This window comes from Trichoplusia ni, chromosome 17, assembly GCF_003590095.1.
Source record: "Trichoplusia ni isolate ovarian cell line Hi5 chromosome 17, tn1, whole genome shotgun sequence".
Taxonomy (NCBI): domain Eukaryota; kingdom Metazoa; phylum Arthropoda; class Insecta; order Lepidoptera; family Noctuidae; genus Trichoplusia; species Trichoplusia ni.
In genome coordinates, this window is record NC_039494.1 from 47,498 (window position 1) to 119,586 (window position 72,089).

Below are 72,089 nucleotides of genomic sequence, written 5' to 3' on the forward strand. Positions count from 1 at the left end.
GTTGGACAGACAGACAAACAGCATAGTCTTAGAAATAAGGTTCCGTTTTTACCCTTTCCGTACCTAACCCTAAAAATCAGTACACCTGGCGTGGGATTATGTCTTGTTTCGTAATGAAATATTTACTAGGAATGACTGATTTATATCGGTCAAGATGTAGAACAACTATTGGCGGGAATTCTGCAATTGCCTTTGATATGTTGAAATCGCTTTGTGATACATTTTTCTATTGTTAAGAAACGTTAAGTGGTGATGGATATGTTCCTGTTATGTTTAGATCATAGAGGTGGTAATTTACATAGAGCACGTTTTTGTTTTTCAAGCAATTTGGGTTTGAGTGTAAATCTACATTTTTCGTTCATTATAAAGTGCATGTGAATGAAGTTCTTAATAAGTCTTTTTATTGTTTGTCTTACGCTGGCTAATTGAGTGTAACTCTAACGTTTGTAGTTCGGTTTGTTGTATTATGTAAATTACATTTTTAACAACTCTACATTGAGATTTAATCTCAGTTTCGCGGTGGGTTTCAAAATCATTTAAGTAATATTAACAAAGACTAGAGCTATCCAATAACACAGAACCACAACATGCTTTTTTTATCGTGAGTCTTTCGATTGGCTGGAAAATCTGGATACAACGCCAAAACATTTGAACATCAACATTCCATTTTCAACATTATTAGGTATTGTTAGCTGCAGGAATCTCAAGTGATATACGTCTGCATCATTTAGATTGGTAACAGCACTAAAATCAGTAACAGCTCGTGATTTATCCCGTAAGTGATATCACGTCAAATAAATCAACATCGTTATACAATTGTTGTAGAGTCGTAAACATTCCTTGTGAATGCAGTAACATCGCATTGTATCTGGTACGTAAACGTGGCAATTTTCTTAATACATGTACTTTAAATAACAAGAAGGTTTGTTGTGAAATTACAGTATGTTACAGTACCTATAGATGATATGTCTTTATATTCCTTTATATCCAATGTAAGCTTGCCACTAAAGTTTAATTTGGTCGCTTTCCGCAATCTGCTTTTTACGATCTCTACCAAACCTGAGCGCGAGTGAAAAGCCAAAAAGAGGAGATCAAAGGAAATTGTATATCCTCAAAGGTTTGGTACTCATATTTTATCGAAGTTTCAAATGAAAAGTAAAGTAGTTGTAAGGTACAAGTCTAAGATTTAAAAGTGTAGAGTTTAGACTTCTAAAAAGTTGGTCCAAACACCTTTTGATTTACTTGTCACCTTAAATTGTGTTAGCATCGAAAGTATTGAACGATTAACATTTCGATATTAAGTAGTAACAATTAATTTAAAACTCCATGTTATATAGTGGTTTCTTAGGTTTACGCGAATGTTAGACATTGAAATGAAACGACTTTTTACGGATTTTATCGCGGTTTAATTTTTGGTTTTAGTTCCCGACGTTTCGACACCTTTGCAGGTATCATGGTCACGGGCAGACTGAGATGGTGTTCGTCTTGACAGAAGATGTTGCTCGTTCTACCTTCATATTTTTAATTAATTATTTATGGTCCGACCTACGCAGTATGAGCTCACTGTGTCGTGGTGTCTTGCAGCGCTGCTCTTGGGTTTAGCCTTGAGTTTTTGTATTATTGGGTCCCAAGTAGGTGATATCTTCCAGCCATCTTCTCTATTGAAATTAGGGTGTTTTTTAATCTCAATAGCCTCGCGAAACATCCTTGGTAGGAATTTGGATTCTTTAGCGAGGATCTGTGGTTGATCAAATCTAATATAATGGCTGGAGCCTTCAGCATGTTCGGCGACTGCAGACTTCGTTGAGTTGTCGAAACGTCGGGAACTAAAACCAAAAATTAAACCGCGATAAAATCCGTAAAAAGTCGTTTCATTTCAACTCCATGTTATCATTGACGAATTTATAAGAGTTCTCACAACGTGCGATTATATAGTTTTTAATAATGGGTACTAAAAAATCTAGCAGTTACGAGCGGAAAAAAATACATTCTTTCATCATATAATTGCATTACAATGCCGTCTAGTTAAGCTTTCATCGATCATTACTAATCATAGGCCTACTGATTGACGGACACGGTCGAGTGATTATTGCAATAATTACTAGGTTGACAAGTAGTGAGGTTGCGTCTTATACCCAAATTGGCTACAATTTGCCAATTTGGATAAGTGGCGACAATGTTATGATTTGTTAAAAACGGCGATATTATTCTATTTTTGTAGAGTTCTGGCCCAAAGGGAACTTAATTACTGAGGCTCTGCTGTCTGTGTATTTGTCACTAGGCTGTATATGGTGTATGTGTGATGGTTGAAATTTTATTCAGATGTTGTATTTCTGTTGCCCCTAAAACAGACACTAGTTCTTCAAAACAGTCCTTCCATCAATTAATTCAGCCTATCGAGTTCCACTGCTGGACATATTCCTCTCCCAAGTTGCACTACATCACCTGGTCCTCCGCCTTCATTCCGAGCCAAGAATACATGCCTAATTCCTTTCATATAGAATAATCCAAATGGGACAACGCCAATAATGTAACTAACAAATTCAATGCAATTTTAATTAGATTCAGTAGAAGGGGTCATCAGAGAAAATTCTATAACATGCATATGCAAATACATTTATGTATCGGAGCACCAATTATTCTAATTGTAATTACAAATAACCTAAAACATAGAGTTACCTATCAACTCGTTAAATAAGTTAAACATTAATTCATTAATGAACCGAAAAGCCCTTTAAACAATTGAATGGTATCGTGTATACGAATATGTCGCGTGTAAGTGCATCTAAGTCAGGTGCACAGAGTGGGGTCCTTCGTTTATAAGGCGACAGCGCTAGTGCACGTTGCCGGGAGTGTGTTGTGTAGTGCACCTCAGATACAAACATGCGGGTGAGTAGAATTTACGACACATTTTGAGATTATTTCGACTATTTTTAGGACTTTTGTGGGAGCTTTTCGAGGATTTTTTTGTTAGGTAAAATTATTTTTGGTTAATTTGGCAAAAATACTGTAATGCGAAAAATAAGTACCTATTTAAAATAAGGAAAATAGTTATTTTTCGAATGGAAATCAATTGGGAAACTGGAACTTAAACCGAAATAAAATAAAAGCTTTTTCGTCTTTCTATTTGGCAAAAGAATTGGGAATCAATTTAATTCACTTTTACTATGACAAAATAAGGACATTATTGAGCAATCCACAAAACTTTGTTAAATTTTCTAAGACTATTTCGCAAATATTGGCAAATACGTGTAGTATTAACGACCGACAAATAAACAACCTTACCGTGGTTTAATGTTCAGTTTTACATAACTGTCCTTTTGCCTACACCGAGCAAACTAAAGTCAAAAGGCCTACAACTACCTATGCAGCTTTTGCGAAAGTGAGACAGCACAATTTGCGGTGTATAGCGGTGTCCCGCTTATACAAGTAACAGCCTCAGTGTAAGAGGTAGTAGGCTCCCAGATCCTAAACACGGAAACAGTCTAACGATATAAATCACGTCCACAACCAAACAGGTTGGTCTCGACATTAAAACCTCTTTTGAGGCGATATATCAAATTGAATCCTAGATAGTTTTTACTACATCCGACGTCCGCGGACATGTACGGCGGTTTTAATAAGGACTTTTAAACATCTACATTGCATGTTAGTACTTAACTACATTTACTTAATCAGAAAAATCTTTAACTAGGATTTTAGTAGAAATAGACAAAGTGGTTTCTTAGGTTTACGCGAATGTTAGTCATTGAAATGAAACTTCTTTTACGGATTTTATCGCGGTTTCATTTTAGATAGTTAGTCGGCAACTAAAATCTAAAATTAAACTGCGATAAAATCCGTAAAAGTAGTTTCACAGCAAGAAATAAACAAGATACGAATTTTGATGTAACCTTAAAATTATACCGGACTTTTTGGCTAAGTCATTTTAAGTTTACTATGTATACACTATTTGTTAAATTAAATTCGAAATCGCAAAACATGATTTTATTTCGGACATGTAAATCGCTTCATACATTTTTAAATAGAGATAGAATCTTAAATGGACTCGTGATTTTCAAGAACCTGAATAGGAACAGCATTTTTTTTCTTTTATGCTATCCGTCGTACTATCCACCCAGAGAAAAATCATTCAATAAAAAAATATAATTGTTAATGTTCTGTGTTTTTTTAGACATTTTTGGTGCTAGCATGCGTGAGCGCCGCTGTGGCGGTGGCAGTACCTGTTGAATATGGCGGCTACAGTTTTGCGCACGCGCCGATCGCCGTCCATGCCCCTGTAGTGCACGCCGCGCCCGTCGTACACGCTGCGCCGGTAGTCCACGCTGTACATGCTGAGCCTATTGTGAGTACTTGGGTATTGTTATCAGTGATTACTTCTTTAGATTTGGTAATTATTAGACCTCTTTAAGTTACACATATCGATTAAACTCCAGTTGCTAATAAGGTAGGTCTCAATCAAACGCTGCTGCTATGCGCAGGCCACAAAGGGCCATTGCACAGCGGGTCGCAAGGGCCTATCGCACAGTGGGTTTCGCGGCGGCGTGCGCTCTGGCGGGAACCCCTCCTTGGGAGCTCGAGGCTTGGGTGCTCGCTAGGGTGTACGACTGGACGGCGGGGCAGAGGGCGCTCAACCAGCGCCCTGATCCGATAGAACGCGAGGAAGTGCGTGAGGAGGCGAGGGAGGCAATAACTCAGCACTGGGCCGATGATCTCGCCTCTGCAACGTTCGGCCGCCGGACGCTAGACGCCATCGGGCCCGTCCTCAAGGATTGGCTCGATCGGCGACATGGTTGCCTCTCCCTGCATCTGGTGCAGGTGCTGTCCGGGCATGGTTGTTTCGGATCTTACCTGCACCGGATTGGGAGGGAGGAGACTCCGCAGTGCCACCACTGCGAAGCCGCGGTGGACACGGCCGAGCACACCTTGGAGGAGTGTCCATCGTGGGACGCACCCCGCCGCACCCTGATGGCAGCGGTCGGAGACGACCTCTCACTCCCCAGCGTGATTGCTGCCATGCTGGGGAGTGCGGAGGCATGGGAAGCGGTAGCCTCCTTCTGTGAGGTCGTCATGTCACAAAAGGAGGCAGCGGAGCGCATGCGGGAGGACGACCCTCTCGCGGCGCCGTTCCGCAGACGAAGAAGGGGCGGAAGACGGCGAGCACAGCGCCCGTCCTCATCTGCCCCAGGGGGTGATCAGCGGGCGACAGGCGCGGGGGCGCCACCGCCTGCATCACAACTATCACCCCCCATGCTCCGGCCATTATAAAGCACCCTCCCCTCTGGGGGGGAGCTTGAGGGGCTTGCCGCAAGGCAGGCAGTCGCCGGTGGGGGACTGGACGACATGGACTCCCAGGCCCCCTCCACTCAGGCGAGGTCGGAGTGCCGCTGGGTCTTTTTAGTGGGTATACCGGGAACGTCGTTTACCGGGGAGTCCCACATACCCCTCTCTCGCCCCCCGGCGGGAAGGGGATGCGTAATAGCATTTTTTCCCAGCGAAAAAAAAAAAAAAAAGAAGGTCTCAATCCTTATAATATTAAGTGCGAGTATCCTAACATAGTATGATTTTTTAATAATGATAATTATAATAATTCGCTAATACTGACACTATAGATTTCGAAATTGGTCCATTTATATCATACCTAATTTGATATTTGGGCCACTTTCGAACCGTCAGACTAAAATTATATTGAAGTAGTGTGAGAATGTGAGAATTAACGTTCTGATTAAGAAGTTAACAATTTCTTGACCTTACGATATTGTTGTATTTTGGAGGATAGAACACCTTTTATTTTACTTTTAATGACAATGGTTGTGTAGAGCAGGCAAACGTTGAACTTGTTTTAGAGTTACTCATACGTGTTACTATGGAGTGTAGTACGAGTATTACGTCTGACACTTGCTAACCGGGTAAAGTTGGTAAATGTACCAGTTGACCATTTATACAGAGATAGCAATATTTGATGACAGCACTAGCTGTTGCTCGCGGGCCCGCCCGCTGCAATTTGAAAATTATTTTACGGGAACGTAAAATTGGGACAAAAACTATCCTATTTGTTAATCCTGGTTATAAACTATTTGTGTAACAAGTTTCATCTAAATTGGTCCTGCGGTATTTGCGTGAAAGATCAACAAACATTCTTCAACAAACTTTCACGATTGTAATATGAACATGATTCACAATTAAAAATACATGGTAGAGAAATTTGATTATGAAAAAAACTCACAAAGCAGATTGCCGTTTAACATTTGTTTATGGCTTACTGACACTTCTGATTACATAATAGTCAATGCGCGCTCTTGAGTTTGTAGATATCGTAAGAGATTACGGAGATTAACCATACAACTAGTTATGGCAGTGTACAGATTAGCTGGGCTTTGGCGCCAGGCTTACGTGACAGCTTTTAATAGCTATCTCTTTGTTAACCTGTTTGCTTACCGTACAAAATACAAGTATTCACAGAGGTTCGTAAACGACTGAAGTTGCTAGAATCGTCGTCGTCGATGACTTGACATGCTCTCGCCATTAAAATTCCAGGACTTAAAGTATTAATTCTTGGAATCTATAATATTTTCCCAGGCCTATCCAAAGTACGCGTTCAACTACGGCGTGAAGGACCCTCACACGGGCGACATTAAATCACAACAAGAAGAGCGTGATGGTGATGTCGTTAAAGGTAATTTGTTGAATGTCATAAACACTTCTAGCTTAGCATAGCTTTACTATACATTTTAGATTTAAAATTACCCGTCCAATATAGTAAATGCGCCGAGCGCAAGCACGTTTGCATATTTGGCCTAGTGGTTCCTTAGCCATCAACCAGATTAGAAGGTTTTTTCGGCTACTTGTTTTGTATACGCCAGTAACGGGCTATGAATCAGGATTACAGATATAAAGAATAAAAGGAAATAAGTACTTTTTCGGTGTAATCTTGTTAACTATACTAAAATATGTCTTTATAATTTCAGGAAGCTATTCTCTAGTGGAACCGGACGGCTCAACCCGGACCGTTGCGTACTCCGCAGACGATCACACCGGCTTCAACGCGGTCGTGCACAAAACCGGACACGCCGTCCATCCGGTATGATTCAATACAAGTTACTACGTAAAGCTAAATCGGACCTTTAAATGCGGTAAAGGTATTGAGTACGTCCCAAATGTAGACATATTATGACTACTAGCTGTTGCCCGCGACTTCGTCCGCGTAGTTAGAAGATATAAGTTATAATTTATACCTGCCTTCTATCTTTCTATCTATCTGCCTTCTATCTATCTTGTAGGATTCAGTCAGCGTTTGCAATGTAAGCGCAAAAAATGTGTTTTTTTACGACCTCACATTAGAAACCTCCAAAATTGTAGATTATGTGTTATTCTGATATATAAGCTATATTGTGTGAAGTTTCAATCAAATCCATTCAGTAGCTTTTACGTGAAAGAGTAATAAACATCCATACATCCATACTTGCAAACATTCGCCTTTATAATAGTAGTAGGATTTTTTGTAGACTCTTTTTGCAAGGTCATTCGAGAATTTTGGATAGAGTTCGAGAAGCGATAGAGAATTGTATCTAATAGGCAAAATCCTAAATAATTTATTTAAAAATATCAAGCAGAAATCGGAAAATAAGTTCTTGTGGAATGAATTTAAAAATTAAATCCTGATTTGGCTTAATACATCATGTTAGCTTAAATATACATGATGCCTTATTGCCAAATAAGGGTATAGTAGCGGTTTCTCATATGTAACCAAAAGAGTTGTTTGGCGGACCACACTTCTCGAGCTACAGTGATTAGCAAAAAAGAACCTTATGTGGATAACATAGGTGCCATGTTAACGTGAATCCACGTGAGGATGAGTTTGTATGAGTCAGTTCATCCGCATGCCGCATCCTTTGATGTAACTGAACATGTTTATAGAAGTATGATTTTTCTCCGATAACTTGTCATGGGCATTACTAAACGCGATTTCTCTGCGATTGCGAGCCGACTGCGAATCTTGCGCAAACACTAATGGCGTGTACTTATAAGGTATCGATACTTATAGATCTTGGTCAAACTGCTACAAATAACTCAGATAACAACCTTTGGCAGTTCCGAGAAAAATGCCCGAGAAATATTTGAATGGTTTGCTCATTCATGAGACAACATGACTAGGGCGAAAATTTTCGAAGATTCTTTTTTGGACATAGAAAGTACCTTGATATAATATTTTGAAGGCCTATGACGAAAAGTATCAAGAAGAAAATATTCGGAACTCATAAACCTAAGAAATACCACGGTTGAGTGATCATGGCATTGAACTGACTATTGACTCAACACTTAGAAATTCTTTGCTTCAGTACAGTTTGGGAATTCACTGTTCTTTTTCCCAAGGTTAAAAATAGTTCTGATTTTTACTTTTATTTTGTTTTCATCGTTCATGTTATTGTGTTTCCCATTGTCTCAGGGTTACGTTCCTGCCTATACTACGATATCTACAGGCTAACTGGAGTAACTATATGATGAATATTGATGGTCCTTTTAACAATAAAGTATTTTATTGTTCCATTTTCACTTTTTCAAACGATTAAATAGTAATCAGTGCCGTTGCAGTCTATAACCCTTTTACCTCAACAAAAACTATATTCCGCAGTTAGAATTCGAACAAGCCACAATTTTTCCCTATGCAGTACTTTGATTTGCGGGCCCATCAGCGCTTTTCTTACTATGGCTGTGACTTGAAAGTAAAACTGACAAACTTCAAAACTTCGCACATACTAAATCCATAAAATGTTTTTTTTTTTTACAGCAACAAGTAGCGGTCGCGCACGCAGCACCAGTAGCCCACTACGCTCCAGCCCCCATCGCTGTGGCATCCTACGGCGGCTACTTACACTAAACCACCACGGACTTATAGCCCTTTGCAAGAGCGACACTTAGCTCCGTATGGTTCTATTTGAATCTACATTTCATTAAAAAATGACACAGAAAATCCTAAAGACGTCATTTAGCTGATCGTCGTCCTTGCGTCGGACTATTAATCTTTTAATCATAACGAAACAAATACTCTATAGATTACGGTCTTAATATACTTTATTTTTAAGTTGGTTTTAAATGTGAAGGGATAGACTTGAGCGTTGATATAATTCCACGATAGAGTGGTGCCACTTGATTAACGACTTCCCTGAATGACTTTATAACTGAGACTGGACACCAAATCTGGAATCATTCAACGCTAAGAATGTTAATGGATTACGTATAAATACTGTGTGGAATGATTTGAATATAAGAGTTTGTGGATATTTGTTCACATTAGTGAATAACTTGCCATTGTTTAAAGCATCTGAAGTACAATTATTATTTATCTATTTGTATATTTTTTTATATTTTCATTATGATTACGTTTTAAGAGATCACTAATAGTTCATTAATGAATAAAAGGGTTTTTTGTACCGATCATTATAATGTGTTTAAGTTACAATAGAATGATATCACGAATCGAAAACTTATTCACTTACATTTGCCATGATCTCAATATTCTGACAATGTTTGTTTTTGTATTACTAAAATTCTGTCGATAATGTTTTGCAACTTAATAAAATGTAATTTTGTAACTATTACTTAAATAGATCGCTGTATAAATATAATTATTTTTATCAATGTGCTGTTTTATACATTTGCCCTATCATTCATTTATCAGTAAGGCATGTCTTCTATGGATAATGAATAAATTAAAACAAATTAGAAGTCAGCTATCAAAAAAAGTTATGATTGTTAGGAATCGATCCCTTTCAATTGACACTTAATTATGTAAAGGCCTAAATTAAGCATAGACTGCCCACAGAGCTACCAAAACTTTTGCGTCAATACAAAATCCAAGTACCCAAAACCTTAGACCAGATGAATCACATATTTTTTCAAACTACCTTAATACCTGAAGTGACAAATAGCCCATTAACTTTCATATGACGCACAACACCACCGTAGGCCTATTAAATGATGGTGTAATTAATATGGTTTCTTACAAGTACAATATAATCCCCTTATTCAATTTAGAGGAGAAAAATGTCGAAACGATCAGCGTATTGATCTTTAAAAGATGATGAGGTGATGAAACGATGATTAGGATCAGGATTGATTAGGATCAGGATGTTCTTAAAGAAAAACGAATGGCGATGCAACACTTGGGTCCGTTTCGAACATCAAAAGCCAAAATTTTAGTTCAATACACAATTAGGAAACGCTGCACGAAGGTTTTGTTAAAAGGTTGTTTTCACCCTGAAAGGCAGCTTGAGTAGGCTTCCGAGGTGGATCCCGGGACTCTGAGATTGTTATCTTGAATGCAACATTTCTACAAAGAGGTAAATGGTGGTGGAGATAGCGCAAACAGATCGACGTGAAAATCTTTAAGAGAGTTCTTGGTCCAGATTAGTAGGTACATCTTCTTCATGCTAAAATTATAATGAGAATATGAAAGTCTTAGAATTTTTGTTACATTTGTGAAGGATGTTGTTCCTTTATTTATAAAGAATTATTATTTTTGATAACTTTTTTAATCAACAAACCCAAAATGTATGGCGATAATTACTGTTTATCCGCCTAAAACTTCTCATCATTATAAAATATTATCGTAAATCTCCAAGTTAGGTAATGATATAATTTAAAAGATCAATCAGGATGAACGCAGTTCGATAACCTATGTTGACTTTATTTAGTTGTAAGTTAATTTATGAAGCAATAATATAATTTATTTGGTCGTTTACTACAAAACAAGTTTTTTTAACCATATCTATTAGTTTGAATTTATAATTATTCTTGTTGGTTTTATGTTTCCTTTTTTGGAAAGATCAGTTAATCACTTCATTAGCAAAGATGTCGCCGGCTCTATCTAACCTGACTGAGACATTTGATGATTTGAATTAATGTAAAATAATTCGCGAAGTATGAACTTTAATACATGAGTTTAAATGCCCCAAAATAATAGCTTAGTGGGTATCCTATATGATAAGAAATAAGTTAAACTACAACTAATTAAGGTTGGTTAGTTTAGATTTGAAATATTTTTCAACAAATAATTATTATGAGTATGAAATAAATTATGAGTATTTAAAATAATATAAATATTCTTATTTAGGAAACGACAGTTCTGAACCGATCTAAAATATGTATCTGATATACATTTCTCTCAGCGATGACAAAGACTGCATGATAGTTTAGGAAGAATTGTTATCTGTAAGGCTGTTAAGCCAAATAATGAAAAACAAAAAGCCAGAGTTAATTGAAGCGAAGAAATAACAAAAACAATTCTTTTAACAGTTTTACAATCTCATGATTTGAGTCATAAAAGCAATCAAATAAAATTTTGAATTGCTGTCGATAATGTTATTCTCATAAATAAATATATTGTTTTCAAAGCATTTTTGTGTAGGCGATTCCATAGAAGGAATATACCAAAACAGTCATTTTACGGTATCTTGATTATAAGACAGAATTGTCATTTTATTGTCATATCAAAAATGTTCAAGGTGGTCATTCTAACTGCAGAACAATGAAAGAACCTTTAAATAAAATTATGTTCTTGTGAACAATTTTACTAAGGCATAAATTGATATTGAAATTTTAAGGTTGTAAAAGTGTTGGATTTGTCGATGTACAAATGTAAATTTGGTTCTCAAAGTAATGCTTGAAACCTAAAATCAGTGTTTATTATCAAGGCTGTCTTGTTTATACAGGTTAATAAACTTTAATCTATATGTATATACTAATATATAATGCTGAAGAGTTTGTTTGTTTGAAAGCGCTAATCTCTCTTTTTGTGTTGTATAGAACATTTACCGAGGAAGGTTTTAGGCTATATACCATCACGCTGCGACTAATAGGAGCGAAGATACAATGGAAAATGTGGAAAAAACAGGGAAAATTCATGTTCGAGGGCTTCCGTTGAAAAAATCCTAACTTATATCTTCTAACCACGCGGACGAAGTCGCGGGCAGCAGCTAGTAATAAAATAAAATCATAAATATAAACGAATAATAGAATCATTTAAATGTCATACGCATACATTAATACAATTTACGACTACATAAATTTAAACCTGCGCTTTTAATTTACAAAACATAAATAAACTTAAAGATTCGTAATGAATCAATTTAGCCAGTATAATCGACGTTGACTATCTGTCTATCCTTGTTTGCACATATCTAATAAACATCAAATTGACTTTACAATAGCTATCATCCTATATAGAGCTTCTGTATAATTGATTAACACGACTTTTCCCATTCGATTCTCATTTACGTGACTTTTATCGGCTATAAGATAGTATACCATATAGGCTCCTATCCTGTTTCAGGGTGATTCTGAACGAAAAAAGTTTATTGACTTAATTTTTATAAAATGTTATGTTAATTTAATCATTCATTATCTGCAAGCTTTTTTACTGAACTGTAAATGAATATAGCCAAAGTAAATGAGCAATAATTATAATAAATAGAAAGTAATTTAATCATTTAACCACTACAGTTAGTATAAATAATTTGGTAAGGGTATGATTTTATTAGCTCGAGTTATTGTAAGTGACGTATTTCCGTTGACGCTTTTTCAAAATGAACTCTTGGTACGAACATAAATTTGATGGGTGACCAATTTATGTTACTAATGTTCTTTTTCCGCCTATTTATCCAGAATCCTCAGTATCGCGAGTCCAACCAGCACTTGACCGGTTCTGTTTTCCGGAGAATCACCCATCACCTAATATGACATCACTCGAAGAATACGGGCGAAATTGCCTTCACCCACATATTTTACGAACAAGTGCGTGGCCGGTGTTTTTTTAAAGACACTAAAAGGAGAGGTGGATAAATATGTTCATTCATGTGGACGAAGCTCACAACACTGTGCACACTTCCGAAGTTTGTGTTAATTTGTAGATTTATTTTTTAAAGGAATTTAATCGCTATGGACTGTGTTTTAAAGGTGAGAATTGTTTGATAATATTTAATCTTAGTCAAATAAAGTGAAATAATAATCATGTTATACTTTTTATGTATGTAATAACAATGACGTTAATTTGTTTCGTATGCTTTAAAAATAATATCAGAAAGTAGTTTTTCTATGAGTACAGGATAATATATTATTATATTGCAAGGATTGCTGACTATGAACTAATAGGTGAAAATCTTAAATAACTCTTCCTAGTTTATTCTTGAGATATTCTTAATAGGAATGCCAAAGTATTTAGCTAGGGAATAATTGTTAATATTCTAATGCAAAAACGCTAGCCTGTGTTAAAAGTTCCAAAAATTTGCGTTAAAACTTAGCTTTAAGTTTTGCATGATTGTTTAAATAATTGTTTTAAGTATTCATTTTTAAACATGTCTGCATTCTCTTAACGTAATCCATGATGATGGAGCAGTTTTGTCCAAAACATTTTAAAAGAGTTTAATGTAATCACTTTTTTGAGCTTTACATAATCGATATTTACGACTACTTTTTATATTGTTTTACTATACTTTGGGAATACCTAAAACATACCCAATAAATTAAGGCAACTGAACAAAAAACTGCAATTAAAACATTAGTTTTTTTGCGAGCATGCGTATAATACGGACGTTTAACTAATGGCGGGTATTACTCAAACTGACATAAATGTACACTAATGTGCGCGTGAGTCGTGAAATAAATGCTTATTATTTTGCCGGCATACTGTCTGTAGGTATTATGAGCTTTAACAGTTGCCGGCGTGGAAGTGAGAGGTCGTAATAAACAGTGTATCGCTCTCTCGCTTATATAATTAATGCTGGTTATAATTTTCATGGCATAGCATAACACAATTTAAATAGTTTTCATGGATCTATCGTGGATTAAAGTTGAAATATGGGGTAAGGCCGATGATAAGTGGTAATATCATAGCGGGTGAGGAAGGAAGATGCAAGACCAGTCGACGGCATGTATTGCGCCATCAAGCTTCCACAACCAAGTGAGGGTATTCCAAAAATAATTAGCACATTGTAATAAAAGGCTATTTTGTTTTTCAGATTTTCTTAGTGGTCTCTTGCTTGGCCGCAGTACAGTCGGCGCCCAAACAGAAGAGGCTCACAGTCGCTGAGAATGAACCGAATCATTATTACAATAACAACGATGGTAAGAAATGAATAAACGTGTGTCTCAAAACATCCGTGTTGATTCGCAAATGGTCTTAAAGTCCGTTGCTGATGTCTTTCGTCTGATTTATTATACTTTTCCTAATTCAATTTCCCACTTGTAGTGGAGAAATATAATTTCTACTCCTCTTTATTGCCGATTAGTTGTTTCGGTTTCCAAAATTGACAATCGATTTCCTCGGAAGCATCCAACTTAAGTGATAGTTGTTTACATTGGTTAGATCCAGCTCGTCCTTTTACTATCCCAAAACTGCCTGACTGCATTGTAGACTAATTAAAAAAGTCCAAATCGGCCGAAAGGTAAAATAAAGATCGCTTTGCCAAGAAAAGACAAAAACAGCTTTTGGTCTTAGACGAAAACCAATACTATCACATTTCTATATATTCCAGGTCATGGAATATATTCCTTTGGTTACGACGTATCAGATGTCGCAACTGGGAACACTCAGTACCGCTCAGAGCAGCGTTACTCCAATGGCACGGTTACTGGCGGCTATGGTTACGTAGACCCGAATGGTGTACCACGGAGGTTTCGGTATATTGCCGATAAACTTGGTTATAGGTGAGAATATATTGTTTTGTTTTATCTTCATCATCAGCCCGTTACAACTGGCATTCAGACATGCCTACTTTGGTCATTGGAAAATTTAATAGAATTCTGCCGTGGGGAGGAATGGTTTAATACACCGTAGTTTTCTACGTTCCTTTTTGCTGGTTACCAGTCATTGGCTGGCTTTCATTGTTTGCAAACTGCAGCACAGAAAAACATTTACCCGTTGAAAAATAATAATAGATTTCCTCCGCTGACATGGCGAAATGGCGGGAAGGCAAAAGCAGTAAAGCAATTGCAGATTTACGCTAAAAATATTGAACATAACACAAATTAACAACTTATTACACATACCTTATAATATTTACAATTCTTTATTTTGAAAGATATTAATACGGCATATACCGCCTTTAAACCAAATATACATTCGCGATCAGTACTTATTGCTATTGGGGTTTTCAAGGCGCTGCCGTACTAACCCGCAAAGAAGTATCTTTACTTTAAATGAACTTCCTTATTTAAAATACATTATGTCATTTCTTGCAGGGTATTCCCAGACTTACAAAGGAATCAACCCTACGTCTTACCTCATTCTGGGACCGAAGCTACTGAGTCATCCATCACTTGGACAAGACCTCCAAAACCTTACAAGAACAAAGTTATCAACAACTTTGTTGCACAACTTGGCACAATATTTGCTAAAAATAGTCTCATTTGAAAACAATTTGTTGACCCACCTTTGAGTCGTAAAGCATTTAATTTTGTTCATCATTTTCACTTTAGTTTTTAATTATTTATTTAATATTTAATTTAAAGCCGGCAACTATTCATTTCATTTTTCGATTCTTATTCTTCATTTATATCTTCTTCATCATCATTATTATCATTTGCTTCAACTAGTTTTCCATTATCCTTTAGAATTAATTATATTTTTCATGACCCTTCAATATTCTCGTTACTAAAAGCGCATCGCATTACTTCATATTGAAAATAAAGTTTGCTATATTGTGCAAAAAAATGTTTCTATTAACTATTCAAACTAAAAAGGTTGTAACAGATAAAATGCTAAAAGAAATTAGAAGAATAAAACTAAGTGGCACTGTCAAGGAATTGTGAGACAGAATGAAACATTTCTAAGTGTGAATTGTTTTTGATATTTTACTGCAATGAAGTGCATCAAGTCGAATAAAAAGCATTTGTTCAATTTATGTGTGTTTCCTTTGGTCTTGTTTACAACTGTAAAATGTAAGTTTTAAAATAAATGGAGTATAGAAAATCATCATATAAGGACCAAGTCGTCAGATACTGTCGACAAAGAATATAGTATTGTACTCATGTACAGAATTGTATTTGGTCCAAACTAAAATAAGCAAGTGGTCATAGACATTTACTTTGCTTTCTAGGTTATCCTACAGGAAAATCAGATTTAGACACTCAACCAGAATTAAGGGATGAGAAACACTTTCCCAATGGAACTGTGGTTGGGAAATACACATACATGGATAATGAAGGGAATCCCATACAAGTCAAGTATTACGCGGATGACTCGAGTTACGGGTAAAACATAGTTTTGTTAATTTTAGTATTTGTAAATTCGAATAGAAAACCAGGTGATCAGTATGATATAATATAAATTGCAAGTAGCTTAGTTATATAGGTAACCCAATTACAGTTTTAGATACTATTGACAATGTATCAACAGAAATTAGAAAGTTAATCGTAATGAACGTAATAATGTAGTGATATTTTAACCTAACCTAACTGTATTCTTTGGGTATATTACAGGGTTGAATTAAAAAGTGTCAAAGTAGTGGACTCTACCGGTGAGCCTTTGGCAGCCCCTGTCCAAGCTAATCAAAACATTGCAAATACCATTCAGAATATGCAGAACAAATATGACTTTAAAAGCGCAGAGCCTGAAGCTAAGGGTGCTACTGAGCTCCTAAATAACAATGCTCCTACCACAGTGTTCAAATACAATAATAAAAACAGCGACCCATTCGATTTCTTGAACAAGGAGATGGGTAAAATAAATCGATATAAAATCGAGAAACCCAACCCTGATTATGAGATTTATTATCAAAATGAACTTAAGGGAGCGAAAAAATGCGGCAAAGACAAGGTCCGAGTGTACATCGATAAAGAAAAAAGGAAAATTCGCAATGTAGTCAACAATTATGAAACTGATAAGTTTTGTGAGCAATTTTAACAAAATAATGTACTTATTGTTACAAATAAAACGTGTTTATGGTTTACATGTATTTTATTTATCAATTTACGATTCTTACAATAACTGGAATCTGGTTACTGACTTTACAAAGACTACTAATAGCTGATCTCTTCACTATGAGACACTCAGATTTCTCATGAAGAGATGATGGGTCTTGCTTTTCTCTAATGTGAGTCGCGTTACCTATGTAACTGTAGCCTCGTTTTGGGTTTTGTCCCATCACAGTTATCTGGAGATTCAAATGATATAATTATTTTCTATGCTAAAAATAGTATGATTACTTAGGATGTAATGAAAGCTAATTTTTGTCTAGGTATTCGAATGAAAGTTTCTTCTTGCGAAGAATCTATGGGGCTATACCTATTTCTGGTAGTATAATACTTACACTGTACACATTTTCTTCATCGTCTAACTTGCATAACCATAGCAATAAAATGTCCTCATCATCATCACATATCGCCTTACTTTTACAAGATTTCTGACTGTTAGCTTTACTCAAACATTCAGCATTCACCTGAAAGTAGGTAAAATCATCTTTAAAGATGTAGTAATAAGTTTTAATTGTATCGTAGTAATATTTACCACTTTGTCCACGTTATTATTCTTTTGCTGCTTTTCAGTTTGTGTGTGAATGCTTCTTGTGAATATTCGTGAAGAGACATATTTTATGCTTGGTAATTTAGAGGGCGTCGTCTGCAATTTTACTGCCATAAGAAGTAATAACTTATCTTCTTTAGATGCACTGAAAATATCCGCTCCTATTAGTTTCATCACTTAAAATAACACTTTTAAATTGTTTTAGAAGTCTCAGTTTACCTGTCATTTTTGATAAAATAAGTAGCTATACATTGTATTTCAGTTGTAACGCTACCGGGCTTTAATAAAACTTCTTGGGGTTCATTTTCAACCATAACTATTCTTGGCACCTTGGAGTGGTCAAAATGGAAATGTAGCGTGATCGTATTGATTGTCACCATTTTGGAACAGTTTGATACGGGACATATTACCGGTCTGCAAGAGTTAATATATTTATTAAAACATTTTTGGATTTGCATTTGGGATGATGCAATTTTTTTATATGATCATATGAGGCCCTCTTGTAGTTTAATGTGTAAATAACGAATACGTATTTTTGCTTTTGTCCTCTAAACATTAATTTGATTAAATTATCGTAATTTCTTTTTTAAATAACTTGCGCGTAGCGTCGCGTCCTGAATTTGTATTAATTTTACGAAATCGTTTGGTCATAAGCTTCTATCCTAATCTTTAAAGTAGTTTTCGGTAAATTTTTGTTTTTCAGAAAAAGTCTATAATCGCTTAAGTACAACGTACCTTAATACAACTTTGAATTTAGACAGTTCTTCTTTTGTTGCAATATTTTTGCAAGTCTCTACGGTTAACGTCTCACTGGATTTGCTCTCCAGGAAATTTTCATTTTTATATTCGATTGTTGTTTCAGGATTACTCTTTGAACCGGTAACCTGGGAAAATAATCTATTTATCAGCTGAAACTGTAGGTACTTTTGAATGATTAAAATAGTACGCAAAAAATACCTTTCCGACAATATTCCTTGCATTTTTGTTGCCCTCACTATTCGATTCTGTGGACAAATAAAAAGTTTCATCATATCACATTTTTTCAATGTTTTCAAGTCCGGATAAAAAATCCGAATAAAATAGTAGCTTACTTATAACTACTGCATCGTGATCACCGCTAGCCAAGTCCTCTGTTTTGATCGTCTCAAACGATTTCTTAGGTTCACGAATAGGATTATTAGGACCGTAGTCCCTTTCAGGTATATTATCGCCACCTTCATTCCCGTCTACTGCAACATCAAAAAAAAGAATATTTGTTATCATCGGCATCCTAATAAACACCTCCCAACCATATCTCGTCGTAGCTATTTCTTTCTTGTCCTCCCCTTGCTATGGAAGGAAATGGTACCCATTAAAACCCAATTAACTCTTAGTGTTTTCTTTAACAGGATTATAGCTCCCCTAAGTTATTTTTTGTTGATTTAAACAACTTACAGTAGAATTTTAGTTTTTATAAAGCTTTAAAAAAATAATTCAGATATGTAACTGTTACTCACTATCGTCTTGACAGGTTTTGCTTATCACATGACCTGATGCGCAAATGTAGATAACTGACTTCGCTCTGGTTCTGCATTCCGTGCATTCGATGTAATGTGTTTTCTCCGTACACGTTGCGTCATGTGGGTTTTGTATGTGAACCTAAAAAAACATAAATTGATAAATTGTTATTCTAATTTCTTGAAGCAATGATACTGTATATTTTCGGAGAGCATTAGCAAATTAACGATATAGATAGAGCTGAAGATTTGCGTATGTAAGTATCGGCCATCCTAATTTTGAATTGATTCCACGTTTTATTTTTCATTTTGCTATTAACACCAGTTTTCCATCTAACATTTAAAGGTACCGTAAGCGCTCTATTTTAAATTATATAAGCTTACTTGGTATGCTGTACTTTTGTAATTGAGGCCCACTCAGACTAGATGCGACGCGTTATAACTATAGATGAGGCTAACGGAGCAATAACTTTAAGCATTATTTCACATTCTTGCTGTTAAGACTCAGGAAGTGAGTTTGGAAACACTAAGAAATTCCAAACCATTATGTATTAAAAATGTAGTATTTTTTCTATTGCTGCTTAAGTTTTTGGAAATAAAAATCTATTAGTGCTCTATAAAGGCGATTCAAAGTTTTTATTATAGCTATAAAACAAAATCTCGATAAAACGATAAGGTAAAAGTAAACTCTCGATAAAGGTAAAAGTAGAAATCTGCGGAAGCCCTGAAAGTCGCTCCAGTTCAGTCGCTCAGTTAGTGGGTACATTTTTATTAGCTTACGCCTAAACATGATCAAGACTACAAATAACAGCGTATCTTTATTCTGTGCCAACCTATGCTAATAAAACTGCCTTAGTTCTTATGCCGTGATCATTGGAACATATTGAAACGTAGCGAAAGTGTTGCGTTCATTTCTCTTAATAGTATACCCGTGTAACACTTGCATCCGGAGTATATGACGAAATAACAAATGCAGAGCGAATACTAATAGGTGAGATATCTGATTAGTAAGGATTAGGATTACGTTACCTTTTTGAACATTGTAGCTAGGAGAATTGGTTCAATAATGCTTTATAAATTGTTCTAAAATTGTTAAATGACAATTTGTGACGGAGTGTTTGTGTCTTTAGATTGTGATTAGAATTTTATAGACGAAAGAGTATGAACGTAGCGATCTATTTGCTTTATAGAGAACAAAAAAGGTTTTACACGCTTAGGTAATAGGTTCGCGTATTTTTTATGCAAATAATTGACAACAGGTCGTAATACTCCTTTGAAAAACTTAGGCTTAACATGTTTTTTTAAATTTATGTACCCAAAAGGATAAGACAGATAAAATCGATTTAGGTTTGGACTAAGGCTAGTCTCTCTGTCGGTCTGTCATTAGGGTGTATGCAATGAACCGTGATAGTTAGTAACATTTTTGAGAGATGATGACGCTTTTACAACAAGTAATGAAAAGTAGAGTTTGAAGCGTGCGTGACCTATTTTCTTTCACAGATTATATCATCATCATCGGCCTAGCCTTTTCCTAGCCATAATAGGGTAGGCTTCCAGTCTAACCTGATTCAGCCAAGTACTAGTATTTTAAAGGAGCGACTGCCTGTCTGACTTCAACGACCCAGTTCCCGGGTAACCTGATACCCCTTACTTAGACTGGTTTTCAGACTTTCCAGTTTTGACTACCTGTAACGACCGTCAAAGATGTATGAATAACAGTCGGGACCCACAATTTAACGTGCCATTATTGAAAAATTTGCACATATAAAACATAAAACAAGTAATATGTCACTATCAGAACTTCCTTTATATAACGACATTTCGATATGTCTGCCTATGACATTTAAACAGCTGTTTACACTTAAATAGTTTAATATAATTGGCAGAAAGACAGGAAACTCGCTGAGCGGTTTGTTATTGTTTGACTTTCTAACGCCCGTCAGAATACTTTAGTAAAATAATAAATTAGAATTACATATAGTTAGAACATAACATGAGAACATTTATATATAGTTGAGTAATGAATTCTTTAAAGCAGTATTAAATAAACTTGGTTAAGGTTAAGGTCCACCTCAGATTGTTGCAGTTGTTAGAGAAAGATGCCTCTCTACTATACGAAAAGCGCTGTTTTGCTTCCACAATCGCAAGGCTTATTGTAAAGGGAGTTGGCAGATCTTTTACTTACATTGAAACAAAGCGGGAATTATATTAGAGAAACAATTACAACATACACTATGAAAAAATAAGTTTTACTTCGACAATCAATATTTTATTTATTAATACAATATTCCAATTATGCTGAAATAGTTTAGTTTTCACATTGCTAATTCCCAATTAGGGCAAATTACTGGCAAAAATCCACCTTAAAATTTCCTATACCGCTGCCCTGCTGTCTCGCGGTATGCGTACAATTCATCCCCTCACCGTTTCAGATGTTAGCCTTGGCTTTGCCGTTTGTGAAAATGATAATTATTTTCCTTGGTTCATATTAATCATCGTTCAATGAAAGATGGTCGGCATATGACCACAAGGAAATCGATGTCCAATGCGACGGACGAACCATACTGATAGAAAAGTGGCACGTTCTCGTGGGTCGTTTAAGATCTGCTTGAATAGCTCAGATAATTGAAGACCACCGCTCTGTCAGAAGTGTATAATAATGGATAAGAAAATATCACTCATTGAGGATTTTAGAATGTAATGATAAATATTAAAAAAAAGAACAGACAATAGATTTGCGTTACAAGAGCAAAACAAATCATATTTATTATCTTATACAGAGCTCTGATTCTTACACCCAATGAGGTTGTATAACTGGCCGCATAACCAATAACTTAGTTCTCGTAATGCATTGCATTTAGTCATTAAGCGGTACTTTTTCTAGTAGAATACAACAAAGAAAAGCGTAACGTTTTTGTAACCCAATTCTCTATATTTAGACGTCTAGTTTTTACGATAAACTTGATTTGTGATGAGTGACGTGTTACTCGCATGTTTAGTCACAAGCCGATATAATTAGGTGTTCATTAAAAAAAGAGGTTGTGGCGTTTAGAAAGTTTAAAAATTTGCACATAATAACGTGTATTTTATTGTGCCCTGCATGGTTAAAAAAAACATTTACTAAAAACGCCTGCGATGAAACAACAAAAGAATCAAAAATACGTGACTAATTATAACATGGAACGGCGAGAGGTTTAAATAAATTAAAAAGGGATTACGTTTCTAAGTCTGTAAATGTATTTATTTGCCTATGAAAAAAGAAAATACTAAAACATTTCAAAAAATTCCATTATATTTCCTCATCAAAACCAAAATTATGCCAAATTTTCAAAATACCACAGAACACATTTCAAAATAGGTACAAGTCTTCCTACACAGGTTCAATACGGCGTGACCAATTGATACCTACGAGATTATTTATATCACAATCTCAACATAATAGTGTTACGTCATCATAATCTTATTTTCTGGACACATAACGACCACAACGGTGCATTACCATTGTCACATAATTAGATGGAGTACGGAAAGTGGGCTAGCAATCGTGCTCTACTTGCGTAATGTGAGTTTGTGACGTTGGCATCAAAAACAGTTTTAAAAATATTTATTTTTTATAAACTGCTGCGTTGAGCTGAGAATTCTGACATATATTATATGTCAGCTTGTTTCAATGGCTGAAAAATGGTATGCATCATAATTTCAGTTTCAATTTTCTAAAGACATTTGTACAAATCACAATAAAAATGTCTTATACGAAGAACTGATTGACGTTCATAGTAAATCTTGCACTGCCGCTGGCAGTGACTTTCGTTTTAATAAGATAAATTTAACAGCAACGAGAAGATCTAAATTGAGCTTCACAAAACCTTGGTAAAGTGTTTAAGACTTGACTAAATTTAGAAATCATGTAATTTGGATTTATAAATCATGGAGGCATGGCATATTGATGTTAGAAAATTATAGTAAAATTATTAATACTACTACTAATTAAATAATTATTTTTAAACATTGATGTTAGAATTACCCGAAATCTTCATTCACATTTTTACTCACTTACCAACCCTACTTTCGATGCCATGAAGAATGGTTTTTGAAAATTTTTAAGACGATTTATCTTTTGACGACCTCCGTGGACCAGTAGTTCCTGAGATTAGCGCGTTCAAACAAACAAACAAACTCTTCTGCTTTATATATTAGTATAGAGTATAGATAATTCCAAAACACAAGTGCTTTAGTGAATTACTTTGGGTTCAGAACAACGTATGTGATTTTGTCCGCATTTATTTATTTATTTTTTATAAAAAATACGTGGACTAAGAAATGATTGGCTCCTATTTTTCTGCTCCTCCCGCCAAAAAACCTACCCAGGCATCTTTTGCTTCTAGTGTACAGAGGCCCCTTTGAGTAGCAAGTATCAAGCCCGATGATACTATGAGAATGCTCTCACTGCATATTACCATATCAGGCTAATACACTCTTTTGTTTCCCTCAGATCAGAGTTTCCACACATCAGGAAGCTTTCTTGCATACCAAGCATCTGCGGTTATATTTTCGTATGTAAACTGACGTAAGTGTAGCAAACGTCTAACGTTATTCAATACCCTATCGATATCGACATCAAAAACATATCTGTCTTCCTCTTACGTATGGTGAACAAGCGAGATGAAAGTCTAAAGTCGATTCGACGTAGATCGATTCGAATATAATTAATGTTTTTACGGCTGAGTGAGCTCATAGCGTCTGTTCACTGCAGTGTTGATAACCACTAGACGTAGTTGAATGTAATAAGAATATTAATAGTAATTGATAGTGTTACCAGTATGATATAACTCCTACTGGTTGCACTCGATAGCAAAAACGTAAAGATGACTTGTATCGATCATAATTTGCTGGAGATAACTTATGAGATTGTAAACAGGTTCGCAGAAACACTATGTAACTTCGTTTTAAATGGTTCGCGTAACTATTGGAGTTAGAAGATGATCTAAAAAGCGAGCTAGGAGAGCCCTCTCCCGAAAGGAAAAGTTTGGTCAAATCGTTTTATTTGACTGTTTTCTAGCTTTAGGCAAATTCAATAACCGACAAAAAAATGAGAATCTATACATATATTAAAATTATAGAAAATTGAAATATGTTCAAAAAAAAAATTCTGAAAATACATAGTCTACGCAACAGTCCAAGCAAAAAAAAATCTTTTTAGTTATTGACTGTCTTAACTCTTTGCTGTATTTCTGCCGGTGCGATTGTGCATACTAATCTATTGTGTGTCTTAATTACATTATATTATTTCCAAAAATTCTTTGCGGACGAAGTCGCGTCAATAATATTCTTTACTTGTACTGTACAGTAAACGTCATATCACTAATACAAATTAAACGAAAAACGAACCTTACACCAATGAACATAAATAAGGTCGTCAATACAAGATGTCATATTACTGCAGTGGTGTAGACTGTACTAAAATCATATGTTTTACATTAGTGCCCCGGCAGGCCGCCAACCACCACCCTAGGTACCCACATATAAATCCTCTGTGGAGTTTCACTCGCTACATTCGATACTCAGCCTTCGAAACGAGTGTATCATTCGATTTTTTTAAACTAAATCGATTAAGAATCGAGTGATCGTGTGCAGGTGTCTTAGTTAGAATCTGTGTTCTCATTTCAAATATTTCGAAAATGGCCTTTAAGGTAAGACGATTAATTCTTTTAATTCCTATTTTTTTCTTTTTGTTATGATAAACTATTATATTATTATTATTAATAACTGTTATACACATATTAAATCTTGACAAGAAAAAAATATACAGCTAAAAGGGAATTTCTGAAAAAAAAAACAGAACTTTAAAAACAATTTTAGAAGCACCTGTTTTCTGTAAGACATTCAAAATTTCATGTTTTTTTTCAACATTACACAACAATAATACAGTCGCTATGTAAACTAACTAACTATTTTAAGTTTTGACCTATCTTAACACTCTTAATAGAATTGAAGCACTTCAACAAAACATTTTGCAATTCAAGAATGTCAGGGATTTGAAATGACGGCTAATCAAAATTATATAAAATTTAGAACAAGTTAGGTGCAAAAAAAATATCGGTTAAAAAAAATGCGATGTGCATTGCTAAAACCGTCATACAGCCATACTCAAATCGAATCAAATGAATGAACTCAAAATTATCACGGCAACTCCTTTTTACAATTTAATAGAACAAAAACATAACATGAGGTCATTATAACTATAGCAAGTGAAAACAAACCGAGTACGGAGTAAAGGCGAGAACATACCGCAAAAACACATTCTTAGTAATTATCAATGGAATCTTGAAAGCGTATGCGAGAAAATTAAAAAAAAAACACCCATTGTTGACATGGAAACGTCATTCATCAGACAATGTCTGAGTTCAGAAAAGTTCAGTTTAAAAAAATAACTTGTACTTTTATTGTTTACGTCTTCTTATGTAATGGCTTTTGATGATGTTCCAGTAATGTGATTCAATCGGTTTTTCTTAAAACTTAGAACGAACCTTGATGTTTTTGACAATTGGCTGACAGGGTTTAACATCAGTTTTCATGAATTTTGGCATGAGTTTTTTGGAGTTGAACACTATTGAAGATAAGTGAGATAAGTTGATAGTTCCATTACTCGCAATCGGTACCTTCAGCTACTGGCGCCATCGGCAATAATATGAAAGCGAAAGTCAAAATGAAAATCCAACATCGATTACCAAACGATTGAAGAACATCCAGAGATAATTACTTGAGTTCACAGCAACTAACCAAGCCAACTAAATCCCAAAAAGAAATAAAACTGTTAATAGTTTTAATTTTCAAGTAAAGGTTATATTTTCGGACAATTATCATTACACAATTGGACATATAAAACCATGATTATAATATGTGGTTTGGTGGAAACATTAAAAAACAAAAAGTCATTAAGGTTTATAATAGCTGTGGTTTTCTTTTAATTTCGCAATTATGTTGACGCAAAAGTGCAATTAAGATAATTTAATTAGTACTTAGCAGTGATTTATATCTTTAAGGAAGGAATTTACTTGTGACTGAATGTCTACACATTATGAATATCTTTTTAAAACATCGTGTAAATATTTAAAATTACTTCTGCGATGAATAACATTTCTTCGTCGCACTATTTGAGGCAAGCGATTATTCTAATTAGTTTATTCAAAATAAGTAAAAAAATTTGGAAGTTGAGATGAAAAAAAAAGATTTCACTCCCTATTGCTTGCTTTTTTCCGCCTTCGTGAGTGCTCCAGTTAAAAAAAAGAAATCGCGCTATAAACTTCACTAAAAATAATTAAGAATTTAGCTCTATAATTTTATTATACATAGTTTAACACCATAGTTTTTTTGACTGTTCTTTTAATCCTTGATCCACATAGAGAATCGTCTTTAGGGGCCTCCCACTATCTGTTGAAGTAATATTCATAAAGTTACGGAAGAGAGAAACTGCTCTACGCTGTCAAATATTCACGCTTTTTTAACTGCCAATATTATTAAATACTTTTAAACACGCTCGTAAGATCCCATGTGTAACATGAAGTAGAAGCAAAAAAAAATATGAAAAAGGGACCCTCATTTTCCTCATTAACATGCTACAGATTTTAATTTAATAAATCAATGTAGTAGACTTTAGCCTTAACTAGCCTAGACCTGTGCTTCAAAACTTATACAGATGAATAATCTCAAAACCCCCTTAATTCCAGTTGGTGATCGTAGCTCTAGCTATAGTGGCGTGCACACATGGCCGTATGTACTACAACGTGCGTCCAGTAAGACTGGTTCACGACTTGCAGCCGGCAGCGACCATCGTACACGCCGCCGAGCCTAAACACGCTTATGAACATCATCACATATCCGAAGATGAACACGTTGATTATTACGTAAGTTTAAATTTTCCAATTTACATGATTAAATAAACTGTTTAGGCCGTTGAACTAAATGGATTATAAATCTAAACATTTACAATCACAATCAACATAATTATACTACAACATAGTTACAGTGTAATGGGTAGATATTCGGTATTTTGGATGTCTGGTTTGAAGGATCTTAATGACTCAAAATAATTAGCAAAAAAGTTACGTTGGTTAAGATGATTCTATAACCCACGGCGGGCATCTTGATATTTGACGCACAGAATAAAATAAATCATTTTTTAAATCTACAAATAATGATCCAGCCTCAGTGTTCTTCGTCTTGGATAAGACTGTACATGTGAATACAATTTTAATTAAAAGTAGCAGTATTTTGTACCTATTATTAAAAACAAATGTAGCACCAAAACAATTAAGGTTAAAGAGAACAAGTAACAATAGCACATGCAACGTATTACGTCTTAGTAACAATTTAATTGTCCAACGCAACAGCAAAACAAACAACAAAGTAAATAAATAAAAAACTCTTAAATAATGCTTGTTATGAAACTTTATTGCATGTCTAGTTATGAGTAGTAATCAATCGATGAAAACATAATCGACTTACAACTCTATTATTTAAGACTCATTAAGACGAGACGAGAAATATCGTGTGTGTTGTAAGTATTTTAGTTTGATTCTATCGTCTTTTTTATTTGTACTTTCGGATGGCCACTCTACCATAAAACTGCGACACCATAACTTTTCATTTGAATGTTTATAAGTTTGCACGAGCATCTCTGCTTCTGTCGAATGTTTTAAGAGACAATATTCAGATGTATACGTAGTATTTTTTATAAAAAGTCTAGTTCACTATTGGCTTTAATCTTTCTGTCGCGGGGGTTCACAAAAATTCAACAATCATGACAAAACGGTAGTGGGTTGACGTGGTGACCAGATAGTTCAAAGATGAAAATAGGTATATTTGCCTTCTCGTTCTTATCGAACGGGTTCAGAGTTTAAATAGCTTTGATAATTTTGTTTCACAAACCTTTAAAAAATCTTTTGTGTGCTAGTTTCCTCACGACGTTTTTCTTTCACGCGTGGAGTCGAAAAATCATTTATGTGTGTGGAGATTCGAGGCTACAACCTTTGACTTGGCAGATGCACGGTCATGCCACTAGGCTATCATTGGTTCTTAGTGCTCCTACATCACCAAGTTTGAATTTCCTGAATAAGTGTTGAACTTGTCATTAAAGTAACTGGATACTCCACACATGGGTCATGTATCGTATTGAACGCACGACAGGTTTCCAAGCTTTCCTTTCTCACTCTGGTGCCTATATAGTTATTTAGTTTAAATAGAATGCTCTTATACTAAGATTTTTTTAATTAGCAGCTACAATAAAAAAAATATAATAATTATATTTATGTGATAACCATAAAAACATTCAATAAAATGTTGTAACACGGGAAATCAAACTGTTACATAGAAAATAACGCACATTAAATGATATAGATGTGAACACACTTGACGTTATTATGCGTTAACTAATCATGTTCAACACTTCACTTACGCAAATAAAATTATTGCAAAAACAGATCGTAAACAACGCCTAATTGATTTCATACTTCCTTTTCCCTAATGATTGAATGACTGAATTTCTTTAGCAACAATGGCCGTTGCTTGATTCTAAGAACTCACATAATTATGTGACATGTATACATCTTTCAAAGAGCAGGAATTGAGAAATCATGTTTCCTATCATGTGACGTTCCGGTAGATGATGGGGTGTCCAAGTTAAAAGTTAATAATGTGTCTTGTTAACAAGAATAACGGGTTAAAAGAAATATTATAGTGTAATTTGTGTGATTGTGAAGGCACTTCTTAATTAATTGAAGTAAAAGAGTCCTTTTTGTTCACTACACTACTAGAATACCAATATTAAATTGAATAATAGACATGTGTAAAGTAGTAGTTTTATGTAAGACTCTCTATTAGTATTCAGCGTTTAAAATGTGTAAAAACTAGGAAGAAATACTTGCACGAGACATAAATTATTAAATAGTCAATACAGTATAATAATATATGCTCGAGTAATTGAAATAAATCCTTCCGTTTTGAACAAACAATGGTAATAAAATTGCAATATTTGACTTTAAATTTATTAGCACTGAATATTGAAAAGCAACAGTTTATACTCCAAGCCCAATTGAGCTATCAAAACTATTTTTAAATTATTCGTTAAAATCGTGACTCGTTTACAACTTGATCCAATGTTTTAAACCGTTGCGCAAGCGCACGTGGGTATGTTTTCTCTGCACGTTCTTCCCATGAACACTTCCGAGTTTTGTATTAGTATGTAAGTAATACTTAAGGCTTCCACAACTAGTTATGTCATATTAGACAACATACGTACTCTATATAGGGGAATTAGTGACTCGATTATTTTTATTTTTCAATTGTTTAGACATAAACGTTAGAAATGGATTGAGATTTTTATAATGGTAATATTTAGGCACATATTTGCTCACATTTAAGACGTAATTTTATTGTCCCATGAAGCAGCTACCCTGCATTTAGGATAACCAAATAAATCTCTACAAAAAACTGAATGAGACTGATTTTTCACAAACTGTTATTTTAACACACTGTCCTTTTGAATTGTTACCCATTACTTGAATTTATTTAAAAGTAAAAACAATGTCCTTTATTTTCCAGGCCTACCCGAAATACGTGTTCAAATACGGCGTGAACGACTTCCACAGCGGTGACATCAAGACTCACCATGAGAGCCGCGATGGCGATGTCGTCAAAGGCAAGTAAATTTTGGCATTATTTAATTAAATTTTGTTGAATACAATCAAATATAATATGAAGTTTCAAATCATTTTGAAAATAGTGAGAAATAAATATTAAATGTTTGAATGGTTTCCTATAACAGTTTGTAGAAATATACCCAGCGTCACATCTTAAACTAATCTTAATTAATACTTTTCTTAAACAATGTAATAATATGACTTGAACTTTTTACTACGTTTTTATTAGCTACACCTGTATGTTTCTTTGTGATCGACTCTTTTGGACTTGATTATTACCTACTTCTGTCAGATTTTTTAAATTTAGTAGAGTCATTTAGGACCAATGATTACCGGTTTTAGAGGAAATATTTTGACCAACGATAGGACAAAATCATATTACATTGTGATTCTGACTGTGATTGTTATATAGACAAATAAAAAAATCTAATTTGTTGAAATGAAACCAACCAGCAGGTTTCAAATATATTATTTTAATTACTATATGATACACATAACAAGAGTAATCTTTTGATGCAATTGGCGACCGTAATTTTATACAAATAAGGACCGTATTACTTTCGCACGATTACTAAAATAAACCGTATAACTTTATTTTCTCCAGGTCAATACACGGTGGTTGAACCCGACGGCTCTATCCGTACAGTCGACTACACCGCTGACAAGCACAACGGCTTCAACGCGGTTGTACACAAGACAGCACCCATATCGGCTCACGAAGCTGCTCATCTTCACCACTAAGTCAATACCGAATGGTAAAAGGCTGTAAGAATTTTAATCGAAAATGTGAGTTCCCACACAGACGATGGTTGATTATTTTTTGTCAATATTGTTGTGTGGAACATAAGCCAAAAACAATTGGTAGCTACTGCAACAAGCACTTGAGGTGTTTATGAACTATTGACAAAGTACGATAGTATTCAATTGGTTTTGGGCAAGAGAATTCAATACCTAAAGATTAGTTTAAAAAGTAGAGTCGTGTGTCCATGACACAAAGATATTTGTTAACTGCTATCTTTTATAATATTGGCTGCGCAAATTTTAAACATCAGAAAGTTTATAAAACATGAAACAATAAGAGTTATGATCACATATAAAACTAAATAAAATTGCTCTAAATATCTAAGATCAGTCACTTAATATCAAACTTTTCGATTAAAATTCTTTTAGTCTAATATCAATTTCGGTTAATATAAGATTAAGATCAATGAAAGCCAATTTTCGTTAGTTTACAGCATTTCCTTATAATGCTTAAATATAAGAATATATTTAGAGAGATTGTAAAAATTGTTAATATGGAAGAGTTCAATCAAATTCGATCTCCAGTTACTTTGATTGTTAACTCTTTCATTTATTTATTGTAATTGTTATTGTTTCTACAAGTACCTGACTTACAGTATAGTGTTATATTGTATACTTCTAGGTTGTTATTTGTTAGATGTATCTGTTTTCTTAGTGTTATAATTGTTTGTTATGTTGCAATTGTGTCAATTAAATGACAAAACATTTTTATATCAGCAGTTTTCTTTTCGTAGTCTTTGCCTTTTTCTGTAGAATCATGATCGGCTTGGAGCCTTTCTCTAAGAGAGGAACAACATAGGCTTGCAAAAAAGTAAAATCTCACTACAAATACAAAAAAATAATAAAAAAAAACGTCTCATGATGATTATGATGAATATAATCAATACAAGCAACTGTTCTTGCGTTCTTATTTCATTTTTAATCATTAATAGAATAACATCACATTACACGTTAATTCTTTACAAACTTACATTTTAAAAGCAAAACTCAACCGGTTAATTTTTAAAATTCTTTACAGTATTATGACCAACCTATACTAAGAACAAAGAGGTTATTTACATAAGAATTTAGTCCAAATTCTTAAAGAAAATGTTTTCAATGCACATAAGGAAGATCAGTCAAGGTCATGAATAAACCACGGAACATAAAGAAAGACATGGAAATGGCATTGCGGGTACGTGCTCACTGTTAGGAGTTGTCTCAGTTGTCAACGTGATCATAAAGAGAAATTGTAGATTAGCCGGGTGGTTAAGGTAACCATGGCGCGGAATGCTTGTTTTTTGAGACCCCCGGGACACAATTATTTACTCGCTTTTAGAGCGTGAGTGATTTAAAAAAAAAAACAAACCCCTAACTTACAACGTACACGTTTTTACTGTAATTGTTTTTTTTTCTTTAAACATAATAAGTGTTCATACTATACATATACTGATACAGATACCTAATAAAGCCTTTTCTTTATAAGTACATGAAATATTAAAACCTTGACATACCTACCTTGTTACATGATACATTGATCTACTCTGCAATTGTGAAGGGGGACTTCTAAAGACTAATAGAGATTTAAATTTCAATGAGCACTTCCATTTCCTTTCCTATATTTTAGAAAACCTTACCCAAATGTAATTACACATTATTCGCATTTTCACAACGATGTTGAAATAAGTCTTACTAATTACTTCATTAGCCCTTTGTTTTTATCTTGTTGAGAACAAAACAAATGAGAATTATGCTAATTCGCCATTTTGTTATCTTTCGGATGATCAGACGTTTATCCTTTTAATAGGCGTTTAGTAAAACAAATTGTTTTATTTATCTTTATGTTTTTTTTTCCATTTATTTTGTGGATTGTATGTTAAATCTTATAGGTTCTTTTAAAACTGTAATAGTGGCAAATATGACTTGCTCTTTCCTTCTCTTTGTGTTAAAATATTTTTCCCGGCAGTGTTAAAATTATGGGCTGAAATTATATCCGATACTTGCAACTTGCTGCCCTAAAACTGCGAATACGTTTGAAATAAAAGCATTTGCAGACAATAAAGGAACTCTTGTTAGAACTGTATAACAACAGCAGTAGAGTATATAATTAAATATAATTTGTCTTCAATAATATATTGAATTATCTCTTATAATGTATCTCAAACAATGCAATCACACAAAACATTTTTAATTAGTACCCTGAGAAGAAAGAATATAAAGAAGATAAAGTTCATTATCAAGAAAAAGCCGTGAAAGATACAATACTTATTGATGACCAAACCTCTTTATTGTTCATCGAACGGCGAAACAAATGCGAAGGTTTGATTTTATGTTAGAACTCTCCCATTGTTCCGACCAGGAAGCAAGGCGACGACGTTTTGACGACTCAACGGAATCGTTTTGTACAGTTAGCAATCAATTGTTTTTTTAAAGGATTTTGCAATAAAGTTTAGTTAGATTTAGTTCAGTCATCCTAACTCATGATTAAGGACTCCGGTTGGGACCCAAAAAAGTCGAGCAATCCCATTAAATATGAGCCATTCTTAAGGTAGTGAATCTTTGTGTTTAGGAAGTTTACACAAACACCCAAGTCGCATGCGCTAAAAAACTTTCAGACTCAGAACATTAGTACATCACGCTTCTTATCTTACGCGGGGATTAACCCCGGACGACCCCGGTAGACGACATGTACGCGTGTGTTTGAAGTGGTGGCATTAGCCAGTCGGCTATCCTTGCGATCAATAAGGAAAATATTTATTAATAATTGCCATTTCAATAAAGAAATTGGATAAGTACTAGTTATTAATTTATGAAGTAAAATTATGAAACTTACACGGTAAAAGGGCTAAAATATGTCTGATATAATTATAACCGATTATCTGATCTACTAAATAGATTGTACATTTTTAAACGTCCCTAAAGGTTCAGTCACGACAGGCACTCTATAAAATCGGAGTGTATTTACTTGTGTTGCTGGCTGTACAGACGACGACAGAATTCGTCATAGTATGACACTCTTTGTTTGGGTGTGGACAATTAGTTGCGCTGTTGTATGTACATTTAGTTGCACAAGTGTTTGCAAGTGGTTAATGATTGTTTGCTTTCTTAGAAGCTTACCAAGGACTGGGATTTGTTGTACTTGCAATTTTTTCTCTTACCTATGGCATTACGCATTTACTTTTAATGTCAACATGGGCAATCAATTCAATCAATCAAAAAACCATATGACTAAAGTATAGAACAAAATAAATGAAAGTTTAACAATATCAGTTTTTTTTTATTTATAATATTAAATTAAATAAAAAAAATCTGGTTTTGTAATTTAATGTGCTCCTTGTATTTTTGATCATAGTTTTCGCAACTATAAAATGCATTTACAAAATGCGTGAAAAACGTGAAAATGAACAGAAGTATGTGCGAACATGTGATTTAAATCTCTGAGAGTATGCAAAAAATGACCTGAATAGTGTCAGGTATACTTAGACTTATCTTAGTACACACGTAATAAGTAGTGCTAAATGTTATGACACCGCTACCGTTCCCACGCTAATTAGGATCTTACACATTTACGGATTTCAGAAGTTGTAAAGATGAATCAGTAAGGTGATAAAAAATGACTTCATTAAAAAATAACTTGTATTAAAATGCCCCAATATGTTCTGATAGACTTTATATTGCAAAAAGACTCATTGCCATCTACAGGAGAATATGTTCATCGACCAAGTTGTTTGTTGTTATTTTAGTACTTGTCTATAAAAATGCTAATCACTGCCATTTTCAAACGTTTAGAAGCCTGAATGTGTATGTGTATTGAATTTCTTTATTGCAGGATTTTAATTTATTGCTCTCGTTATTGTTTGCATTTTGTAGATGTCCTCTGATCAAAATAATATAAATAGTGTCCAATAGTAATAGTTTACGTATCGCATAAAATACTTTAAGTATTTAAAATGAATTTCAAGAAAAACATCTTCTTTTGAAAGAAGCGGACAAGTAGGTCACCGAAAACAGTACCATGTTATTTAAAAAAAATGTAGTTCAAAATATCCTCAATTTACCATAGAGCTATTCAGAATGCACACGTTCATTGAATGGTAAACCTTGGTGTTAGTTACCTCACGTATGTTTTAATTTTGCTACCAAATACAGAGTGATGGATGATGACTCTACTATTTTCGTTTACCTCCTAACTCACTCAGGGGCGTAGAGGCATAGTGTAGTTTACACACGCCATTTATAGTGTTGGCAGAAATTAGGATTGATAGATCAAAACAAGATTTGCATTATTTGAAATCGAATCCATTTTTACCAAGCAGTATGTGCTATTAATATTGTTGTCCAAACGTAGTTTTAATTTATTTGTATAAAGAGGTATGTAAATATTAGTGGTCCTTTCAAATTTTGGATAAGTTCAGTTACTGGTTTTTTATGATATATGATAGTAAGAAAATTTTTACAGGTGTTGTATATCCGTTGGTGTATAATAACAAATCGTTAAAAAGCGAACATACTTAATAAACGTTTAATTCAGCTTCCATCATACTATCTTTTAGGTTTTGTAACCGCTTGCAGCACAGGGCAGTGGAATCTTTTTACTCCCATTTTTGACGTATATGATGGATTTATCATGGATGGATAGATTTCTCAGTGTATTTGCTGGTACTTTATTGCATGCTTGACATCTGTGAAATACCTATATTATTTATCTTAGTAAAATAGTTGAAAGTCTTTATTTTGGTTGAAAAGTAATAATGTTACGTATGTGTAACACGTGCTTGTACTCATTTCGAGATTTATTGTATTGAAATATTGCTTCAATTCAATAAATCTTGGTAGTAAAATCCCAGTGATTACGCGTTTGTGAATAGGATTGAATATTACCCTTGAAAACTGCTTTTATACTAACCGAACAAAAAATAACTGATTTATATTTTTCAGAATTTATGTATGCATGTCTTGCGATAATAACGTCAGAAAATTACCGAATACGTCATCTAGATCAGTTAAGCAACACAATCTACATGGGACTTAATACCGTGCGAAACTTTTCTCAATTAGCCGAAGCGAAACGTTAAAGGAAACTCATTTTCGGAAGGCTTTCGGTGGACTGAGGAACGCCTACCAAGGCTAGCACTCAAATAAGGCCACATATAAATGCTTGGGAACCCTCTATTGTATTATTCAAGGAGTAGACGCTGATCAAGACTGTTGTTCCAAGTGTGTGCTTAGTGCTTGTCAGAATGTGTCGTTGCCTGTGCCTAATTTTGACGATATGTTTCGGAGTTGTACTCGCGGCGCCCCGACTTGATTTTATTAATTCACAAAGATTTGAACCAGGATTTGATTATTATGTAAGATGTTTATTATATTTTTAATGTGTAAATGCATTTTAATTATCAAATAGGTATCGTTCTGCCCAGAAATAAATTAGCAAGAAGGTTTTTATATCACTATTTTGTTGTATCCCTTCTACATCTCTCTAATGAAACTGTATGTAAATTAATAATTACATAATTTTACTTTTTATTTAACGCAAACGTAACCGTTAAATCAGATATGTTGCTGTATATTTTAGTTTAGCGAATTCTCATATTCAATATATGAGAATTCGCTAAACTAAAATCCATGTCCAACTATTTTTTCGAACTCTCAGTCATCTCAATTTTTTTTTTATTTATGTCCTACACATGGCAACTTAAATATTTCTAAACAGTCACATATTTGGGTAGAGGCGAACCAAACATTTATTGGAATTTTCTATTTCTCAGAATTCACCTAAATACGCATTTAACTACGGTGTAGCGGATCCTTCAACAGGAGATGTTAAATCTCAACATGAAACCAGGGATGGAGATGTGGTCAAAGGTGAGGATATCTCAATCTTTTATATATTAAAGTAAGCAAGACCAAACCGTCAAGAGAATTTTTCATAATATTATTTTTTTAACGACAAATGCATACCTACATCAGACTTTAAATAAAAAATGTACGAAGCTAAAATTGATGAAAATATAGCAGATCCAAATGACAGCTCTTTTAAGTTAAATGAATAAAAATAATCAGTTTGTCCAGTCCGAAATTCTGAGGTAATAAACAAAAATAAAATAAAACACAGATGAATTGAAAATCATTTAAAATTAAAATAAAAACACATAAAATTGTAATAACATATAAATAAAATACAAACACATATTTTAGTAAAAGCAAAAGTGACAAGAAATATTAATGTCCGCCTTAAATTATTGTATAACAAACTGAATACATTAAATTGTATAAATAGGATAACAAGGAAGACATGAAACTTGCTAATAATTTGCACCGTTATCAAACAACAGTTTAATATTCTACAGACACTATTATTATCCATTGTAGCGTCCGTTTTGGTAGCGAACGGTAAGTACCATCGATCATGACCATACAATCGACAATGCACAGATATATCTCCATGAGGCATTGTTCTCAAATCTATGCCGCCATTAACGATACCTTGGGACTTACCACCATACGTTAAGTGTGGAAGCGAGTGGTCGCTCTACACCGTATAGTCTGCCATCTTGCTTGCTCTACTACAACGGCATTACTTTGAGGTGGTACTAAGCCCGCTTAGCCCATTCAAACGTATGTGAAGTCCATAAAAACAGGAGAAAAAGTTATTTTCCCAAGAGATTTCCAAATTCGCATCTTTGTCTGAAGTCAAAGACCCCTTGATATGGTCTAATGTATTAAGTGTAATTGATATAATTGTTGTAAAGTACACTTTCAGTCAACACATAATGCTACGTACAATCAACATGGGAATATCGATATTTCTTCGAAAAAACAAATGATAGAAACAAATTTTCTCACAGAATATATTGTTTCATACAATTATCGATATTAATTACAATCAGTGATTAGGAGATTATTATGGTAATTTATGGAAATGAATGTTAAATGAAGTGACTAAAATAAACGCTTGAATACCGCCTCTAGGTCAAAACTACCAAAGGCGAATGCAGAATAATTTTCAAGACGTTAATAGTAATCGGCTCGGTCTTTACGGTAAGGTGTTAGTAATTAATATAGTTTGCAAGCCTTGTAGTCAGTGTGTCTTACATATTTGGTTTTATTTATACTTGATAATATATATAAAAAAATCGTTTCTATCTATAAACTAGTTCTCTAGGAACTTTTATATTTCTTTTCTACTGTGTTGATTTCTAAATACGATTTGACATATCCTCTTACTATGAAAGAAAATGTTCCATTTATTAATAGTTCCTTAATTATTTACTTCTAACCAGATACCATTATTTTCATATTTTTTACTAGTTTAAAAAAAAACTTTTCACCAATAATCACCACTTGCTTTTAAAGTAGTGATTATTGGTCAGTATTTTTTTTCCATTTGGAGAGCTAAACTTTGATGATACGTTTTCCGGGACAATTTTACCGTCACACTTATTTTAATAACCCCAATGTCTTTTTTTTTCAGGACAATACTCGCTAGTAGAACCTGACGGCTCGATCAGAACAGTGGACTACACAGCCGACCCGATCCACGGCTTCAACGCTGTGGTATCGAAGAGTGCTCCCAACGTGCATGTTGGTGTACCACAACAGCAGCCACTAAAACCAGTCTACGTGGCCAAGCCGGTCGAAGTACCAGTGGAGCTACCACAGTATTTCCCTCAGCAATTTTTCCAGCCAGAGGCGCCAATCAGTGAGTCCTATATTAATTTTAAAGATCTTTTTTTTTTACTGTAATTAATCTGATATCTAAGAATATTTCAAGTATGTATTTAACTCCAGATTGAACATCAATCATACGGATAGCAGAAGACTAGTACTAGACTGAACAGTACTTGCAAATGGTCTGGACACTTAAGGGCTTGCCAAACTCATTAGCACCTCTTAAATTTCTTGCCATTATGAAATCGATACTTTAGGGGTAGGTAGGGTGCGGTAGGTACCCTGATATTTTGTTAGTCTTGAATGTCAGTAAAAAAAAAACTTTATATAATTAAATTTAACGTAAAGCAGATGGTAAAATATTATCTAATGATTTTCATTGTTCGTCGTTTTAAGGAATTTCCAACATTTTTCTATTGAGAAACGAAAACTTCAAAAACTATTTTTAGAATGCGGTATTAAAATAACAGAATTTTAACACATTTTAAAATTCAAAGCTTTAATAATACAACTGCGGAAATATTAATAGGAATTTAAGATTAACATATTTTGTTAAGAAAACTCGTAGGAAATTCAAATTAGTTGCCTCTAGCGCAATTCTCGCACTGTCTACACAAACCTCTTGACGTATGTATATAAATCCAGGTACTATAAATAAACTATTAACATATAAAGTAAAAAATATCAACTGCAACAGTACCGGATACTTGCAGACGTAGACAATGCTATTATATCTAATTAGTGTCGTGTCTATCTACTGTTTGTTCCTAATCACATTGTGCAGTCTATTGTGTGATGCAGACAGACTTATTTGCATGCGTTCTTTTGTTAATTAAATTGTTAAAATGTTGACGTTTTATACTGAATGAATACAGTTTTTATTCTAATATCATGGAATATGATAAAAAGGGATATAATTTTATTTGTTATGCTGAGGAACATTTATATTTTGGAATTACTTGCATAAATATTATTTTCTCTCGAACTAAGCCTACAATACAATAACAATACAATCAAAAGAATAAACTTCAAAGATCTCAAAACGTTTGGCGAATATAAAATACTAGCTTTTCACCCGCGACGAGGTCGGTTATATCGCGTTTCCAAGAGAACTCTTCAAAAGTCCGGGATAAAAACTATCCTATGTTCTTTCTCAAGGTCAACTCTATCTCTGTACCAAATTTCATTAAAATCAGTTAAGTGGTTTAGACGTGAAAGCGTAACTGACAGACAGAGTTACTTTCGCATTTCAAATATGAGTAGGGAAGTAGGGATAAGAGATCAAAGTTACAATTAAAAAGAACCTACTCAAATAAAAAAAAATTGTCGTTGTTTTTTTTTCTAATTCATTCATTATATTTGTTTCAGTATTCTCCAAGCTCGGACACCAATACGGATCGGACTACAATGGTTTTGACCTGAACGGGCCTTATCATCCACAAATGGTATTATTTTAGAGATATTTACTTATACTGCTTATGCCAAGACTCCGCTAACTACAGTTTTTAATGGCCGATAGTTAATAAGGGTTCGAATTGAATAGCGCATATTAGTACCAAGATATTTGGCTGGTTTCGGGGCAAATCTAACATTTTCATGTGCTACAACTTACACGGCTAACCAGCTTATCAGACTACTAACAAGAGGGCAGTTCTGAAAGCGAGACGGTTGTAGTAGAGTTGTAGAGCGACATCCCTCTTTTATAACTGCTTAGTTTTATTTTGGGTTGTAAAACCTATTAAAAGCCAATTTAGTTACCTACGTAGCGGGCTTAAGACAAACCCAATCAAACTATTGCTCATAAGCATCTGTAGGATCTAGTATTTACAAATATTTAGGAATAGTTCTTAGACATAACAGGCCAGTTTTAATCGTAGGAAAATATGCTTGGAAGCTTACTAATGGTAACTGTCTATTCACATTTTTTTCATAAATAATATGTCTTAATATTTTACAGGGATATTTTAGAGAGTAAGCTGTATAAGCATCATCCAAAATCTTCTATCAGCCTTTATTTTCAGATATGACAGCCTGGTACAAATAGTTTTAAGAAAAAAAAAACTCTTAATTAGGATCTTGTAATAACACTAAGTAGTGCCTCTCACTAAATACAAATTCAACCGAATCAGTATTTAATTAAACCAAATAAAGTAACTTATTATATATTTGTTTAATCATTATTTTAATAATAATATTAAACCTACTCATGACTTCAGACATAAATTATTTTCAAACCCTTTTTGTTCTTACAAATAATTTTAAGCAGCTCTTTTTGTAAAATCAAATATTTTCTAACTGATTGTATGTAAATATTTTTAGGTTTGTGATAAGTAATGTAAATAAATAAATATATTTATAGTTATCGTCGTTTTATTTTATTTTATGGCTACATGAATAAAGTTATTTCAATGTTACAAACGCTTTGGTTAGACTTTGACGAAGAACGTTCTAAAATTATACTTAACGTGATATTGGTCCTATGTCCTTCCTCACTAAATAGACAGTTTAAAAAAAAAAACCAGTCACCGAGATTATCTAGCAAAAAAAAGAATTATTTTTGTAGATTAAAACACAAAATGCAGATAGTTGTATGAAGGATTGCAACGCATTGCCATACACCGACTCAAAAACGCGGATGACGTAGCACGGCGGTTCAGGTTTAGTCAGTAAAAGTCTGACACTGCCCATTTCCTCCCCCGAGGGAGTGGGTGTCCATGAGGATTCCCCCAAGTAACCAAAAAAAAAAGGATAGCAGATAGTAGTATGACCGTTAAACAATGGTGCAGGAATACATCGGGCGAAGGTTTTTAAGGGTATAAGTTTTTAGCTGTCATTGGCATACGAGTGTTTATACTGTCACACAGTGGTTCTGTACACAGACTGTATCTACATCAAAGATACATAAAAGAATTACATTTCATTACAGAAAAACGAAATTGAGCAATATAAATTACAAAAATATATTCTAATTCGCATTTTGTACACAGTCTTAACGCGAATCATTGCTAAGATTATTCGAAAAGGCAATGGCAAGAACTTTTAAAATGTTGTTAGCTAAACATGAACGTAAAATTTGCTATCTGAAAACAGTGAGGCGGCCCTAACCCTTAATTAAAAAATATAAGTATGATGCAGTTCAGATTTTGAATGGTCATTTACAGCAATTATTAAATAAGATTTTCTTCAGTATATTTGTGCAAAATACTTAAGTGTCACAAGTCCAACTCGTACTTGACTTGTTTTTTTAAGACACATCATAAAGCCAAAAAAATTATATCAGCTACTAGACGCGCAGCGATAGAAAGATCCAAGTCACTGTGGCTGAAATTCCCGATCATCATCATAATATTAACCCTGACAGTAGAGTTACATTGCTTTTAAACTTGGTCTACTAAATCATCGTGTACACCGGCAATGGAATAGGATGCGACAAACCCAACATAATTGAGTGCAATGCCAAGCGTTTATCGTTCAAGAGCAGATCGTGATTGTCAATAATGGATCCGGATTGCGATCATAAACTCGTCTTCATTTTTATAAGCGTACACTGCAGTGCACATTAAACGTACATCACAAGGTATATTTTATTGAGTATTGAGTATTTTATGACTTCCCCCTTTTCCGCATGTAAGCTCAAAATCGGCCCATTGAGCGTGATTTTATAAACTTGCCACCTATTTAAGTGGTCAGGTAATTATTTATGTGTTTGCTGTTACGCTTGCAAAACTGAAAATATATTATTTGATAATTAAGTATTACTTTTCGCTTAACCCAAATTGGGAGGAGTCATTTTTCCATACGAAAACAAGGCTAACAATAGCAGTTCTTGATAATTATCAAAATGATTTACTTACATCATAGTGAATAATATTAATTACCATCGGTATCGAAGATATTCAACTACTAACCCATTGAGAAATAGTTTAAAACATAGACTGAATTGAAACATTTAGTAGGTTATTTAAATAAAAATCTAATTTAGGCCTATCAGTAGCTTGCGCAACATGAAAGACTGTGTGTGATATGATCCGATTCGTCTTGATTTATTAAGCACTTAAATTAATGAATGCTTTCGTAAAATTATTAATTTACTTCATTTAGTGAAGCTAATAAAATTATATTCCGATATTCCGTAATGATTTGGAATTAATTGAGACTTCTCTATCTGAGTTGTTATGCTAGTCTTAGGGAACAAACATTTTGTTTTTTTACAGCAAAGGTTTTGCTGCCTTCTTAAAAGATCTAAAAGAAAGTTGTAATATGAACACACTGACATAGTCGATACATTAGTATTATAAACTGACTTTATTATTACAGCCGCCGCAGCCATTGTTTAACTTGATTTTTTTTCTTGTTATTGATTACAGCGAAAACAGATTAATATTATTTGTAAAAATTTGCAACTTTGTTAGTAGATACCATAATCATGAGATGTGAGCCCAGTGGCAGACGAACACATAACGGAGTCTTGATCAATACGGTTCCGTTTTTAGCCTTTGGGTAAAAAACCATTACAAATGTTACTTCATCAGATCATTTCTAAGTTTCCATTTCATTCTTAGCCTTCAGAATTCTAATGGATCAGATTAAGTTTAATGTGTCAAGTTTATATTTTTACGATTATAATTGCAATAACCACTTAAGAAAGGCAGTAATAAAATACATATTCAATAAAACATTTAATTTTACAGCTTTATTTATTTCTAATTTATTTTTATTTTTAATATCTTCTAGGACATCTTACGCCATGTTTTATGACAATATTCAGGAAATTGTCAGTCATTATACATGACTAAATTAAAAAGATAGATAGGTATGTTAAGAAACTATAGAGAATGTATCGGTAAGATACGGTTAATTGATCTTGAAACTGGTGCTATAATTATTGATTTATGCATGTTTCATCATCTAGGGCCATTCCAATCACAGACGGATAGATCAAAGAGCCAGGTAGATCAATGTATGCAATACACAAAAGGTCAGTTTTATACTAATTAAGCTATACAGTGGACTAGCAAACACACTCAGATTTTTACGGCTCTCTCAGTAAGGATTCTAAAGATTCTCATACACTGTTTCGCACTGATTCAATTTTAATGCACATAGATACCTATACTCGAAACAAACTGACAAAGAAGAGTCTTATTTGCACAGAAAGCCGTGGCTTGCTGCTTCACCCACTCGGATGTCGGTTAAAGCTGTAAAAATATCTCCCACCTTTGAAAGTCAAAAAAGCCTGTATACCAAGATTTAGACTACCTCGATACCCAATTTCATCGAAATCGGTCCAGTAGTTAGCGCGTTTAGTGGTAACAAACATACTCACAAACAAACAAACAAACACATAATCTCAAAAAAATTTAATAAGACGAATTGTAATACTTTTTTCTAATTGCCCAAAAAAATAAATCAAGAATATAGATTATTCTAAAGTGTCGGTAAATAGTGTGTCTTTTATCTGCAAGTCAGTGTATAATGTTTAATCGTTTCCATGGAATATGGTCACGACTTGTAAGCTCGATGGTGCCAGAATAAAATGCGATAAGCATCTCTTGCTTATTGAATTAGCATTATTTAATTTGAGAATTAATTGTGTTTGTAGAGTAGGTATTGTAGGTACCTCCTGCGAATTTATCTTAGTAAAGTAGAGCAGGTAATAAACATTACTTTAAGATAAACTGTATTTTATTTATAAACTAGCTGTTGCTCGCGACTTTGTCCCCATGGGTAGAAGATAAAAGTTATGATTTATTCCCGCCCCGGTTCTTTCACATTTACCATTGTATCTTCGCTCCTATTAGTTGCAGCGTGATAGTTTATAGCCTAAAGCCTTCCGCGATGAATGGTCTATTCAACACAAAAAGATTTTTTCAATTTGGACCAGTAGTTCCTTAGATTAGACCGTTCAAAACAAACAAACTCTTCAGCTTTATATATTAGTATAGATTAAGTTGAAAGATAATCATTTTGAACAGTAATTATTTTTTAGTACAAAAAGAAACTGATAAATACTTCGTCGGCGGCACTAAAAATTCGACGTGTGCCAAAATGTTGCCTTTTGGCAGGTTCAGCACGTGAGATATTAAAGTATCATCTGAAGTTTTTTTCACCCCGTCATAGAATTTATCATTGCAAAATTTAACAACTTAAGTCTTAGTTGAATGGCTTGCATTTTACACTCAATTACGTAGTAATGAACGTTATTATATAAGACGTTAAGGTTCAAAATCAAATTTACGTATAAATAATTGAGATAATACCTTATACCTTCTCCTCTCGTTGTATCGGTTAAATAACCACATGTTATTTTGATACGAGTTACGTATTGTTAAGCCGCTGGCATATTTTGTGAGTCACATTAAAAAGTATGAGAACTAAACCTTTAAAATATTGCTATGACATCAATTGGTCCGAGTGCAATATTGGTGGTAATCGATTAGTCATAACGATTTATACCGATGCAACTCGATTGCGATTCGGATTCCATTACTCGGTATTAATTTAAATTTGTTTGATTACAAAATTAAGCTTTTTTTGTTTCACAAGAATTAGGTTTTCATTCGTTAATCGTAAATGAACGTGGTCTGAATTTTTGATTAGCTTCGGTAATTATAGATTTTGAAGAAATTGCGTACTTTTTTGACTTTCATTACTAAAATTAAGAATTACCTAATATTTTGTAGAGTTTGACCTGTGTCTTATCCATAACTAAAGTACTTACTGAGAGGCCAATGGTGGGCCACTCGGGGAACTGTCCAATTTTAAGTTTGGCGATCCATTCGTCACATTTAAATTTGGTGTGTCTTACTTAATATATGTATTTTGACTCTACTGGATAAATGTATCGCAAAATCTTACTGGCCTGGTTTCTATATAAGCATGTTTAATACATGATTTGTTTGGGACTAGATGGCGTTGTGTGAAAGTTAAAATTCTAACAGTAGGTACCTTAATAATGTCAGTGACAAATGATTACCTGTTATTTGACTCCGTCATCATACTGGACTGTATATTCTTCCTCTAAAATTATAAGTCAATCAAAAATACGTAACTTGAAGATGTTTCCTTTCTCTTACTTCCTAGACGGACATTCTTTTAAGGCACTCTGTACAGTGAACGCGATGTTAGGGTGACATAATACACTCGTAAGATACCAGGGTCTATCAATAAAACTTAAAGTAGTTGCTTTTGTTTTTCTTACAAACTCCCTTCCTAAGGTACTTAGAACTTTTGTCGCCTAGGGTTTCAAAAACATTTGAGACCTAAAACAAGCTTACGTGGATCACGTCAAAGATGCTTGTCCTACACAGTTATCTAACTCGCGATATGCCGCATACAGTGGTTTTGGCGTGGTAACCTTTACCGCTATATTGGTAACTTTAACTGCACTGAAATTAAAAAAAGGCGGTCTAAACAGCAACAGCTTGTTAGCAAACATTTCTAAGAACACATGCACATTTTTAATACAAAATAAACTAAATAGAAATTGTTCAATGCGTTCGGTAGCTTTGATGCCACAGACATCCAGAAACGCCAGACTTATATCACCCCTTTTCTTGTGTCGGGGGGCTAAAAACCCCAGTATCATAGATCAAAAGGCGCTAACACGATCATAACCATAAATGGCGTAACGAAACGTTCGCACCAAATACCGCCTCAGGGAAACCTCGCTTCGACTTACCTTCAGTTATCGCACTTGGTACACAAAGTTCTTTAGATAATCCAGATAATTATTGTATAGCCGAAGTTTACCGAGCCAATTACGATGATACCGATCAATCGAACGATCAAAGCCTCCTACCAATTACTCTTTGTTGCTCTAAAGGCGGAATGTTTCCTAGTGAAGGTACAAACCCTTGTTCTAAGAGTGATTCATTGTTATAAAACGGATGTTGTTCGGTAGTTGTTCTAATTATAGTTTTGTACGTAAGTTTTTAGTTTAGGTTAAACTGTTTGGCTGGTAGAGAGTAATAATGCAATGTGTATATCCATTTATGTATGTTTTTTTATTAATTTTATATAAAAACATACAAAAGAACAGTTCAATTATTAACGCTACAATAATGTCTACATTACGGGATTGTAATAACCTCTCACCTAATAATTAATTACTAAGTTCTAGATTTAATTAAACAATATCAACACATGCTATATGCGAATCATAAAATGTTTTTTGAAACCCTATTACTGAGGCACCGGTCTGTGTTTTGAAATAATTTTAATACGTGTTACGAAGGTAGCATTTGTTGAGCATACCAACCAACTGGCCATTTTAAATGAGTATTTCAAAATTTGTTTATTTTGCTTTTAATACGGATAGTTTGATACTTTCTAGGGTTCCCTTCCCAGAGGTTGGTACAGTCCTAAATTCGACCGTGTGACCGTTTCTTTTTTTAATTCTTAAGCTGTAATATTCCTCCTTTTTTCTAAATCAACGATGCTAGATTTCTTCATTGAAATATTGCATCAAGTCTTATTCTACACGTGTATAGAATTAGACCCAGATTACTTTTATTTTTCTGAAACACTGTTGCATTAATTAGTAGTAATGGTTGTAATAAACTGCAATTTATTCAAATTAACTATGCATGTCCATAATTGTCAAACTAAACCTCTTGCAATGCGACTTAGTTGCATACGAATATTCATAATTGCATATTAAAATTTATTTATGAAATATGACTAATTGAACAAGTTGACATAAAATCGTATATATTTTGTAATTAAACTGTTTGTATTATTATACCTACATGAATAATTATATCGAGTTCATTAGGTGTGACTGCAATGGATCATTGGGCTTTGATGTAGATTCAATGATTGAATTTACAATTAATGATTTATTTGTAAAAGTTCTACAACGGCTTCTGTGTAATTGATTCATTAGTATAGTTTTATTGAGCATGGAATTAAATATACTTACCAACATTATAAATAGTTTATAGCACTCCCGACCGATTCGAATTCTGTTTCAGTCGAATACAGATCGCGCTTCTCGCGTGTCACAATTTAGAACTATGCTTGATCGACAGCTAACGACAGTCATAGCACTTGATCGCTTTTCAAACTTGGTTTGGTTCGATATTACCATTTCAAGATGAAATTAATACCTGAATCAAATAAAAAAACAGAACTCAACCAGTTTCGGAAATAAGTCTGCATGGCTATTTCCATTGTAGAAGCGAGATACTACAATTAGTATAACGGCGTCCCGCTTACACAGCAGCACATTTTCTGTCCCAAGAGTCTGTCGTACATGATAGTTTACTGAGATTGATTCATATACAAAATGAAAAAGTAGCGCGACCTGTAATATGATATGATAGACTGCCTGCTTGTGTGGTTAATAAGATTAAATTTTAATCCTTGCTCTTATAGGCAATATATAGATCTTGTCAATGTTTTTCAATCTGTTTGTTTTGTAATACTTTTGATGCTCTGATAAAAGTAGATCGATGTAAAATTTAAATTTTTGAATGTCGTTAAAACAACCCTCATTTTTTATGATTGTTGTCGTTTGAGCGACTAATAAACTTAGGGATTTATTGCCGATTGAGAATATACCTAAAGACCTTAAAATTTTACTGAATTTTTCTTCCATTACCTAAATTATTAATACAAACTAAAAAAAAAACATGATTAAAAAAGTTCATTTGACATTAACCGTACCTAATATAAGTACCCTAATAGTAAGTAGTGCCTGGATACAAAATAGGAAACAAATACATTTCTTCTAACAAATTACGAAACTTTTAACAACCACGTTTCCTAACCTTCTAGTTATTAATTCTCACCAATCCGGCCGTATGTCACGCCACACCGACTAGTATTGTCGTTCGTCGGAAGCGTTGGGAAGCAATCTTTAAAAGTCAAGGCCGACCCAGCTTATACTGGACCAATGTTAACTTGTGTTATTTAAATATCAGACTTGTGATATGTAGAAACGAATCAGGCGGGACCCCTTTCGAAACTTCACATTTTTTCCCACGAAGGACGTTCGGTGGACGTAAATAGGGAAGTTTATGTGTTTATATTAGTTTTAAATAATAATAAGGTTATACTGTTTTTATTGTGTAAAGTAATCATTAAAAAAAAATACATATATAAATATGGTTTAGATTTGAAACTTTCTAACAAAAGTTTTGCCTTTTACAGCTAAAATAGCACACAGGACTGTTCTTTCAATTTATTTGTAGTCCCAATACAGCCTTCTTATTGTCCATAAATAAAAATTAAATAATTTCTCGGGATTTTTGGATTAGATCGCATGAACGCTGGCTTTCACTGCTTTATCAGACTTGGCGTAATCTGTAAGCACTTGAGCTTAATATTCACTTGCCTTGCGAACGAGCAAGAAGTTTTCGACGTTTCTTAGAAGCCAATTTAAACCGAATTACTAGATAGGTATAAAACTATGGATTTACCCCGTGGAGTTTTAAAGCTGTGAATAGTAGTAATAATTACCAGCATTCGCAGTATATTTTATAAGATCGTGCCCATTTATTGATGACGTGTGTTCAATGGTTATTGGGCATTAAATACACTAATAGGATGTGGATAAGGATCTCCTGTATGACTAGTTGCCATTTAAAGTTTTATGAACAGTTTTCATTAGATGGGATACGGTCAGCAAAAAAGGACTCTGTCAACACAATAAAAATTTCTGCTAAACTATAGTTTACACGTTTACAGTTAAAACGTACTTAAAGCATATTTTTACAAAATAATAATAACTAAATAAAATATCATTACTGAAGGCTCTCGTTGGGCGTCTGGGTCAAGGGTTTGATTCAGAAAGCGGTACTTCTGGACACGGCGCGCATCGTGAGGAGGTTCCTCTCTCTGGAGCCCTGACCACCGGCAGCTTGGGCCATGTTCCCGTTGCCGGTTGGACACTATTTTTTATATTTTTAAATGTATGTTGTTTTTTTAATATATATTTAAAAATGTCATTTATATGTATTTAAATAAAATAAAGGACTAAATAAATATATTTTTTTATTTGATTCGACGTTTGTTAGAGATGTCTCAAAATAATTAAGGAAACATCTTTTGAAAAACCTACATTTATGCTGGACTACGCTAAGATCGAGCTTATACAATACCATCATGAAAATGCCCCTTTTATTCTTATACTGACTGTACGAATAAGCCTCTTCTGTTTGTTATCCGACTCCGGATTGTGTAAAACGGAGACGAGAGGACACTCACATTGTTTTTGCATACACACCGTATACAAAACAATACTAAGATAAGTGACTTCTTGAAATGTCTTATTGGCTCTACATTCTACTTGACAACTATTCAGAAATGCAATTTTTTTTGTAGCTTAACAGCATCTGTTTAGGCTGGAAGTCAACGCGAACATAGTTCGGAAAAGGCTAATCTGAAGATGACAATTTTACTTGACAATGGCAAAGACAGGTTGACAAAAGTGATACTTTTCGGTGCGTTTCTGTATACTGCTCGAAGTGGTAGCAGTAATATTAGTACCTGAATGATTGAATAGGAAATGTTAAATAGGTGAATCATTTGATGTGATGTATGTAAAATGTCACGTTATTGGTTATCCGGGAAGTTTTTGTTAGTTTAAGGTCAGATGTATAGATTAATAGCATTATTAGTGAATCCGAAAGATGTGATAAGTTGCCGTCTTATATGTGAATGGGAAGTTTACCAAATTTTAATAGAACATAAAGGAGATTTTGTATGTTTTGTTGTACTTCTTGAAATTTATAAGAGTCCGACTATACTTTACCAATTCTGTACAATCGAAGTTTCTCTTACTAAAACTCTATCCTCGCATACTTCTTAACACTACTTTTACGTTTGATAGCAACTTTTTTGATGTTATAGATAAAGATGCCGCTTCGCTTATTGTTATGTTGTGTCATGCTTCCACAATTGCAATTTGACACCTAATACTACCATTTAATGTTTGTACGGACGATTAATTTGGGTACTCACTTGGTTGTACATAGATCACGATTGAAAACCGCAAACCAAAACAAATAGCTTTGGTTGATTACATCAATAAAATATGATCTATTGCGGTTGCACTTTAAACAGCAATCAGACGGACAAAAATAATAAATTAACATTTGATATAAAAATAAAAGCAAGGTGGTCTGCCTTCCTCCTTTCATTAGATTAATGCATATCTTAGCAAGATTAATTATTTATTTAATTGAGTCTTAGAGTAGAATATTTTATGTTACATGAATTATCCATTAGGACTCTCCTTTTTTAATTTAATAACATGGTTGAGTGTTTCATTTTTTCAGTTCCACAGTGACCTGCAAAACATGAAAATGAGCCCGATTCCATGAAAAATAATCAATATCAACGGTTTCATAGTTTAAATACTTTCTAATCAAACACTTGCCGCCTGGATGACCTGTTAGTGGACTTTCTTCAAATTCACAAGATCGGATGCAAGATGAGTACAAGAAGAAATGCGTCACATTTTTCGACACCTCATCTACAAATAGAATCCAAAAAGCATATTTCCTAACGAAGTCAGTTTTAAAACGGCAACAACTTTTAAAAAGCTGTATTATATTCAATATAACATTTTAAAAAGATTTAAAGTTATCAGTACAACTCTAAGTGGATCTGGAACTCGTATTTGATTGCAACCTTTAAAAGCTCCGTTTACAAGCAAAATTCTATTGCGAAATCGTATAATTCAAATACAATTTAGACTGATTTTGCATGTAAGTGGTCTAAAAGGCCGATTTTGTCTAGACAAATGTGTCAAGTGTTCTTAGAAGTGTAAGCTGTCTAGGCTTGCAGGTGTTCGTACATCAATAAAAATCTTATCACGACCACTACGTACGGAATTTATTAGCGGATGGGTGCTAAAATGTTGCTTGTCAATCATGAGGTTAAGAAGCGTTTTATGATACGTATCTTGGACCTAACAATTTACAATCTAAAATTTATGATTTTTATTTGACAAATATTTGTCTTGGCGGTTTATTTACTCTACAATGTAAACAAAGTATGTTTCAATGGCTATCAATTATAAAATCTCGATTTGACGGTCATTAAACTTCAAAATATATTCCGATAAATATTCTAAGCAGCATTTTAAATACCTATAGCTGTGCTATCGTGACTCCGTCGTGCCGCAGCCGACCATGAGGCGTGTTCGCTGGCAGATGAGTCTTCAATTAGAGTGTTCAACCGCATTACAATCTACAATGTTATCGTTTTACATGATTTCATTTGAATTATCTATAACATAAAATATTACTTACTGTTAGAACAAGTGTATAATTTAATCATATTAAAACCTCTTTTTTGTATTACTTCTTTTAATAAGAACAGTTGTGGAAGCGAGACGGTGCTCTACATTAATAAAAGCAGTATCTCTTTCTCACGACTGCAGATTTAACTTATGATTGGTCGATTTTCAGATTTTTATGAATATCGAGCTGTTTTGGGTTTAAGACACCCCACTGAGTTTTTATTTATTACGTATAAATAATCATCATCTCTTAAAAAATTGTAAATTTCAGTTCAGGTAACAAAATATCAAAATTTCCTAAATTCGTTTCGAAATAAAAAAAGCAGCATTTTAGTTACCCAGAACTAGATCATCTCGGTCGTGTTTAAATCGACCGTGAGGCGTGATCGACGGCAGACGAGCTATTACAGTGTTATCCTGCCATCGGCGCATGCGCAGGGCTACCGAACATAAATCATTAGATAATTGCATCTTATGTGCTGCTCGAAGGCTGTATGCATATTAATTGTAAGTTGTTTTACAGTAAGCTTATAATAGGATTATGTAAGCAATGTTGTACGGAATATTGCCTTTAGTTTAAACTTATGTATTAGTTTAAAATGTTTATTTTTCTATGATTAGTAAAAAGGTTCTGATAATTTGTATCAGAACCTTTTTACAGCAGGCCGGTAATAAAAGAGGCAGATCGTGTTTTGCTTTTTAAGACATTTAAATAAAGAATACATTTGTGTATCTTTGGAGCTTTGCATTAATTCCTAGTAATTAGGTTAATGTCTGTCTTTGCTAATGTTTGACCACAGATAATTAAGAATACATTATTGCACAAGATCTTCCCTGCAAGCTATGATATAAAATTGAATATTTCACAAGACGCCTGAAGCGTTCTATCTAGGAGGCGCGACCCTGCGAAATTATCGAAAATGTTAATCTACTCAAAAGTTCAATAGTTGCGCATCTTTTGAACAATTCGCGTCATTATAAGTAAAGTTCATTCAACTGTAAGCCCTTTATTTAGTAAGGACCTTGATTGCATATTTACAATATTTTTACATGTTTGTGTGAGTGTGTGTTCGTGGGTGAATGAACTTTAAGATTTTTTCAAGAAAAAATGTTTTTATGAACTCAACAGGTAATGACGGAACGAATTTAGCGATATGCATTGTTTAGTTAGTTATTGATGAGGAATATGTATAATAGTGCACCATCTATCTCTGTAGGTATATACTGATAATTTTCCTGTCCATCCAAAGGTTGTCTGGAAGATGTCTCTTTTAGCGATAAGACCGCCATTGTACCCTAGCATTGTATGTATTAAGAATTACTGCTGTTATTCCATGGTGTACAATAAAGAATATTCTAATCTAATCTAATCTAATATGAACGTGTATTATCACTTCGACTAGAATTTTTTATACTGGTTTGTATCCAAAACTGCTAGATCGTTATTAAGTCTAATCAACTATCTTTTTAACAGTCCAAGAAATGGGTAATATTTGACCTTAAACCATTACCCACCTAATTTAGTTTCAGCAGAATAAATACTTCACGATAAAAATAGATTTTAACGATGTTTATTCAGAAAATCTACAGCCTTGATAAACCAGCCAGAAAAAACAACTACACACTTCTCAATTCGAATCAAAATGAATAAGATAATCCAGAATAATAAAAGCGATAAGCTCCATGACATTTAAAATAAGGCAATTGCTAAATGAACATTCGTGTAAATAGACCGGCGTGTTAAGTAAGCATCATAACTGCAATCTTAACAATTTTGTAAATAGTTTACCTGACGTTATTACGTATTGAGTTCACTAAATAATATTGGCCTCGATCAAGTAATATATTGTTATAGCATCATATTTAACTTAAATAGTAGAATTATTTTGTATCGTTATGAAAGAACTTAACTCCAAAATAAGTTGGGAATAGGCTCAAAATGAACGGGATAAAAAGATATCTTCTTGTTGCAAATGTTCTTTACTTCCGAAATTAAGGAGGTTCTCCAAAAGAAATATAGCCATTCGAGTGACTTACCTCGACTGTACCGATAGCGGAGTGATGGAGGAGTCTGCGACAAATCCACACGGGCTCGTTCTTCGCATTAAACAAGCATTATTTTGTGTGATCCATGGATACTTATTCTGATTCTGGGTGTCTTCATGCAAGTGAGTTGAATGAAAACCCAGAATTACGTTCTCTTCTGCGGAGTTTTTTTTAATCAAAAAAGTTACAAAAGGATTCTAACGATAAACATTCAATAGCTTGGATTAGGCATACAAAAGCTACGGGTGTCTAGAGTCCATAAAGACACCCAAAGACTGATGATGAAGTGGTGCAGCTTTACTCACACTTTCCTGATGTCATCGAGCTAATGAACCGAAATGACGTGTTGTAAATCACTGAATGTCTGGGTATCTAAAACGTGACCTCAGAAGGCACGGTATAAACTTATCTAGGGATCTCTACAGGCTATGAGGCTCATAAGTCAAGTGCACCGTATGATTAATTCAGCTAAGTATGTAATTAAACAATGTTCATTATTAAGTTACTAAATAATGACTAAGGATAGGCATAATCAGTATTTTTGCATCCTTACCTCATCATTACATAATGCATAGGTAGAACAAAAACTTAATTATTTCTATAAGGATAGAAACATCAAACAATGTCATGTATTAAGGGCATGGTTATTTTCTAACGATTAAACCATTTTTCAAAACTTAAACCTAATAAGGACCAGAAATGTCATCGTTTAAATAAAATATTTACATCGTTGGATTAAGTAATACAAATTTATACAACAACATTTCTTTATCTACATCAGTATTTAATGAAAATCTTTATACCTATAATATCGGGACTTAGGCGGTTTCAAAAAAAACCCTGCCTAGTAATTTTTTAGGTACTTAAAAAAGAAAAAATCTTGGTGTCTTTTTAAACACATCTTTTCAAAATAGCTTAAGTGGAGTACATATTTTTATTTCGAGCAGTACATACATAAATCCTCCAACATCCATATATCCATCGGTCCATTTTGGTTGTAGGTAAGTACTTACAAATAAATCTAAAATGATGGATAGCATCCATTGCGTAACATAGGTAGGTTTTACTCGATGTATTATACATAATTGTAGTGACGTGATATCAACTCATTACAATAGTCGATGAAGCTATAACATAACAAAGGTATAATTGTGCCCGGTGACCTTCTGAAACTGGTTCTCCGTAGCATCTGTACTTGTTGGTAAGGTGGGACCGTGTTTGTCATACTGACGTGATTTTATGTCTGCTGTTCTTCTATTATCTACATTCATTTTGACGTTAAATTACTGTAATAATTAATTAATTTTATTTTAGGGATAAAACAGCTCCCCCCCTTATTCTGCTAACAATGGCCGATGAAGCATTTTGACAACAAAATGATTTGAAATAGATTGCCTATTCCGTGCATCACTGAATTAATAAAATAATTTTCTTAATAGCGGATTTGGGGCCCTGGTCAGAGTAGGTAATATTGATGCATTCAACTTTTCTTTGCTACTTTTCTGATAGTGTACTCGTATTGATGGGATTTTAATATTTTAAGTCCTATGTTTACATTTAGTAAAAAGTATCTTGCAGTGCGGATTTAATATTAATTTGTTTGCATTTAACCAACATTTATCATTTACTCAAGACACCTAAGTTCGAACCTGAGTCACGTCGCGTGCTGTGCGTCAATTCCAAAGTATTTTTATTACAAACAAATTTATTAAATACGCATTATTTAAAAAAAAATATCTTTTCAAAGTTTACTCTATAATTCTAAGCATAGGTAACGTTAATTTAATCGAACTTATTAAGTACTTATAACACTAAAAGTGCATGTATAAATTAAAAATAAGTTGTATTTTGTCATCTATAACATTTAAAAGGCCAAGTGAGTACTAAATGCCAAACTAAGTATATTAGCTAATTGAGATAGAGATCAGCGGGGCGCAAACAAAAACCGTTGCGTGTTCGGTTTTTATAACAATTAAATAAAAACACATGATATTAAAAGAGGTTACTCAAAATTAAACAATGCATAAAACTGGCATTTAAAAAGCTGGTGTACCTATTTCTTGTTCTGTACATAGTTTTTACAACTTTCTTTGAAGATCTTGGTATTAGCCTATGAAAGCTTATTAGATTAGCTTATGAATTTCAGTAGGTACAATAGTTCAGTATTTTCATTCAATAGGCCGAGAAATCCTCATGGACTCTCACCTCCTATTTTGAGAAAGCGGGTAGTGATAGACTCTTACTGTCCAAACCTGTCCCGCTGGCAACGTCTCCCACATTTAAACTGTGCTCAGTACAGATATATCTTCCAGAATTTATAACAATTTGCTAATTAGCCTTATCCTCTCGTCGAAGTAATCTCCTCAGGGCAAACGAAGAGCCATTAAAATTTGTCGAAATAAAAAGGTTGCCTACGTCTGATTGTTAGAATACTCCTAGTAGAAATACTGATCAAGTATTTTTTAAACCAACTTCCTGTCTTACTAAGAAGTATCAATACATTGAAAAACTTCATAAAATTTTCTTTATCTTATCTTGTCTTATTTTTTTATAGCATAATGCTATTTTTATTGTTATTATTATACCGTTAGATTTCTTGTCCAATCCCGAGTCCAATGTAATAATACTTTATTGCGAACCAAAACTACAATGTCACTCAAATTAATTCAGTCACATTTGCAGACGGCAAAAAACTGCACGATTGATGACTATTCATAAATAGTTGTCATATATCAACTAATGTAGCCAAGCTTTCCTCATTTGGCCAAAAAACAAATAATTAATTAAGATTATGCAAATTGATATCTGAGTGCATGCATCTAGCATCTCTTAATTAAAATATAAGATAAGAAATTACTCAAATAATTCAAAAATAAATTGCATTCAAATAATTTACAGATTTCGAATTATTTAAATTTATACAAAAATGGATAGAGTTATATTTGCCAACGTATTCATTAGTCTGGGGACATAGTTCTTAATGTTCGTCGATAAATTAAATATAATTAATATTCAAAACAAATGATCTTGATAAATTGCTATGTTGTCACAAAGTGTAGCATTTTCTCGGACCGTGACATTAAAACTAAGTGCATTAACTTCGTTTTATATTATCTTGTTTGTTCATTTGCATCGTGGTTGCGGACTTGGTAATCGCGATTTGCTAAATCTATATGATTCTCTATGATTGTATTTCAATTTGTGTGGCTGGTATGTTTTTTCCATAGATATTGTTCATCATATTCAAAATTTAGCTGTAAATGCTTTAAAGTTATGAGCTTTAGAAAATTTGGATTAATTAGACTGCTGTTTACGATAGCCGAGTGATATAGGTGAAACCACAGGAAGCGACTTGTCGCGAGTTCGATCCCAGCTCGACAAGCCATTGGCATGTGTGATCGTCCTGTTTTTTTTATTGAGCAGAGAGAGTGTTATTGACCATGTGACATAATTTTCAGAAAATTTCAAAAATCGCAATTTCAGAAATCGCCGACACAAAGAATCAAATAACTTACTGCGTGCATATTTTCATAAAAGAAACAGGAAATATTACATGACTTTAGACAGGAAATTTTACAGAACCTCCCTTATTTTAATTTCACGTATGTATTCTATTGTTACACTGACAAAAGCGAATGCAGCAACTGTGTAAAGAAGCATTCGTTATCTGAGCGGTAGTGGTGCAAGGCAATTGCGTAGCCAGTTTTACATAGATTATGCAAAAAATGTAGAGAATTTCCCTTGACTGCATAGTATTTGAAGGTTAAAAAACAAGAAGTATTAAAATAGTATTCATTAAAACATCTCAGACTTCTTAATTTTTTATTGTTATACAGGACCATGTATCAAAATTTTGAGGTTTAGTAATTGTAAACATTGCGTTTTGCACTTGACAAAGTTGATTGAATTTTCAATTTTACGTTGTTGATTTTCTAGACAATGAATTTGTATTTATAAGAAGAAATATAATAGTGTTAATAACAACTTACTTATCAGTGCTTTTATTTAATACTAGCTGTTGCCCGCGACTTCGTCCCCGTGGGTAGAAGATTTAATTATGATTTAGGTATACCTGCCCGGTTGTTTTCACATTTTCCATTGTATCTTAGCTCCTATTCGTCGCAGCGTGATGGTTTATAGCCTAAAGCCTTCCTCGATAAATGGTCTATTCAACACAAAAAGAATTTTTGGAACAGTAGTTCCTGAGATTAGCGCGTTCAAACAAACAAACTCTTCAGCTTTATATATTAGTATAGATATTGAAGGCTGACGAGTTTAGAAATAAAACCACTATCTGTTAAAAAGATTCTCGTTATGGTAAATGACGAAAAAAACTAATAGTCCAATTTGATGATTTCAAAAAAAAAATTTAGACACTAATTGTTTTTTTTTAAATGAATCCTAAGGGAGTGGGGGTTAATAACGTCAATTGTGAGTAGACAATGAACTGATAAGTGACGTCACTAAGAGTTCAAGGTTCTATATCTTCTGTCACTGTTACGCCTGTACAACCAACACTAGACGGCCCAAATAAAATTGTTTTATTTTACTCTAAGGGTAACTAAAATCAGACATATAACCTAAATAAAATAAACAATAGGTTAAAATTTATCATTCATAATTCAAATGAGTTCAATCGCATTAATGTTAAACATCTGTCATAGGGTTATGTATTACAACGAAGAGTGCAATCAAAACGTCATAAATTTAAACTGACATAAAACGGTGCTTGACTCAAATACGCAAAATGTTGTTACTATTAACGTTGTCTGGTTTAAAGCTTGCTATAAACATATAAATGAAACACATTTGATGAAAAGAATATCTGGGTATACTAATTTTGCGATACAATGATCCTATGTGCACTGGGACCGACACATCATGAGCCCATATTCGTCCAATTCTGGAGAGAGGCCTTTCCTATTGCACCCCATCGATATCTATCTTTGGCTGTTTGGGAGCCTACACGTTTTAAAATAATACAATTGCGTGTGACGAAGAGAGATGCCACTCCACGCTGTGTGTTGCACTGTCACGCGTCCTTTACCAAACAATATTATTTCAAGACGTGATGATTATGGTGGATGAAAACGATTGTCTCCATTGGTTAGTACACTGACGCTGACTTAGATAAGACTGAAAACAAATGATATCTAAAGAATTCTATAAAATAATATTCCATATATCACATTGCAGTATTGACATTACTATTTACGTTTTTAGAAATTCAATTTATCCTATATAGTTTCCAACTGGTATTCAACAACTCCGATCAGTAGAATATTGCATCATCTGTAACGTACTGAACTTAATAAAATATTTCTTACAAGCTGTGTACATCGGTGTTGCAATACTCCCAACATACTGATTTTCAATTTATTCTCCGAGGACCAAACATCTCTTAACCATAATGTGTCAAAGATTACAGTTGTGGGAAAGAGACGAGGCTCTACATCGTCTAGAGCACTCTCTCCCTCACACACCTGCAAGTTTTATTTTACTGTTTTATGTTAACTGTTATCCATAAAGATCGTGCTAGAACGGATCGACGTGCGCTCTCGATTGCTTCCTCACGAATTGATGTGATGTTTCTAGTTTGAAACACGTTCACACTTCAGGATAACGAAATATTACCTCGTTATGTTACGGATGATAATAGTTCTTATTCTAGTTTTAGATTTAAAGTTACTTATGTTTAATGTTGCTATATGAAATCGCTCGATTTACAAACTCTGTTTATATTATATGAACCAATCAAGACAGTTACAGTCGACTCATATTGGCGGCGTCATGGCCCCTGTGAATACACAGAGACATTATGTACTGTCTGTCAATCGCACGCACACATAGCGCCGCGCGCACAAATGACTTAAATCATCTGTAACAGTTACATTTCTGTACCGTCAGATTGGTCAGATATACGACAGCTGTAAAAATAAGATACAGCACAGATAAAATTGAACTAAGTCTCTCTTACACAAATCCAGATACGATCTTACTTTAAGCAGTATTTTTTAACATATTGTGTCTAAGTATCACTGTGGACTGTCTCGGTATTTTTTTCTTTTTGTTACTTAAGTCAATTTCTTGTATAAGATTTTCTTCATATCTGATTCATTAGAAACGATCAAGTACGAAGTTAACACGGTAGAAAAAGATAGGAATTGTCGTTATAAAAGTATCCAGCTGAGTTACTAATTAAATTAAAAGCTTACTGTTCCTAAATATTTTAGATTCAAATGTACATCATTAGTGCAGTTTAAATATGGTTATATCCCGTTAAGTGTTTAATGTTTGTAGTAATATGTTTAGGAATTCAGGATATAAGAGATTCCAATTAGGTGTCGGCTATTCAAACCTTTTTTCATGTGTTTTGTAAGTAATGAAATATTTATACTACGCCACAGCCATCTTTCAAACTAACTGCTAAATTATAAGACAAGTTATTTTTAAAGAGGTTGATTTCAATACGTGGTGAGAAAAAGATTATAATATATATACATAATATTCACAGTTGTTTAGCACGACTTTTTAATGAATTTAACACGATAGTATTTTATCGAGACATTCAAATGATTTGTGTTTCACAGGCATAATAGACCCAGGAAGTGATCGAAACAGTAGTGCATATCGTTATGGGTAAAAAAAATCCTAATGAATTCTTATGTTGCGGGGGATTTCAGAAACATAAACAAGCATTCCTGGAAAACAAAAATGCTTATCCCTCTCGAGGACGACTTACACTATCTAGCTATTCTGCAAAAAATTACTTCAAGGTTGGAGCAAAAAATATGTTCTTATTGTCTTTAGATCTAAAGATAAATTTAGTGAAACAGTTAAAAACTGGTATTAAATACTGCCATGAGATTGATCGATCTACGCAACGTCATAAAATAACAATAATAGCACTGCCTAATTCATTGATTAAATCAATTGCTTTTGTGAATTACAGTTATTATTAATTATTAAAACAAATTGTATTATTAGTAATGGTTTTATATCAGGCTACATTGCATTTCTGTTTTTTTTTTCTAAAGAAAAAAGAATTTAATCCTTGTGTCGCAGGGTTTCACAAACATACTAATCGCATGCACAAAGACACCCAGTCTCAGAACAAGCTTTCGTGGATCGCACAAATGCTTTCCCTACGCTGGGATCGAACCTGCGACACGTCGCGCACAGTGTGTTTGGCGTGGTGACCTCAACCACTCTGAAGTTTGATGGTGTATGCTTTTGTAAAGGGGCGTCTCTCTTCCACATCTGCAATTATCCAGGGCCCCAATTCTGCTATTTCTAATGGCCGATCAATTAATGACAATTGGATTAAATTTGAAATTATTTCTACTCTCTCTAGCATTTTGCCAACTCAATTGGAAATACATTGTATTGATATTGAATTTCCAATTATTGTGTAGGAAAAATGATTAAGAGAATATGAAAAGTGACATTTTGAGCCAATTTCCATTAATTCATCGGCCATTGTAAATAGCAGAATTGGGGCCCTGTTTTGGGAGCTTATAGTAAGCAGTTGTTGTCTTCTAAACTTCATTTGCAGTACCCACTAATTTATTCAGATAATATTGATAACTTGTTTTGATTTCGAAATTAGATTAATGCTTACTGAGTGCAGTAAAATAATGCAAGTCGATTTCAAATCAAGTGACATTTTTAGAAAGATTTTAATTTATAGCTATTTTAATGTCAGCTTTTAAGTTACCTTGTATTGTAAAGTAATTATTCAATTTCTATAATTTTAGAATTATTAATTTAAACGCTCGCGAGCTAGTAGCTTTTTCAAATACCAAAATGTGACCCTTTCTACACGCGGTGGGGTAAAAAATAGTTTAAGTACGAATGCATATAAAAGTAAGTTAAAATAAGTGTGAGCTAATTTCATACCAGATATGGCCACACAATGGTTAAACCGTTAACAATAAACATTTTAAAACTTTTGTATTTATTATATTGCCGTAATTTAATAAAGTATTCGTCATCTTATTACGCTTATTACGAGTTACATAGTTATAAATAGACTACTGCAAATAAATGCAGTCATAATTGAATTAAAAACAAAAACTAAACTGCATAAAGTAAATTAAAAGAACCCCACATTAACCACAATTACTCGCTGAACAGTAAACAGCTAATAAAATACTTAATGAAAAACTTGGCATTCAAAGAATAAAACATAAATACCTTATTAGTGCAAAAACGTGACGGATATATAAAGCAAAAAGTTCTGCCAACCAAAAAGAAATAACATTACTTTAAATGGAACTGTTTTTGTACAATAACATGCAAAAGGAGCAAAAAGTTTGCGTCTTTAGGTCTTTGGCCTGTACTAAAAAATAACTTATTTTGTTTTTTTTTGCTCATAACAGGTCTCCAGTACTTATAGTAGTATTAAGAGTTGGAAAAATTTACGCCCTGAACCTCGATTCGTCTTTGTTGTTGTATTCAAGATTTGAAATCTGAAAGAAATGTCGTTCTTAAAGATATCAGAGCTTTGTGTGATAGTTTTTTTTGAAGATCTGATATCGAACCGAGATTAAGACTCTACTACTGACACAACGACCAAAACAATTATTTCTACTTCATTCTGTATATATCCTCGTCATTTGTAACTGTGCTTACACTAGTTTATCCCCTAGCCAAGGAAACATATTTTTTTTGATCCGAGAAGGTGCTTCTTATTTCGGTCTAGGTCTCTAGGATATAGGGGTAGGTTCAAATATTCGAGTACTAAAAATACATACGGACAATAACCTACTCAAAATAATCAATACTGATCTCAAGTTACTTCACGGATAAGAAATGACGATCACGATCTCTTGATCAAATCCGACCACGCTAAGCCATAAGTAATACGCGTAAATATAATTTTATTAATAATAAACAAATAATTATAAGTAGATCGTGCTAACTGTTAATAGGTATATAGAAGCAGTATTTGTGTAATAAGTCACGATTTTGCTCACAAGTTTCATCATGATGCCTCTGAATAGACGAATGAAGTCGATCCAAGTGAGGGCTCACCGCCATGTTTTAAAGTGACAGTTGTGTGGAAACGTGACAGCAATACATTTTGTAGAGCGATGTCTCTTTCTTACAACTGGGATAGTATTACTTTAAGTAGTGGTGGTAGACCTTAACTGATGAAACGCTGCCTCGGATGAATCTTTTGCGAAACTAATACTATGACCCTTTTACTCAACAAACCATAATTTCATTTAATTATTCCGTTGTACACAATATTTTTTTTTATTCTTAGTATGTTATTAATGTTATTAGGTATGAATATTTTCTACATATTTAATCGTTGTTATAGTGCAAATGAGTATGTATTTTTTACTGGTTCTGTTGCATTGCATTGAAGATTCATTTCGGCAAATTACCTTTAATAGGCACTTGGAATATTTAATATTACAATAACTATAAACAAATAAACAAAAAACAATGATTATGAGTTTTTAAGGTTAGTTGCCCCTGAACAACACATTGAAAAAAAAAATGATTTTATTTTAGGTATGCTTTTATACCTTAAACTTTTATTTTTCGGATGCAGACTACGAGAAAAAGTAAGTTCCCTTTTTCGTGTTCCGTTAAACATCTTCATTCAAAACTAAACCATGTTTTAATGATCATAAAATAGACATTCGACGTAATCTTCTAATATATAAAATTTCCGTGTCACGATGTTAGTTACCGTACTCCTCCGAAACGGTTCTACCGATTTTTATGAAATTTTGTATACATAATGGGTAGCTCTGAGAATAGAACAACATCTATTTTTCATACCCCTAAGTGATAAGGGTTGCTTTTTTTTAAAAATTTTTGGGCCAAATTTTTTGATTTTATTTTTTTATAATGTGGCATTAAAAATACATACAACTAGAAATAATTTATAAGGCAAAACAACGTTTGACGGGTCAGCTAGTTATGATAATAAATAAATACGAGATAATATGGTTGTTTTTGCTTAATTATGTTATCATTGCAACATTCTCGTGTAAATGATAGTAGAGTTCTGAGAGGTATTAAAACAATTACTTCCTTACTATACCTATACATTGACTCTCCTTTCTCCCTTCGCATGCGATTAAAGTTATGTGATAAATCTAGGCTACTGTCATATTTGTAGGGAGACCATGATTTATAAAAAACACTGTTTTCATATTCCGGAAAGCTCATCAAAGCTGGAAAAAGGTCTGACTGATGTCCTTCCACGTAACCTCGATTTAGTATGCTCGCAATATGTATACCTATGTGGTAGTATTCTGCCAACATCATTTGATTCGGATTCGGCAGAACTATCCTCCTTGGTGGCTGTAAATTGATTATTGAAATACCTATATGGTATAAATCCTATGGTATTTTGTCATACTGAAATTACAAGAATAGGAGACATCAATAAGCCTTTTAGTTAACAGAATTATTAACAGCAATTTGTTCACTTTAATTGAAAGTCACGGCTATCTAGGAAATATTTAAATCGAACTGTAAAATCCAATTAGTTTATGCAAAATAGCAGGAAAGAACAAACTGACATAAAATTTATTTATTTGAAAATGTAAACTACGGAGTAATGAAATTCACATTATATTAATGTGAATTACTTAAATTGGTAAGTAGGTATTTGAATATTATACTTCCTTAACCTGACTACAATTTAAGCCTACAAAGGTGACAATTATATCAGCCGGTAAAATTATAAATACCACTGCTGGGCACAGGACTCTTTCCATGTAGGATTCAAACTTTGATTACTCGCTCCTCACATACGGTTGACGACTCCAGATATTTGGATTCGAGCATCGATTTTGATGCGTGGGGGTGTGGATGGTAGGTATTGAGTAGCTTACCACCCGACATGTACCAGACCCGTGCTGGACGTCGCGTATGTATATCATGCATATCTCAAAGTCATGTCAGAAAATTCATCATTCCCACAGGGCCAAGACAGGCCACCGTTTGGATTGATCCAAACGGTTTTCGGGCCTTAGGTTAGCTTAAGTTTCACCCAAAATGTGAAGAGTAATTTTATGACTTAACGGAAAAATCTTATTACATTTTCCTTTAGCGTTTTCAGTGTTGTCTAACGATAAATAAGATGAAACCGAACCCGCAACCTTATACATAAAAATCCGTATACATAGCCACATTGACACCACAACTACATAATCCCAAAGAAAGGTAAACACAGACATATGCTCATTGCAATACCAACATAACGTAATGCTGTAATATCTGGGATTGTAGAACGCGCAAGCATACTGAATCAAGCCACAATTAGTAAGCTTACGAGATCTCGTATTGAATAGAACCTGGCATAAATATGTGTTTTCCTAGTACTAGGTAAGTTAATGAAGTGGTAGAAATAGATGAAATAGATCATCAGACGTCGAGAGTCGAGAGCTTAAAAACGTATTACATTATCCTCTTAATTGAAAGTACTATATATTTTTCTACCAATAAGTATTTTTAGCAAGGGAACAGATTGAATACATGTAATTAGATACGATGAATTCAAAATGTAATTGAATTCAAAAGTCACGATTCACGAGACACAGCAAGGGGACAGAGGTACTTTTTATATAACAGATTGAATAGGTATTATTGGGATTAGGTTGATAAAAAAGTCTCGAAATGAAATAGAATACAAAAAGACAACCCTCTAATTAACACGGTTTATGAGATCAGAATGGTAACAGATATTGGAGCCCCATTTATAGGGTTCCTTTGTGGATAATAACCGAGGTACGGAAAGGTACGCAACTCTAAATAACTCTAAATATATGTCAAACGACAATACCAAAACTGACAGGAAGATACAATTTGAGCTTGATTAGAGAGGCTGCCAAACGTTTGCATATATTATTTTCAGTCAAAGACATACACATCCATCTTAAAACAACATCTATTTACTTCCAGGTTGGACGCCACAAGTCGAAAAACAGGAACATAAGAATGTAGTCTACATTAAGTCTCGAAAAACCGGTCCGTCATACTCCTTTAAAATGAACTGCGAGACAAGTAAAAAATAACCAGTCAAGTAGAAGCCAGACTAGAGATACTAGGGGTTCCGTAAAAATAGGCTGGAGGTTTGGAAAAAAATTGATCACCCAAAATAATATGAAGTACAAACCATTGCTGAAGCTGTCTTAGCGAAACATTTATATTTACTATTTAGTAAAGCGGCAACAATACAGCATCTGTACTATTTTAAGTCTAGCTATAAGGGTTCATGAGATGCCTTGTGAGAGACAAACGTCCAGACGAACGTCAACGATCGAACAGCGGTGCCCTACTGATAGCTTTCCGTTTTTAGACTTGTGACACGGAATCCTAAAAAAACATTCTCATAATTAATGGGCGATACAACGCTACAGATGCGGACTGCATATCTTGATGTACTTCTACAACTTCCTTGCACGCACCGGCATTTGTTTTGCCGTCCAAAATCGGCCACCGTTTCGCAATTCCAATGTAAATTAATATCATTTACTTTGAAAGTATGTTTTAAGTGTTGCACACAATAGCTACTAGCTATCCTTTGGCCCGTTCTTGATTGTAATAATCAACAATTTATCGAAGCTAGACATCTGGAATTTGACGTTCTCCAGATTGAATAATGATAGACACCGCTTTATACCCATGTGGTAACGAAATCGCCTCATAATAGATTGGATAAAATTTGCCTTTCGTAAAGGTGTGATCAAGCGTTGTTCAAGAGTTAAATATGTACTAGAAACTGTTTTAGATTAAAGTTGGGAAATAAACGCCAACAGTGTTTGTCGCGCCTTTGGAATTTTGCTCTACATTTATTTTTGGTAGCCATTTTCAGATTACGTTTATGTATTATTTTATTACAGTAGACATTGTGTACATCATAATATTTTTATTCAGTTTACATAAAACCTTAGCCGAAAATCTTACTGGTTTGATTTTGTTTAGGATTTCATATCATGTTCGGATTGAACATAAAAAATTGTTCTAATAAATTAATCTGAACCCGGTGACAGCATTCAAAGGAGATCGTTTTGATCTTAAAAACAAAATACTGGCCAAGTCAAAATTGAGAACATAAAGCACTCGTGTGACACAATCAATTTGTATTCGATTCGTATACAAGATAACACGTGCCCCGACTTAATAAAGACGTTTGTAATCAGTCTATTGCACGTTTTTTGACCAAAATGTATCTTTATTCCATATAAGAAGTGCTATAACATTTGTTTTGGGGGCTGCCTTGCATTGTCCACGTTTTTGTAAGGTGTGAAGTCAAGTTGTTTCGTAATTTAGCCTTTATGTTAATGGGGCCATTTCAGTGGCATACTTGTAAGTTTTGAGAGATAAGCTTGTTTTAATCTTGTAGACATTTTATTGTTATAAACTACTGTTTACAGGAGTGTACTTTATGGCTACGCTTCTAGCTTGTTAAATTGTTTTAGTGTTCTACACAATCGACTTGCTCTGAAAATATGGCTTTGTTTACCTGCTTGCAATTCGAGGAATGTCGATTCCTTGGGTTTGAATATGGCAAAATAAATTCTTGCCTTACAAAAATTTGTGCAAGATTCCATTAGATGATTACATCTGCATAGTAAGAGTAACCTTACCCTAATTTGTAACCATTAAAAACAAGTATAAAATATAACATGTTAATTAACACTAACACATTAGTATGCAAATGAACAAATTAAATGTAATTGACTCAATCATAAATACAAGTGTAAAAATTTAATCGAATTAAAATTATTAATGACTTCGCATAAAATGGCGGTGATTTAATTAGTAAGCCAACTGCCTTGAAAGGGCATATCAATTTGAATAACGACAACTTTATACGCACCTTCTGAAGTGTTTGTATGTGGGTGGCTTGCCATTGTCAGTGTCAGAGCAAAGTGACAAGCATCAAATGGGAGGCCCAAATTTGCCTGTCATTACAAGTTGTCATAATTATCATACAATAAGCCTCCGTGCTGGAGAATTGTAAATTGATTAGGCCGAGAGCTTAGTTGTGACAGGCCAATTCATTTCGATGTTTGAAACTTGTTATTGAGATTGTGCTGCGGTTATAGTGTTATGGTACGCTTTTTAACACCTAAGAGGGGTATAAGTTTGACGGGTCTGTCTTTTTGGCTGTCTGTGGTGTTATAACTCCCGCACGGCTTAAGCGATTTCAATATAGTTTGTTTTGTATGTTTGACAAAATCGCTCGAAAAAGGTTTTACTGGGGGTGGCAATTTTTAATTTATAATTTCTCTTTTGAATTAAACATTTACTATATCACCGTATGAATGGTTATTATTAACGACTAACATCATCATCATCATGTCAGCCCATAGCAGTCCACTGCTGGACGTAGGCCTCTCCATAATTTCTCCAGCGCGACCGGTTCGTTGCCACCTGCATCCAACGGAACCCAGCGGTTTTAACCAGGTCGTCGGTCCATCTGGCAGGTGGCCGTCCCACACTGCGCTTGGTGGTACGTGGTCTCCACTCCAGAACTTTTCTGCCCCATCGGCCGTCCGATCTTCGCGCTATGTGGCCCGCCCATTGCCACTTCAGCTTGCTAATCCTACGGGCTATATCGGCGACTTTCGTTCGTCTACGGATCTCCTCATTTCTGATTCGATCCCGCAGAGAAATGCCGAGCATAGCCCTCTCCATGGCTCGCTGAGCGACTTTGAGCCTGTGGAAAAGTCCCTTCGTGAAGCACCACGTCTCAGAGCCGTAAGTCATCACTGGTAACACACACTGGTTGTACACCTTTGTTTTAAGGCACTGAGGTATTTTGGACGAGAAAACGTTGTGCAATTTACCGAACGCTGCCCAGCCGAGTTGGATCCGTCTACTGACCTCTCTCTCGAAGTTGTACTTACCTAACTGGACTGCCTGTCCTAGATAAATGTATTCGTGTACAACTTCAAGAGCACAGTTCTCAACAGTGACTGTGGTGGGTCTAACATGGACGTTGAACATAATTTTAGTTTTTTCCATGTTCATTTTGAGACCCACTTGTTGTGATACTCTGTTGAGGTCTCCGAGCATTTGCCCTAGTTCTTCCAGCGATTCTGCCATGACCACGATGTCGTCGGCAAACCGAAGGTGAGTGATGTATTCGCCATTTATATTAATGCCTCGTCCTTTCCATTCCAGAAGCTTGAAGGAAACCTCTAGAGCAGCTGTGAACAGTTTCGGAGATATGACATCTCCCTGTCGTACTCCTCTTTTTAAAGGGATTTCCTTCGTGCAATGCTCCTGTACTCGGACTGACATGGTGGCGTTACTATACAAACACTTCAACACTTCGACGTACCGATAGTCAATACGGCACCGCTGGAGAGACCTAAGGACTGCCCAAATTTCGACGGAATCGAAGGCTTTCTCATAGTCCACAAACGCCAAGCAAAGTGGCCGATTATACTCTTCGGTCTTCTGTATAACCTGCCGCAGCGTATGTATGTGGTCTATGGTACTATAGCCTTTTCGGAAACCGGCTTGTTCGGTAGGCTGGAAGTCATCGAGCCTGCGTTCAAGACGATTCGTGATAACTCTCGAAAACAACTTATAGACGTGACTCAGCAGTGTTATGGGCCTGTAGTTCTTCAACAAGGTCTTGTCACCTTTCTTGAAGAAAAGTACCACAACACCCCCGTTCCACGCCTCCGGCGTTCTGCCCTCGAGCAAGGTGGAACTAAAAAGCTTCTGAAGGACTTTCAGTACCGGCAATCCGCCCGCTTTCAGAAGCTCTGTGGTGATTCCATCTTTGCCCGGCGCCTTGTTGTTTTTAAGCTGCTTGAGAGCTATCCTAATCTCGTACAGGCTGATGTCCGGGATGTCTTCGGTGTAGTGTCGGGTTAGCTTGGCTCTTGGGTCTCCCTCCGAGCCAGGTGGCTCAACTGAGACCGAGGTATACAACTGTCCATAGAACCTCTCTATCTCCCGTAGTATCTCTGACTTATCAGACGTTACGCGTCCATCCTCTGTCTTCAGCTTCGTCAGCTGGCTTTGCCCAATAGACATGTCTCTTGAAAAGACTTTGGAGCCTTGGTTCCGCTCAATCGTCTCCTTAATATGCTGCGTATTAAAGGAGCGAATATCGCGTCGCAAGGACTTTGAGATCTGTCTATTGAGCTGCCTATATGACTCTGCGTCCTCAGAAGTTTGGAGCGTCATAGAACGTCGACTAGCCATGAGATTCCGGGTGTGGTCGGATAGTTTTTGAGGTTTATTTTTACGGTTGGGCTTGAAATACTTAGCCCCAATCGTACGGACAGTGTCTACCAGCCTGCTATTCAAATCGTCCACCGATGCGCAGCTGTCTAGCCATTCGAAGCGATTTGCTAATTCGAGTTGAAAGTTCTCGGGGTTTTCGATATGTGCAATAGACGGTCGGAGCGTAGACTTCATCAGACGCGATCTTTCGAGTTGAACATTGATATTCAATGTGCCTCTCACAATGCGGTGATCGCTTCCGGTTTTAACCATATTGATCACAGAGACATCATTGAATATCTGTTTTTTGTTGCTCATGATGAAGTCTATCTCATTTTTGGTCATACCGTCGGGACTCATCCAGGTCCATTTCCTGTGAGGCGGCTTCTGGAAAAAAGAATTCATCATATAGAGTCCTTCTTTTTCCAGAAAGTCGGCCAGCCTCTGTCCCCTGGAGTTCCTCTGCCCATAACCAAATTGCCCCACTTTCAATTCACCATCACTTCTACAGCCCAGCCTTGCATTGAAATCTCCCATAACAACAGTATATTGTGTTTTGGTGTTGTGTATGGCTCTACTTACGTCCTCATACACAGCTTCCACCTCATCATCAGAATGTGTACTTGTAGGGGCGTAGACCTGTATGACCTTCAGCGAATACCGCTTGGATATTCTGAGTATAAGGTACGCTACCCTGTTCGACACACTTCCGATGGACACAATGTTGTTCTTGAGAGACTTGTGGACGATGAACCCGACACCACCTTGGGACTTTCTGTCTCCTTCCCGGAAGTAGAACAAGTGACCGGACTGTAAGGTTATCGTATCCTCACCCTCTCTACGGATTTCCGACAAACCTATTACGTCCCAACACAACTTGCTCAATACTTCTTCCAGTTCAACCAGTTTCTCGTCTGTCCTCAAAGTGCGCACGTTATGTGTTACCAGGGCCAGTGGTCGGTTGGGGTGGTAGCCTGGCGTCTGCCGGAGATTCTTAGCACCCCCTGCCCCACCGTTTATCTGGCGACGACTAACATACTTCCTTTCTATAGAAAGTGTTATTTCCTTCATACGCTACAGAACAGTGCAATATGCAAAATGTTGCAGAGTAAACTAGCCATTCGAAAATATTTACCTATACGTTTGTTTCTTGAATCAAGCCAACCATTTGTGTTTGGAGACATAAATGTTAAAGTCAAACATAAGCTGTCATAAATCATTGTATTGCTAGTTAATTGAAGGACAAACTTCAGAATCCCAGGCCTCAGTCCTTACTGTTTGAACATAAAGTATCATAATGTTGTTTTAATAACAAACATATACAACCGACTTCTAATAAAAACTACTGAGCTAAATTTGATTAAATTTATTCGACTAAACGACAGCCATTTTACGTTAAATGAAAAAAAAATATCAAAATCAGTTCATCCAGTCTGAAGTTCTGCGTTAACAAATTTAAAAAAATACTAACACAGACAAATTGAGAACCTCCTCTTCATTATGTTGTTTGTAAAAATGTATTTACTATTTGCAAGCTATATCTTAATGCTTTGTCAAGCTGTGTGCTGTCTATTCATCACTATTCGTGCATCAAATGTCTTTGAAAATATGTCAAGCTGTTTCCTTTCTGTAACGCGAGGATGTTTTGAAGAATTCGGTACAGACTCCCTGCCTACATTGTTAGCGCGAAGGTTGTAACGACATCTCGTGATACAAACGCACGTAACAATTTGATTAAAAAGTTTTGTCTTTGATAAATAATATTGAATGCAATCTTGATGGTATTCGGCCATGGCTTTTCTAGGTTTGGTGTTCTGTTACATCATGGTGTTAGATCAATGAGCGTTATTTATGATGTGCTAATGGTATAAAGTTCGTTTTTAATAAGCATTGTATTTTATTTATGTCTTAATTATTATAATTGGTTTTGGATATTAATGGGTTTTTATGTTATATCATTAAGCGTCTTGGACGTCTTGACATTTCTCATGATATCTTATTTAACTGCCAACTTTACTTAAAAAGAAGAAGAAATCCTGAGCCAAGATTATATTCTGGTATACTGACTGTTTCAATATCCGTCGCGCATCAATTTAAAGTTCTATTAATAAATTAATTTAAATGTTTTTAAGATTATTTTGATGATTATTACAACGTTTGCACCCATATAAAGATTTAAAACACTGCAAGCCTGTCCGTTTAATTATATTGTGGCTCCAGGCAAATAGTAGTTACGTATGAGGTAACCAACTTAACCATGCATGTCAAATATATAGCCAAGGTATTGTACTAACAGGATGGCGCTGTTGCGAAACATTACACCTGGAAGTAGATAGTTCCCGCTTATTATTGGTAATCTGCTTGTACTGTCTAACCTTTACACAAGTTGGGAATTATCATTAGTTTTA

General features: G+C 34.4%; 6 protein-coding genes across 8 annotated transcripts; 5 read left to right on the forward strand and 1 right to left on the reverse strand.

Annotated features, from left to right (window-relative positions):
* The first annotated feature begins 2,883 nt into the window (after positions 1-2,883).
* Positions 2,884-9,045, forward strand: LOC113502434 (cuticle protein 8-like). The gene is made up of 5 exons (XM_026884002.1): positions 2,884-2,889; positions 4,175-4,345; positions 6,580-6,676; positions 6,969-7,081; positions 8,789-9,045. The coding sequence occupies exons 1-5, from the start codon at positions 2,884-2,886 to the stop codon at positions 8,876-8,878; spliced, it is 477 nt and encodes a 158-aa protein (XP_026739803.1). The 3' UTR covers positions 8,879-9,045.
* A 4,861-nt stretch (positions 9,046-13,906) lies between these two features.
* Positions 13,907-15,409, forward strand: LOC113502627. The gene is made up of 4 exons (XM_026884280.1): positions 13,907-13,957; positions 14,016-14,121; positions 14,532-14,703; positions 15,238-15,409. Exons 1-4 carry the CDS (start codon positions 13,907-13,909, stop codon positions 15,407-15,409), a joined length of 501 nt encoding a protein of 166 aa, XP_026740081.1.
* Positions 15,410-16,117: 708 nt separating this feature from the next.
* On the forward strand, positions 16,118-16,944 carry LOC113502628 (the record flags this gene model as incomplete). Its single annotated transcript, XM_026884281.1, has 2 exons — positions 16,118-16,248; positions 16,477-16,944. Coding segments are annotated over 2 exons (555 nt in total), but the record flags the coding sequence as incomplete, so codon positions are not given.
* Positions 16,921-20,202, reverse strand: LOC113502511. Of its 2 annotated transcripts, none has more exons than XM_026884109.1 (9): positions 20,044-20,202; positions 19,015-19,156; positions 18,610-18,744; positions 18,476-18,522; positions 18,254-18,402; positions 17,738-17,932; positions 17,504-17,663; positions 17,307-17,435; positions 16,921-17,150 (listed from the first exon to the last, which is right to left on the reverse strand). In XM_026884109.1, exons 1-9 carry the CDS (start codon positions 20,053-20,055, stop codon positions 16,962-16,964), a joined length of 1,158 nt encoding a protein of 385 aa, XP_026739910.1. In that variant the 5' UTR covers positions 20,056-20,202; the 3' UTR covers positions 16,921-16,961. The 2 variants fall into 2 exon arrangements, with proteins under 2 accessions (XP_026739910.1, XP_026739909.1); XM_026884108.1 differs by having other exon boundaries at positions 18,610-18,747; positions 20,044-20,199.
* A 2,212-nt stretch (positions 20,203-22,414) lies between these two features.
* On the forward strand, positions 22,415-30,520 carry LOC113502569 (cuticle protein 19-like). Of its 2 annotated transcripts, XM_026884185.1 has the most exons (5): positions 22,415-22,576; positions 23,507-23,581; positions 26,742-26,918; positions 29,614-29,710; positions 30,316-30,520. In XM_026884185.1, exons 3-5 carry the CDS (start codon positions 26,787-26,789, stop codon positions 30,450-30,452), a joined length of 366 nt encoding a protein of 121 aa, XP_026739986.1. In that variant the 5' UTR covers positions 22,415-22,576; positions 23,507-23,581; positions 26,742-26,786; the 3' UTR covers positions 30,453-30,520. The 2 variants fall into 2 exon arrangements, with proteins under 2 accessions (XP_026739986.1, XP_026739985.1); XM_026884184.1 differs by lacking the exons at positions 22,415-22,576; positions 23,507-23,581 and adding an exon at positions 24,293-24,704.
* A 4,853-nt stretch (positions 30,521-35,373) lies between these two features.
* Positions 35,374-40,309, forward strand: LOC113502581 (cuticle protein 21-like). Its single transcript, XM_026884198.1, has 5 exons — positions 35,374-35,842; positions 36,260-36,356; positions 37,966-38,193; positions 39,531-39,607; positions 40,120-40,309. Exons 1-5 carry the CDS (start codon positions 35,732-35,734, stop codon positions 40,135-40,137), a joined length of 531 nt encoding a protein of 176 aa, XP_026739999.1. The 5' UTR covers positions 35,374-35,731; the 3' UTR covers positions 40,138-40,309.
* Positions 40,310-72,089: the final 31,780 nt, after the last annotated feature.

Bases quoted from the DNA above. Each gene is read 5' to 3' on its own strand.
- LOC113502581 (XM_026884198.1), top strand. From the start codon at position 35,732: ATGTGTCGTTGCCTGTGCCTAATTTTGACGATATGTTTCGGAGTTGTA. The intron at 35,843-36,259 runs GTAAGATGTTTA...TCTATTTCTCAG, and splicing joins AACCAGGATTTGATTATTAT to AATTCACCTAAATACGCATT. The intron at 38,194-39,530 runs GTGAGTCCTATA...TATTTGTTTCAG, and splicing joins CCAGCCAGAGGCGCCAATCA to TATTCTCCAAGCTCGGACAC.
- LOC113502511 (XM_026884108.1), bottom strand. The intron at 18,523-18,609 runs GTAAGCTACTAT...ATTTGTCCACAG, and splicing joins TCACGATGCAGTAGTTATAA to AATCGAATAGTGAGGGCAAC. The intron at 17,664-17,737 runs GTAAACTGAGAC...GGATATTTTCAG, and splicing joins TATTTTATCAAAAATGACAG to TGCATCTAAAGAAGATAAGT.
- LOC113502569 (XM_026884184.1), top strand. The intron at 26,919-29,613 runs GTAAGTTTAAAT...TTTATTTTCCAG, and splicing joins ATGAACACGTTGATTATTAC to GCCTACCCGAAATACGTGTT. The intron at 29,711-30,315 runs GCAAGTAAATTT...TATTTTCTCCAG, and splicing joins CGATGGCGATGTCGTCAAAG to GTCAATACACGGTGGTTGAA.
- LOC113502627 (XM_026884280.1), top strand. From the start codon at position 13,907: ATGCAAGACCAGTCGACGGCATGTATTGCGCCATCAAGCTTCCACAAC. The intron at 13,958-14,015 runs GTGAGGGTATTC...TTTGTTTTTCAG, and splicing joins CATCAAGCTTCCACAACCAA to ATTTTCTTAGTGGTCTCTTG. The intron at 14,704-15,237 runs GTGAGAATATAT...CATTTCTTGCAG, and splicing joins GCCGATAAACTTGGTTATAG to GGTATTCCCAGACTTACAAA.
- LOC113502434 (XM_026884002.1), top strand. The intron at 6,677-6,968 runs GTAATTTGTTGA...TTATAATTTCAG, and splicing joins TGATGGTGATGTCGTTAAAG to GAAGCTATTCTCTAGTGGAA. The intron at 7,082-8,788 runs GTATGATTCAAT...TTTTTTTTACAG, and splicing joins CCGGACACGCCGTCCATCCG to CAACAAGTAGCGGTCGCGCA.